General features: G+C 39.3%; 1 protein-coding gene across 3 annotated transcripts; it reads left to right on the top strand.

Annotated features, from left to right (window-relative positions):
- Positions 1-41,124: 41,124 nt before the first annotated feature.
- LOC127126159 (mitochondrial Rho GTPase 2) lies at positions 41,125-53,777 on the top strand. 3 transcript variants are annotated; one of them, XM_051055037.1, is made up of 14 exons: positions 41,126-41,386; positions 41,782-41,914; positions 42,800-42,949; positions 43,561-43,737; positions 43,853-44,104; positions 44,806-44,874; positions 45,017-45,072; positions 51,533-51,614; positions 51,691-51,902; positions 52,047-52,116; positions 52,317-52,429; positions 52,912-53,062; positions 53,171-53,357; positions 53,543-53,777. In XM_051055037.1, the coding sequence occupies exons 1-14, from the start codon at positions 41,187-41,189 to the stop codon at positions 53,614-53,616; spliced, it is 1,926 nt and encodes a 641-aa protein (XP_050910994.1). In that variant the 5' UTR covers positions 41,126-41,186; the 3' UTR covers positions 53,617-53,777. The 3 variants fall into 3 exon arrangements, with proteins under 3 accessions (XP_050910996.1, XP_050910995.1, XP_050910994.1); XM_051055039.1 differs by lacking the exons at positions 53,171-53,357; positions 53,543-53,777 and having other exon boundaries at positions 41,125-41,386; positions 52,917-53,063; XM_051055038.1 differs by lacking the exons at positions 52,912-53,062; positions 53,171-53,357; positions 53,543-53,777 and adding an exon at positions 52,759-52,780 and having other exon boundaries at positions 41,125-41,386.
- The last annotated feature ends 18,312 nt before the right edge of the window (positions 53,778-72,089 follow it).

Below are 72,089 nucleotides of genomic sequence, written 5' to 3'. Positions count from 1 at the left end.
TCCTGCGTTAACCGGTTAACCCAGGGCGTTAACCGGTTAACACTGTTGGAAAAGTGAAAAATTGATATTTTAATGTTGTGAACATAATTGGTGATTTGCCTAGGTTGGTATGTGACATAGTAGGGATTGAGTTATGTTATGAAGTAATATTGTAGTCAATTTTGATGAGTAAAATTTGTTGGGTTTGTGTTATAAAGTGTCGATGCAAGTATGACTGAGTTGTTAAGTTGTTCCGTGTACGGAAAGTTGTTAAAAATACTGAGTTGTAGGCTTGATGAGCCAAAGTTGATTATAAGTTGATTATGTTGAAAACCTTGTTGTGTTGCTATGATTATTATGTTGTCGGAATTGTAAAGTCGTGTATGCCATGTACATTCATATGCATTAAGTCGGAGCTTTGCTCACACCACGTTGGCCTGGATTGGCAAAGTTTAAGTTGAAAGTTGAAGGCTTATGCCTTGATGCCCAATAAAATGGCAATGATTTTAAGTTGGGAGTTTTACTCCGATTGGTACCACATGCATGACGAGTCGAGTCTCATTTGAGTTGCACTTTATGTTGTTATTGAGTTGCATTTTATGTTGTTATTGAGTTGCGTTTTACGTTGTTATTGAGTATGATATTTGAGTTGATGTGCCGTTACTGAATGCATGATATGATTAGGGTGATTAACGTGTAAATTTACTTAGCATTACATGATGATTTATAATGCTTATTATATCGATTGAGGAACTCACCCTTACAACTATTTTTCAGGTAACGAGCAGTGAGTGAGTAGAAGCTAGTGCTTGGAGTCTAGTGTAGTCTACTTAGAGGGTCGTGCTCTGATAGATGTAACATCGGGACGGGATGTTTTAATTGTTTTATTGTTGGTTGTTGAACCTTTTTACCTGTAATATGTTATATGTTTTGAATGGTTAGTTGATTTCTATCCGCTGCGAATTATGCAAGAAAATGTTATTTTGATTAAATAAAGAGCATGACAGTTATTATGGTGTGAAATGTTGTGTGACACCCTTGATTGCATATTTACTCTGATTGATATGTGTTATTTTAATTATATATTTGGGGTATTTTAGAAGGGTGTTACAAATGATGCATGATAACACCTAGGCTCGAGTACAGCTCCCTAGTAGTGTGTCTCCCTTTGTATCTGGTTAGAATTTCTTTCCCGTTCAGGGGAACTACGTCGCCCTGATCCTCATACCAGATGAGGTACGTAGGCAGGAGACCGTGCGAGGTCTCTCCGGGCACTTTTTTTTCTTTTTGTGTGTTTGTTTGTTTCTTCTTGTGTGTCGGGATATGGATATAAAACCAGCGATTGGCTGTTCGTATCCTGAGTGTGTTTGTTTGGTTCGGAAGCCGATGTAAGTCCAGCGATTGGCATTCGGGTTCCAGGTTTGCCTGTGTTTGTGTGTGTCTTGTTTGGCGTGCGTGAGCCGAACTACGGCAGCTCTGATTCTCGTTCCAGACGAGATACGTAAGCATAGGACGCGATGTCCTAGCGAGCCCTCTTCCTCTTCCCCCCACCTGTGTTGTTTTCAGCGTGTGTGTGTGATGTCTGTTTGTTTTAGCAACCTTTTTTTTCTTTAGAGCGTGGATCCCGTCGAGTACGACGGACGTGAGGGGTGCTAATACCTTCCCCTTGCGTAACCGACTCCCGATCCCATCTCTTTGGTCGCGAGACCATGCTTTTCCCAGGTTTACTTCGAGCGTTTCCTTTCCCTCTTTTGGGATAAATAACGCACGGTGGCGGCTCTGTGTTGTTTTTGTTTCAGCCCGCCGGTTGTTTTTCGCGGATGCGACAGCTGGCGACTCTGCTGGGGATACCATCGATGTTGACCTGTGCTGGTCCATCTTCCCTAAGCGAGTCTCTCCTAGCGTTCTAGGATAGTTTAGGTTGCTTGTGCTGCTATTTATTGCATTTATTATTATTCTGACTGTGTATATATTTGCATAAATATTTGCATGCATCATACTATCATGTTGCTGTCCTCTGTACAGGTGGTTCCTCTGTTTGGGGTGGGTGTTCTGAGTGGGGCTAAAACCCATGCCCGAGTATACACCTAGGATTAGTGTGGTCTCATGTTGCCTCCTTCATGTTAGGTCAACATGTTCTTGGCAATGTGATGTACTACAAGCCGGACGAGGTTCTTTTGAGGTAATTCTTCCTCTGTGGAGTATCCACTTTGGTTGAGCGACTTCATCTGAACTATTGACTCTGGTAACCGATCATTTCCCAGATTTTTGGTTTAGATGATCTCAGGAGAGCTACAATGGCACACCCGAAAGGGCAAACCCATTGAGTATCTCTGCCCGATTGTCGAGACTATTATCCGCCTTAGGATGACCTGATTAGAGTTTACCTGTGAGGGGAGGGTGATTCTTACAGATGCATGTTCAGATGGTGATTATCGATTCGACAGTTGATCAGAGTCATATTTATAAGTCGGATTTATGGACCTTTGTTTCTGAGACGCCGAAGTGCTGTCCGTGTTATTTATCAGTGGGGATCCGTTTATTTCGGGATTCCCCGGGCCGATTCAGAGATCATTGAGGTTATCTGTTCAGAGATTCTCTGATGATGATGATGGTGTATCTTTCAGTTCCGTTTATTTCGGAATCCTTTGAGTTGGATTTGTGGTTACATATTCCTTCAGATGGTTGTGATCAGTTCAGAGATCAGGGCTGTGATTCAGTGCAACAGATGATCAGATGACTTGGAGGATGGCACAATGCATTGCATTCATTCATCAGCATCATTACATCTTGCATTTACCTGCATCTAACACATGTTTATCCATATGCAGGGACATTTTCGATCGAGATCCTGGTTGAGAGACTTTCTGCTCAAACATGAGGACCGGTTTGAAGCATGATGTTGCCTACAGTTTCTTCAACCCAGAGATTGGTGTACTAAAGGATATGATAGCATTGATTACGCCCGACCATGTGGGGATGTTCAGAGAGTCATACGGTAGTATTCTGAAGATGGTTTTCAGACTCACTGACAGCGACAGAAGCGCCATTCATACACTTCTCCAGTTCTACGACCCGGGTTTGAGATGTTTTGTGTTCCCGGACTACTTGTTGGGACCTCTGATGGAGGACTATGCTAGCATCCTGGGTATGCAGATCCGTGATCAGATTCCTTTCCATGTTACTAGGGTGGATCCTGACATCCTTGGGATTTCCCGTGCTCTTTATTTGAGCCCGGAAATGATCAAGGAGGGTTTGAAGGAAAAGGGCAAATTACCAGGTTTTCATTTGAGTTTCTTGGAGGCTAAAGCCAAGGAGTATGCTGCTTTGGGTGACTGGAAGACGGTTTGTGCTCTGATTGCTGTAAGCATTTATGGGATTATCATGTTTCCTAATCAGAAGAGCTTCGTGGACCATAATGCTATCAGATTATTCATACAGAGGAACCCTATTCCTACTCTGATCGGAGATGTCTATTACTCGATTCATAACAGGAACGAGAAGCGACGTGGGGGTTTGATCCGGTGTTGTGCTCAGTTGCTATTCAGGTGGTTTATGGGGTATTTGCCTTCCCGAGGTGCTTTTGCTCATCTTGATCCTACTGTTAAGTGGTCCTTCAGATTGATGGGTTTGCGGGTTGATGATATAGCATGGACTCATAATGGTATGGCTGGACGGGATTTTATATGCAGTTGTGGGAGTCTTCCCAATGTGCCTCTTGTGGGAGTTCAGGGTTGCATCAATTACAACCCGGTGCTTCTCAGGAGACAGATGGGGTTTGCTGTGGAGGGTCCTCCTCTTAGTCGAGAGATTCAGGAGTCTTTTTACTTCCCGATTGATGGCAATCAGGCCAAGCTGAGGCAAGTATTGGATGAGTGGCACGACATTCAGCGAAAGGGTAAGGTTCCTTATGGCAAGGTCAATAGCCGGTATTTTCCTCTATTCGATGATTGGCTTCGGAAGAGGATCGAGATCACACATCTACCATTTCCGGGAGGTGATCCGGGGTGTCCTTTGATTGAGGGTCCGTGTTCTTCTGTCAGTATGGAGGAATTCCTCGAGATGAAGAGAGCCAGAGATCAGTTGCTCGCAGAGAAAGCTGAATTGGAGATGAGTGTTGCTCGGATTCAGACGGCCAACCAGGAGATCAGAGTGAGGATGGAAGATCAAGATAAGCGACATGCATTGGAGGCAAAGCGCTTTGAGATGGATACTGCCTACTATGGGAAGATCAGCCAAGCTCTAGCGTCATCTACTAGAGAGCATGACATCACCAAAGAGAGATTGGCTAGAGCTTCAAAGGTTATTAAAGATCAGAGGAGGAGGCAAATCCTCGTGAAAGATTAGAGGGATGACAGAGTCCGAGTTCTCATTGCTGAGTGGGAGGCCAAACTGAAGATCAAGGAATCGGAGAATGTGAAGATCATCGCCGAGAGAGATCATTACATTGCTGAGAGAGATCATTACTTCAGGCAAATGAAGATTCACCAGAAAGAGGTGGGGAGATTACAGCAGGAGAATACCGAGCTCAGGTTCGCCGCAGAGTTCGCGAAGATGGTTGATGAGATAGGGCCATCTGTGGGACCCTCATCAGGCTAGCTTATCATTTGTGTGGATTACCGTCAGGCTTGTTGACGGAATTCATTTGCTTGTATTTCTTTCCCAATTCTGGAGATTTGTATCTGATTTAATGTATGACTATGGCACTTATTGTGCATTTTGCTATGTGATGGTTATTTTCATTCAGTGATTGATCTTCTAGCTTTATTTGCTTTCCCGTATGCACTCACACAAGCACACACATGGTTGGGGGGTATTTTGCTAAATCATATATCTCTGATCTGTATGACGAAATCAAATGCTGAATGTCAGAATATTGCTGCCGGATTATTATTTGTCTCGATGAAGCCAGGATCGAGAGACAAAGTGTTCCTCATATGGATAAACACTGCATTCATGCATGATCATAATAACTTGTGTTTTATTTTGCAGGTATCAGTTCTAACGTGCTTGATTGTTTCAGGAATCATTGCTCGTGCTCGCAGAGCTGTACCTTTGCACTCAACCCGTCCTCACAGATACTTCACGCGACGCAATACTCCCAGACTGATGGATCTCCCAAACACTGATATTCTTGAGTTGAAGGACAAGATGACTGAGTTGATCAACATCATGCAAGGTTTTGCAGTTGGTCAGAAAGCTCTAGCTGACAAAGTCGAGAAGCTCGAGCGGGCTTCAGCGGCAAATAGTGGTGTAATCCTGGATGGTGTCTCCAACCAGGGGCTGGGTGGTTCCAGAGATGGTGGTAAGAGGACAACAGTGGGTATAGTAAACAACGCCGCTGGTTTCGGTGCTGCGGGTGGTCAACCGGATCAGAATCTGAAGGACAGTCTTTTCCCGCCTTTCTTCGGGGTTGATAACGACAGAGAGGAAGACAGAGAGGCTGATCAGTTCTCGATGCACAACGAACCGTTCGGTCAGTACAGTGCCCCGCCGCAGAACAAAGAGATCCAACTGCTGGCTGAGAAGATCAGGGCCTTGGAGAGTTATGCCACCCCTGGGGTGGTTAACATGTCAAATATGGGGCTAGTGGAGGGGATTGTGATCCCGCAGAAATTTAAAGCGCCCACATTTGATAGGTACAATGGGAGTTCCTGCCCCGAGACTCATCTGCAGGCGTTTGTCCGAAAGATCTCTGCATACACCATGGACCAAAAGCTGTGGATGTACTTCTTCCAGGACAGTCTGTCCGGAGGCTCACTGGAGTGGTACACCAAGCTCAAGTTCTTAGATATCAAGAACTGGCAGGATCTGGGGGACGCATTCTTTAAACAGTATCAGTTCAATGCTGATATGGCCCCGAGTCGCACCCAATTGCAGGGTATGTCTCAAAAGAATAATGAAGGGTTTAAAGAATACGCTCAGAGATGGAGGGAGTTGGCTGCCAGAGTGCAACCTCCACTAGTTGACAGAGAGATGTCTGATCTCTTCATGGGTACTTTGCAGGGGGCGTTCGCCGAGAGGATGGTTGGTTGTCCGGTGACAAACTTTTCTGATATAGTTGTGGCTGGTGAAAGGATAGAGAGCTGGCTGAAGCTCAGAAAGATTCAGGGCGGTAATGCTTCGTCGTCTGGGTCGAAGAAGCCCTTTGGTAATGGCCAGAGGAAGAAGGAGGGTGATACCAGTGCGGTCTACGCACAGAGAGGACCCAGTAGGGATTGTTACTTTCAGCACACTGCTGCGGTAACTATTCCTGTTGAGCATCAACCTTCACAGCAACAACAGCAGCAACAACCTCAACAGCAAAGACAACCGTTTCAGCAGAGGCCTCAGAGGGCTGGTTATCAGGTGCGGGGAAAGATGAATGATAGGCAGTTTGACAGGCCGCCTGTGACTTATTCTTTTCTGTTTAAAAAGTTGATAGGCTTGGGGCTGGTACAACTAAGGACTCTGGCACCTTTGAGACCTGATCAGAGGCCAGCCAATTATGATGAAAATGCCAAATGCGAATTCCATTCGGGTGCTCCCGGACATAATATAGAGAACTGTAAAGCTTTTAAGCACACGGTTCAAGACCTGGTGGATTCGAAAGCTATCAACTTCGCACCATCTCCCAACGTTAATGCTAATCCCATGCCCGCGCATGGTCAAAGGGGGGTGAATGCAATCTCTGAGGAGAGTAGAGTTGGGTTGTCAAGTGTTGATCAGTTGAAGACTCCTCTGGCTGAGGTCAAGAGGCAGTTGTTGAAGAATGGGGTTTATTCAGGCTGTGATGAGCAATGTGTTGAGTGCATTGGTGCCCCTGATGGGTGTGAATTGTTGAGAGAGGCTGTCCAGGGTCTGATGGACGATGGGAGTATTCTGATTGAGAAAGTTGATATGGGAAAAGATGAGGTTTCCACCATAACAATTTATTTTGATCCGGTGGATTTGTCAAATCTGGCGGAGGCGACTCCAGTTACCATCACGGTACCTGGACCAATTCCATATGACAAAGATGATGCCGTGCCGTGGCATTATGGTGGAGAGGTTTATTGCAACGGTGAGAAAGTAGAGGATCAGACTGCAGGTGAAACCACCGTGTCAAAGGTGGATAATGCCGGTCCCAGCGGTTTCACTCGCAGTGGCAGACTGTTTGCACCAGATGCCTTGAGAGGAGGAGAAGGAGAGAAAGAGAAAAAAGAAAAGGCCGAGGCTTTAGCCAGGGCGAAAGGGAAAGCAGTGGTGAGTGATGGTACTCCAGTGGTGACACCGGCGCCGGTTGGGTCGGAAGAGAAGCTTGATGATGATGCAGAAGAATTTTTAAGAATCATCAAGAAGTCTGAGTACAAGCTGGTGGACCATCTGCAGCAGACTCCCTCCAAAATATCGATTCTATCGTTGCTGTTAAGCTCTGAGGGGCATAGAGAGGCTTTGATGAAGATCCTTAAGAAAGCCTATGTTCCCCAAGAGATAACAATTAACCAGTTGGAGACGGTCGTGTCTAACGTTCATGCCAGCCATGGGTTGGGTTTTACAGACATGGATCTGACGGTATATGGGAGGAATCATAACTGGGCGTTACACATCGCAATGGAGTGTAAAGGAGCCGTGCTTTCGCATGCGCTGGTTGATACCGGCTCCTCATTGAATGTGTTGCCGAAGAAGGCTCTGGCTAAGCTGAATTGTGACGGGCTGATTCTGACTCCCACTGATCTGATAGTGCAGGCATTTGATGGGTCAAAGCGGGTCGTATTTGGAGAAGTTGAGCTTCCGGTGAAGATAGGCCCAGAGGTGTTTAAGTCGACTTTCTACGTCATGGATATTCAGCCGGCATACAGTTGCTTGTTGGGTAGGCCGTGGATTCATGCTGCTGGGGCAGTGACCTCGACTTTGCACCAAAAGCTGAAATATATCTGGGAAGGCCAGGTTGTCACCGTCTGCGGAGAGGAGGACATCTTTGTCAGCCACCTGTCCTCATTCAAATATGTGGAGATGGACGGCGAAATCTGGGAAACGCCAAGTCAAGCGTTCGAAACCGTTAAGGTGGAGAATGCTCTTTTTGCCAAGGAGGAAGAGAAACCGTCCATATCTTCATACAAACAGGCCGCCGAGGTGGTGAAGAGTGGGGAGGCTCCTGGTTGGGGCAGGATGATGGATATCTCCGCAAAGAAAGACCGCTTCGGAGTGGGGTATCAGCCTGGCCGAGGCTCAGGACAAGGCAGAGGACGCCGTACGTCAGTCACGTTCACTAGTGCCGGAATGCTGGATCCGGATCACATCTGCATGATGAGTGACGAAGCTGATAGCGACTGTGAAATGGACCGGTGGATAAAGCCGTGCGCACCAGGGATGGGAATCCAGAACTGGAAGGCTGAAAAGATCATCACGGTCACTCTGCTGGAAGAGTAATATTTTTCTTGTTTTGATTTTATTTGCATGAAAGCCATACGTGTTGCCCGAAACGTAATGGTCCATTGTAAGGGCCACCTCATGTTTAAATTTGCAAATTCGCATCATCAATAAAAGGATGTTTTTCAGTTAAAAGCGGTGTTCCCTGTTTTTCATTTATTTTCGCAGTTTAAAAATAAAAACAAATAAAAATGGCAATGTTTTCATTTTTCTTTTCAATTTGTCTCGTTCAGGTTCTAAGCAATGCATGAATCAACATTCATGCAGATGCGATATCTCTCCGGATCTCATTGATAACAATCCTGTTACACCCTCGTATGACTTCGACAATCCGATCTATCAAGCCGAAGAAGAAGGCGAAGAAGATTGTGAACTGCCAGGGGAATTAGCCAGGTTGTTGAAACAAGAGGAGAAGGTGATTCAGCCGCACGAAGAGCAGATTGAGGTGGTGAATTTGGGTACCGACGAGGTCAAGAAAGAGGTGAAAATCGGGGTTGCTTTAGAGGAAAATGTCAAGAGCAGAATGGTAGTATTGTTGAAAGAGTATGTCGACATCTTTGCCTGGTCTTATCAAGATATGCCAGGGTTGGATACCGATATCGTTGTGCACAAGCTACCGTTGAGAACAGATTGTCCTCCAGTGAAGCAGAAATTGCGCAGAACACGACCTGACATGGCGATGAAAATCAAAGAAGAAGTGCAGAAGCAGTGGGATGCTGGTTTCCTAGCTGTCATTAATTATCCGCCATGGGTTGCGAACATTGTGCCAGTCCCGAAGAAGGATGGGAAAGTAAGAATGTGTGTGGACTACCGAGACCTGAATAGAGCTAGTCCAAAGGATGATTTTCCACTACCTCACATTGACGTGTTGGTAGATAATACAGCTCAATTCTCGGTGTTTTCCTTCATGGATGGCTTTTCTGGCTATAATCAAATCAAAATGTCGCCAGATGATATGGAGAAAACAACGTTCATTACACCGTGGGGTACCTTTTGTTACAAGGTGATGTCGTTTGGTCTCAAGAATGCCGGTGCTACTTATCAGAGGGTCATGGTGACTTTGTTTCATGATATGATTCATCACGAAATTGAATGCTATGTTGATGACATGATAGCAAAGTCCCAGACAGAAGAGGGGCATTTGGTAGATCTGGCCAAGTTGTTCGACCGGCTGAGACAGTTCAGACTAAGGTTGAATCCGAACAAATGTGTAACACCCTTCTAAAATACCCCAAATATTTAATTAAAAATAGCAATATATCAATCAGAGTAGTTATGCAATTAAGGGTGTCACACAATCGTTTCACACCATTCACCATAATAACTGTCATGCTCTTTTATTAACTCAAAACATAAAGCATTTGCACAATACGCAGCGGATAGAAATCAAATCAATCATGCAAAACATGTAACACATTACATGTAAAATTATTCAACAAGGTAAAACATCCCGTCCCGATGTTACATCTATCAGAGCATGACCCACTAAGGAGATTACACTAGACTCCAAGCATTAGCTTCTACTCAATCACTGCTCGTTACCTGAAAAATAGTTGTAAGGGTGAGTTCCTCAATCGATATAATAAGCATTATAAAATATCATGTAATGCTAAGTAAATAACACATTAATCACCCTAACCATATCACACATTCGGTAACGGCAACCTCCACTCAAACATCATAATCATGCTCAACATAAACATCAAAACACACGTATAATATTGGAACACATCCATTCATATTATACACAAGACATACATTATGCAATGAGACTCCATGCATGCGGTACCGACTATTCGTGAACATATAGTTCACCTCACCGATCAAATCCAGATACGGCTACCAAGCCCACTAGTCCCACTCATTTGAGACCTAGTGACTCACTCACTAATTCCTCACCACGGAAATTAGCTACCACCAACTCACTAATTCCTCACTATGGGAATTAGCTACCACCATACAGACTACAATATGCATACTAAATCACCTAGCAATGCAAAATCATCAACAATAATCCACAATGATTTACTCACTAATTCCTCACCATGGGAATTAGCTACCACCATAAAGGCCACAATATGCATGCTAATTCACCTAGCAATGCAACATCATTAACAACAATCCACAATGGACATATGCTCACACTCTAAGCCATAAAACAGTCCATTCACCAACACATGCATAATATATACATTCACAACATTATGCATATTTTCACACATCATCAGCACATGTATCAAACGTCATATCATGTCAAATAATTAATCACAGTATTAGCACACTCCACTAATACCTATACTGCTCAAAACAGCGGGATGTAATCCCTATTACATCATACGCCAATATAGGCCAAACACCAATTATGCACACATTATTCAAATATTAATTTTTCCAATTTCCAACAGTGTTAACCGGTTAACGCCCTGGGTTAACCGGTTAACGCAACACAGAACACGCTTTCTGGCAAAACTCAACAGTGTTAACCGGTTAACGCCCTGGGTTAACCGGTTAACGCAGACAGAACATCAATATTTTCACAACTCACAACAGTGTTAACCGGTTAACGCCCTGGGTTAACCGGTTAACGCAAGCAAAACAGCAATACTTCACAATTCCTAACAGTGTTAACCGGTTAACACCCTGGGTTAACCGGTTAACGCAAGACAGAAAGCTGTTCCTGCGCTAACACGAAGCAGAATGCAGAATTCTCCGCATTTTCCGCCGTTGGAGGACTTCCGGACCTCCGATTCCGATTCCGTAAAAAGCTATACGTTCGGGAAATCACAACTCACACAAATACAGATTCAATTACAGCTTTAACACAACTTATCCAACCCAATTTCTCAGCATTCAATATCCCAATTAGGGTCAATTCAACGGTTTATCACTACCCATTACATGTTAATCCATAATACCCATTAAACGACGATAAACCCCCCTTACCTAAGTTAATCCGGCAATCCTTTAGCCTCAAGCTCTTCTCTTCTCCAACCTTCTTCCTCTTGCTCTGCCTCTTTGCCCTTTTCCTCTTTTTGAGCCGCTTCTCTGTTTTCACGTGAAAACTCTTTTTACCAAAAAATGGAACTCTTTTTCCTTATTTCCAACTTATATATTTTCCAATAATTATTATTCCAATAATAATAATAATAATAATCCAATAATTCCAATTATTTAATTAAATTAATAAATATAATATTAACTTAAATTAAATAATTATCTTATTTTTATCGGGGTGTTACAACTCTCCCCCACTAAAAGAGTTTTCGTCCTCGAAAACATACCTCAAGCGAATAACTCCGGATAAGACTCCTTCATCTGACTCTCAAGTTCCCAAGTCACATTGCCACCTGCTGGTCCTCCCCAAGCTACCTTTACCAAAGCAATCTCTTTACCCCGCAACTGCTTCAACTCTCGATCCTCGATCCTCATAGGTGATGTTTCAACAGTCAGGTTATCTCTCACCTGTACATCATCTACTTGGACCACATGCGACGGATCAGGAATGTACCTCCTCAACTGAGACACATGAAAAACCTCATGCAAATTCGCAAGTGACGGCGGTAAAGCGATACGATAGGCTACCTCTCCTATCCTCTCCAAAATCTGATAAGGACCAATAAATCGAGGTGTCAACTTCTTCGACTTCAAAGCTCGACCAACCCCAGTTATCGGAGTAACCCGAAGAAACACATGATCTCCCTCTTGGAACTCAAGTGACTTCCTCCTCTTGTCGTGATAACTCTTCTGACGACTCTGAGCAATCCTCATCTTCTCCTGAATCATCTTAATCTTTTCCGTAGTTTGTTGAACAATCTCCGGTCCAACCACAGCACTCTCACCGGACTCATACCAACATAAAGGCGTCCGACATCTCCTACCATACAAAGCTTCAAACGGTGCCATACCAATGCTCGAATGAAAACTATTGTTGTAGGTAAACTCAATCAAAGGTAAGTAACAATCCCAAGCACCTCCCTTTTCCAAAACACAAGCCCTCAAAAGATCTTCCAATGACTGAATCGTCCTCTCAGTCTGACCATCAGTCTGCGGATGATATGCAGAACTCAATCTCAGCTTAGTTCCCAAAGCCTTCTGCAAACCTTCCCAAAACTTTGATGTAAATCTAGGATCTCTGTCCGAAACAATACTCGACGGAATACCATGCAAACTTACAATCTTCTCAATATACAACTCAGCTAATCTCTCTAACGGATAATCCATTCTGATCAGAATGAAATGAGCCGATTTCGTCAATCTATCAACAATCACCCAAATAGCTTCAAAATTCTTACTTGCCCTCGGTAAACCAGAAACAAAATCCATACCGATACTATCCCACTTCCACTCTAGAATAGCCAACGGTTGCATTAGCCCAGACGGCTTCTGATGCTCAACCTTTGACTTCTGACAAGTCAAACAAGAGTAAACAAAACTCGCAATTTCTCTTTTCATTCCCGGCCACCAAAAATAACTTTTTCAAATCATGATACATCTTCGTAGCCCCAGGATGAATACTCAGGCCACTACGATGTCCTTCCTCAAGAATACTCTTCTTAAGCTCGGTAACATCCGGAATACACACCCGATTACCAAATTTCAAAACACCATTCTCATCCACTCTGAATTCACCACCTTGACCTTGATTCACTAGAGTCAACTTATCAACCAAAAGCACATCGGATTTCTGACCCTCTCTAATCTCATCCAGAATACCACTCGTTAACTTTAACATTCCCAATTTAACACTATTGTGAGTACTCTCACACACCAAACTCAAGTCTCTAAACTGTTCAATTAAATCCAATTCTTTAACCATTAACATAGACATATGCAATGATTTCCGACTCAATGCATCAGCCACTACGTTTGCTTTACCCGGATGGTAATTCAAACCAAAGTCATAATCCTTCAGAAACTCTAACCATCTTCTCTGTCTCATATTCAGCTCTTTCTGATCAAACAAATACTTTAAACTTTTATGGTCACTGAAAACCTCAAATCTTGACCCGTACAAGTAATGCCTCCATAACTTCAGAACAAATACCACGGCTGCCAACTCTAAATCGTGTGTCGGATAGTTCCTCTCATGAACCCTCAGTTGTCTCGAAGCATAAGCTATAACCTGCTTATTCTGCATCAACACACCACCCAAACCCAACAATGAAGCATCACAGTAAACCTCAAATGATTCCGACGAACTCGGTAATATCAGAATAGGAGCAGTAGTCAACCTTCTCTTTAACTCTTGGAAACCTTCTTCACATTTTGAGTCCCAAACAAACGCTTGCCCCTTTCTAATCAACATCGTCAACGGTAACGCCAACTTAGAAAATCCCTCGATGAATTTCCTATAATAACCAGCCAAACCAAGAAAACTCCTTATCTCAGAAACTGACTTCGGAGCTTCCCACTTAGATACCGCTTCTATCTTAGAAGGATCAACAGCAACACCACCTCTTGAAATCACATGACCAAGAAAACTAACCTCTTCTAACCAAAATTCACACTTAGACAGCTTAGCAAATAACTTCTTTTCTCGTAGAACTCCTAAAACCACTCTCAAATGCTCAACATGCTCTTCTTCAGATTTCGAATACACCAAAATATCGTCAATAAACACCACAACAAACTGATCTAGGTACGGATGGAAAATCCTATTCATATACTCCATAAACACTCCAGGCGCATTAGTCACACCAAAAGGCATTACAGAATACTCATAATGTCCATACCTCGTTCTGAAAGCAGTCCTCTGAATATCCTCAGTTTTCACACGTATCTGATGATAACCCGATCTCAAATCTATTTTGCTGAACACACTCGCACCAACCAACTGATCCATCAAATCATCAATCCTCGGCAAAGGATACCGATTCTTGATCGTCACTTTATTCAGTTGCCTGTAGTCCACACACAACCTCATAGTACCTTCTTTCTTCTTAACTAACAACACTGGTGCACCCCACGGCGACACACTCGGACGAATAAATTTCTTATCCAACAGATCTTCCAACTGACTCTTCAATTCAGTTAACTCAACAGCAGACATACGGTACGGAGCCATCGATATCGGCCTAGTACCAGGTACCAATTCAATTGAGAACTCAACTTCACGCTCTGGCGGTAACTCATTCACTTCTTCAGGAAACACATCAGGAAAATCACACACCACAGCTAGATCGCAAATCACCAGTTTATCTTTAGCCTCCAAAGTCGCTAACAGCATAAACAACTCTGCCCCATCTGTTACTGCCTCATTCACCTGCCTCGCTGATAGAAACAAACTCTTTCCTTCCTCAATCTCAGGAAAGATCACAGTCTTATCAAAACAATTGATATAAACTCGGTTAAACACCAACCAGTTCATACCCAAGATAACATCAATCTGCACTAGTGGAAGACACACAAGGTCCATCCCAAAGTCTCTACCAAAAATACTCAAAGGACAATTTAAACAAACTGAAGTAGTAGTCACTGAACCCTTCACAGGAGTATCAATCACCATACTACCATGCATCTCAGATATCTCTAACTTAAGTTTCACAGCACAATCCAAAGATATAAAGGAATGAGTAGCACCGGTGTCAATAATAGCTACAAGAGGAAAGCCATTAATATAACACGTACCTCGGATCAAACGATCATCTGCAAAAGTCTCAGAACCCGATAAAGCGAAGACCTTGCCTCCCGACTGGTTCTCTTTCTTCGGCTTAGGACACTGTGGGCTAATATGACCCAACTCTCCACAGTTGAAACAAGTCACAGTCTTCGACCGGCACTCTGCAGCCAAATGACCACCTTTTCCACACTTGAAACACTTCCTCTCAGCACTGGTACATTCATGGACACGATGTCCAGCCTGACCACATCTGTAACACTTAGCAGGGGCACTAGAGTCTCCCCCACTAGGCCTCTTCATTCCACTCTGTCTCTGGAAACCTTTGCCAGCTGCATACGGTTTCCCACGATCATTCTGATTCTTGCCTTTCCTATCAACCCTCTGCTGATAGCTTTCCGCTCTGGCCTTGGTATCCTGTTCAAAAATCCTGCAACAGTCAACCAAATCAGAAAACACTCTAATCCGCTGATATCCAATAGCCTGCTTGATCTCGGGACGCAACCCGTTCTCAAACTTCACACATTTTGAAAATTCTCCAGCAGCCTCATCATAGGGAGTGTAATACTTCGACAGCTCTGTGAACTTAGCAGCATACTCCGTAACAGACCGATTGCCCTGCTTCAATTCTAAGAACTCTATCTCTTTCTTTCCTCTGACATCCTCTGGAAAATACTTCCTCAGGAATCTCTCTCTGAACACCGCCCAAGTGATCTCAGCATTCCCAGCAGATTCCAACTCAGTGCGGGTAGCAACGCACCAATCATCTGCTTCTTCTGACAGCATATGCGTACCGAACCTGACCTTCTGGTTATCGGCACACTCAGTCACTCGGAAGATCCTCTCGATCTCCTTCAACCACTTCTGAGCACCATCTGGATCGTATGCTCCCTTGAACATTGGAGGATTGTTCTTCTGGAACTCACTCAGTTGACGAGCAGCTCCCATTCCCACAACATTCGGATTTCCCCCAAGTACTCCAGCCAGCATACCCAGAGCCTCAGCAATCGCAGCATCGTCTCTACCTCTTCCAGCCATCTCTATTCTAAAAACCCAACAAGCTAAAATAATAAGTACTGATAGGGTTACACAACACCTATCCCGTACAGGGGAAACAGAATAATTACGACTCGACTCGACCGACTATGCTCTGATACCACTAATGTAACACCCTTCTAAAATACCCCAAATATTTAATTAAAAATAGCAATATATCAATCAGAGTAGTTATGCAATTATGGGTGTCACACAATCGTTTCACACCATTCACCATAATAACTGTCATGCTCTTTTATTAACTCAAAACATAAAGCATTTGCACAATACGCAGCGGATAGAAATCAAATCAATCATGCAAAACATGTAACACATTACATGTAAAATTATTCAACAAGGTAAAACATCCCGTCCCGATGTTACATCTATCAGAGCATGACCCACTAAGGAGATTACACTAGACTCCAAGCATTAGCTTCTACTCAATCACTGCTCGTTACCTGAAAAATAGTTGTAAGGGTGAGTTCCTCAATCGATATAATAAGCATTATAAAATATCATGTAATGCTAAGTAAATAACACATTAATCACCCTAACCATATCACACATTCGGTAACGGCAACCTCCACTCAAACATCATAATCATGCTCAACATAAACATCAAAACACACGTATAATATTGGAACACATCCATTCATATTATACACAAGACATACATTATGCAATGAGACTCCATGCATGCGGTACCGACTATTCGTGAACATATAGTTCACCTCACCGATCAAATCCAGATACGGCTACCAAGCCCACTAGTCCCACTCATTTGAGACCTAGTGACTCACTCACTAATTCCTCACCACGGAAATTAGCTACCACCAACTCACTAATTCCTCACTATGGGAATTAGCTACCACCATACAGACTACAATATGCATACTAAATCACCTAGCAATGCAAAATCATCAACAATAATCCACAATGATTTACTCACTAATTCCTCACCATGGGAATTAGCTACCACCATAAAGGCCACAATATGCATGCTAATTCACCTAGCAATGCAACATCATTAACAACAATCCACAATGGACATATGCTCACACTCTAAGCCATAAAACAGTCTATTCACCAACACATGCATAATATATACATTCACAACATTATGCATATTTTCACACATCATTAGCACATGTATCAAACGTCATATCATGTCAAATAATTAATCACAGTATTAGCACACTCCACTAATACCTATACTGCTCAAAACAGCGGGAATTAATCCCTATTACATCATACGCCAATATAGGCCAAACACCAATTATGCACACATTATTCAAATATTAATTTTTCCAATTTCCAACAGTGTTAACCGGTTAACGCCCTGGGTTAACCGGTTAACGCAACACAGAACACGCTTTCTGGCAAAACTCAACAGTGTTAACCGGTTAACGCCCTGGGTTAACCGGTTAACGCAGACAGAACATCAATATTTTCACAACTCACAACAGTGTTAACCGGTTAACGCCCTGGGTTAACCGGTTAACGCAAGCAAAACAGCAATACTTCACAATTCCTAACAGTGTTAACCGGTTAACACCCTGGGTTAACCGGTTAACGCAAGACAGAAAGCTGTTCCTGCGCTAACACGAAGCAGAATGCAGAATTCTCCGCATTTTCCGCCGTTGGAGGACTTCCGGACCTCCGATTCCGATTCCGTAAAAAGCTATACGTTCGGGAAATCACAACTCACACAAATACATATTCAATTACAGCTTTAACACAACTTATCCAACCCAATTTCTCAGCATTCAATATCCCAATTAGGGTCAATTCAACGGTTTATCACTACCCATTACATGTTAATCCATAATACCCATTAAACGACGATAAACCCCCCTTACCTGAGTTAATCCGGCAATCCTTTAGCCTCAAGCTCTTCTCTTCTCCAACCTTCTTCCTCTTGCTCTGCCTCTTTGCCCTTTTCCTCTTTTTGAGCCGCTTCTCTGTTTTCACGTGAAAACTCTTTTTACCAAAAAATGGAACTCTTTTTCCTTATTTCCAACTTATATATTTTCCAATAATTATTATTCCAATAATAATAATAGTAATAATCCAATAATTCCAATTATTTAATTAAATTGATAAATATAATATTAACTTAAATTAAATAATTATCTTATTTTTATCGGGGTGTTACAAAATGCACGTTCGGAGTGCGGTCCGGTAAATTGCTGGGGTTCATTGTAAGCGAGAAAGGAATCGAGGTTGATCCTGCGAAAGTAAAAGCAATAAGAGAAATGCCTGAACCGAGAACAGAGAAGGAGGTTTGTGGTTTCTTAGGTAGATTGAACTACATTTCACGGTTCATATCTCATCTAACCGCCACGTGTGAACCAATATTCAAGTTGCTAAGAAAAGATCAAACGGTCAGGTGGAATAATGATTGCCAAGCGGCATTTGAAAAAATAAAAGAGTATTTGCAGGAGCCTCCGATTCTGATGCCTCCTGTGGAGGGAAGACCGTTAATTCTGTACCTGACAGTCCTCGAGGGGTCTATGGGGTGTGTATTGGGGCAGCATGACGAGTCTGGTCGAAAAGAGCATGCCATATACTACCTTAGCAAAAAGTTTACCGACTGTGAAACAAGATATTCACTGCTCGAGAAAACTTGCTGTGCTTTGGTCTGGGCTGCTCGCCGACTGAGGCAGTATATGCTGGTTCATACCACTTTATTGATTTCCAAGATGGATCCAATCAAGTACATTTTTGAGAAGCCAGCATTGACCGGACGGGTTGCGAGGTGGCAAATGATTTTGACCGAATATGATATCCAGTATACTTCTTAGAAAGCAATCAAGGGGAGTGTATTGTCCGATTACCTCGCCCAGCAACCTATTGATGATTATCAACCGATGAAGTTTGAATTCCCTAATGAGGACATCATGTTTCTCAAATCGAAAGATTGTGAGGAACCGATCCCGGAGGAAGGGCCTGACCCTGAATCCGAATGGATTCTGATGTTTGATGGGGCCGTTAACGTGAATGGAAGCGGTGTTGGTGCTGTTTTGGTTACGCCGAAAGGATCCCACATTCCTTTTGCTGCCCGGCTAACATTTGAGTGCACCAACAACGTGGCTGAATACGAAGCTTGTATATTGGGGATTGAAGAGGCGATTGATTTGAGGATCAAGAACCTTGTCATATATGGAGATTCAGCTCTGGTGATAAATCAGGTTAACGGAAAATGGTATACGCATCAATCTCATTTAGTTCCATACCGGGATTACACGAGGAGGTTGTTGACGTTTTTCACCAAGGTGAAGTTGCATCATGTGCCCAGAGAGGAGAATCCTTTGGCAGATGCTTTGGCTACTCTGGCTGCCTTGATTAAGGTGCAGAGGTGGAATCAGTTCCCCAGTGTTGAGGTAGGTCGTCTGGATAGACCGGCTTATGTGTTTGCTGTTGATACAGCGCCTGATGATGAGAAGCCGTGGTATTATAATATCAAGCGCTATCTAGAGACTCAAGAGTATCCTGAGGGAGCATCTAAGAAGGACCGAAAGACTCTGCGGAGGTTGGCCATGGTGTTCTACTTAAATAAAGATGGAGTTTTGTATAAGAGAAATTTCGATTGGGTCTTGCTCAGATGTGTTGATGACAAAGAAGCAAGCCAATTGATGAAGGAGGTTCACGAAGGATCGTTCGGTACCCATGCCAGTGGGAATGCAATGGTGAAGAAGCTGCTGAGGGCAGGCTATTATTGGATGACAATGGAGGCCCAATGTTTCAATTTCGTGCGGAAGTGTCCTAAATGCCAGATTTATGCTGACAAGGTGCACGTACCTCCGAATCCGTTGAGTTTAATGTCGTCCCCATGGCCGTTTGCTATGTGGGGCATTGATATGATCGGAAAGATCGAGCCGACGGCTTCGAATGGGCATCGGTTCATATTGGTGGCTATTGATTACTTCACCAAGTGGGTTGAGGCAACCTCTTATACGAACGTGACGAGGCAGGTTGTTGCCAGATTTCTCAAGAGAGACATCATTTGCAGATACGGGGTTCCCGAGAGAATCATTACTGATAATGGTTCTAATTTGAACAACAAGATGATGGCAGAGCTGTGCCGGGAATTCAAGATTGAGCATCACAATTCTTCTCCCTATCGTCCGAAGATGAATGGGGCGGTTGAGGCAGCCAATAAAAACATCAAGAAGATTGTGCAAAAGATGGTGGTGACCTATAAAGACTGGCATGAGATGTTGCCGTTTGCATTGCATGGGTATCGAACGTCGGTGCGTACGTCCACTGGGGCAACTCCTTTCTCATTGGTATATGGGATGGAAGCCGTGTTACCGGTTGAGGTTCAGATTCCCTCTTTGAGAGTCCTGATGGACGTGAAATTGCAAGAGGCTGAATGGGTAAGGACCCGGTATGAGGAGTTAAGCCTGATTGAGGAAAGGAGGCTAGCAGCTATCTGTCATGGGCAGTTGTACCAGTAGAGGATGAAGCGTGCTTTTGACAGAAAAGTGCGACCTCGGGTATATCACGTGGGTGATATGGTGCTGAAAAGGATCCTTCCTCCTCAAAACGATCGTAGGGGCAAATGGACACCCAATTATGAAGGTCCATTCGTGGTCAAGAAGGTCTTCTCTGGTGGAGCCTTGTTGTTAACGACCATGGATGGCGAAGATTTTCCATCCCCTGTGAATGCAGACGCAGTTAAAAAATACTTCGTATAAAGAGACCCGCTGGACGAAAAGAATAAAATAGTCCAGGCAAAAATGGGCATCTCGGCGAACCAAAAACAGAAAAGAAAAGGTTCGGGCAAAAATTAGGGATAAAAAGAAAAATTGTACACCCGGCAAGTCGAAAACCTGAAAAGGCGGCTTGGGCAAAAAAGGGCATCCCGGTGGACTGAAAACCCGAAAGGGCGGTCCAGGCAAAAGAGGGATTGAAATGAACAACTGCGTCTGGCATGATCGTTTTTGCTTTGGTTAAGGCATCATGGATAATACCCGGTGGGGATCAATCAGAAACGTCTTATTCAGAAGGCAGAAAGCACGGAGAGTCTGAGGACATATGGGGTGTAACCGAGTTGGAACTCGATGAGATCACGGGTTTCACATTGCCATTAGGATAGATTTTTCCTTTTGTGCGCAATTACCTCTTTTCAGGAATTGCTTCTTTTGTATTGCTCAATTTGAGCCACACCTTTTCAATCAATAAAATGCATATTCAGTCAAATAATTTTGTTTTTATTTTTCATTACCGTTTTGATTGCAAAAACATCTGATTATTTCGATACAGAATCTTTGCATTTTAAGACATACAGGTCCCTTCCAATGCATGTTTATAAGATTGAAAGCTTGAAATCTTATCCGGAAGGTTGAGTGGCCCAAGTGTTGAAATCTTGACACGCCTGGGGCACGGTTTTATCTAACGATCTCTTTTGCAGGAACTGTTAGGTATTTTCACTCACTTGCAGGTTGTGATGTGGAAGCTGTTGACAAAGCAAATCCCCGTGGAGTCCGATCAAGGACGAACGAATGGACAGAAGGACGGTGAAAAGACGACGGTGAGACGTACGACGATCCTTAGAATTAATCAAGAAGACTCTTCAAAGTCGGAAGATTGAAAAGTTTGTATAGTCCCAGGAGTTCGCTCTCCGTCGAGTACGGAGCGGTTGGGAATACAAGATGATGGAGCAGAAAAGGTCCAGACGAGTCGGGATGTATATCCCCAAGCAGAGTCAGAAGGACCAAACCCCCAGCAGATCCCAGGTCGGTGGTTTCCTAGCAGGGTTAGGATGGTTATCCCCAGCAGGTTTCAGATCGATGTTTCCCCAGTCGCCAAGCCTGAAGGTTGTTATTTCCCAGCGGAGGTATCTGTGAGGGTTTCCCGAAGCAGAGTCGGGATGTATATCTCCGGCAAGTCAGAAACTGGTGTATCCCCACAGAGCGTTGGTGGTTCTGTTCCCTAGCAGTTTCCCAGGCGGGTTGGGTGCAAAGGAGGTTTTCCCCAGCAAGGGTTGCCTTTTCCCAGCAGCAGTGCTATGCCCTATCAGGGTGGAGATCGGAGTGTTGACGAGTTCCTCGGCAGAGTGTCTCGAGCTCCCCAGGAGAGTCCCTTGAGGGGGATACTTTTTATGCATTCATCATGTAGAGTAAGCATAGCATGTTGCATAGAAAAAATAAATCGCGTAGCATTTCCATGATTATGGAGCATTACGCAGAAAAAGTCATTCATCATTACCAGCATAAGCTAGTCTCAAACCGTGGTTACCGTTTGAGAGGTGGTTGTGCCCGAAGGTGAAGATGTTACTCCGAGGAGTTTAGCCGCATGATTTAATCAAAGGGATTCCCCAGTAGTGCGATACTGGAAGAATTTGTTTCCGTCGGACGGAGATGGAAATGAAATCAAAGGATGTTACGCGATCAGCGCGATTATCGGGGTTCAACTGGAGAAAAGGAAATGTTGAGGCATTTTCTGGAGATCGGGGTTCAATCGGAGAAAAGGAAATGCTGAGGCATTTTCTGGGGTTCAAATGGAGATGGAGTTGAAGACTATATCCGGGATGAGGTCCTCAGGGTTATCTTCTGTTCATGTGTCACCTTAGACTTTGGCTGAGGCCAGTGGAGGTCGTTGTAGGTGTCTTCTGAAGAAGAGATGCACATGTTACCTTCCTTTTGTGAAGGTGTACCCTCTGATATGTCGCCCTCAGAGTGGTTTGGTGTTATTTCCGATGTTGCCAGCGGAATTATCACGAGAAATGGGAGAACGGGGTTCAAATGGAGAAAGGGAAATGTTGAGGCATTTTCTGGAGATTGGGGTTCAAACGGAGAAAGGGAAATGTCGAGACATTTTCTGGAGAGCGGGGTTCAAATGGAGAAAGGGAAATGTTGAGGCATTTTCTGGAGAATGGAGTTCACAATGGCGATCGCGAGTTATCGTCAGGCGACTGGGGTTCAAATGGAGAATGGGGTTCATTATGTTTGCAAACAAGGTATCGGGGTTCAAATGCAGTGATCCGGGATCATTTGCGCGGAAAAAACTTTTCGGGGTTCAAGAAAATAGAAAAGATTATCAGTTAAAAAAAAATTCGGGGTTCAAGAAAAGCAAAAAAATAATAATCCCCAGCGGATGTGGTGTTCAGGCCATGATTGTCCCCGTGTTACTATTTATTTTGGTATACAGGTCGACGTTCTTGTTTCGGTAATCAGGCCGACTTTCTCCGTACCAGACGGATTCTTCTTTCAAGATTGTTTCTTTGCCGATTCTGACAGGCATTGTTAATTATTTTCCCATCAGAATGCAATTTGTTCGTCTGTTCTTGGTATTCAATCACTCTTCATCCTGATCATCTGAAAGCCGAGGCTGTTCATATCGACAGGTTCACAGTGGATTGAATAGGGGCAGCTGTAACACCTCAAAATTTGCCCTCCTCTCTTGGGACTAGCTTAACATATTGCATATCATTTCTTAGGTCATTAGGCATTGCATAATTGCATATCATGTGGCTACATTGAGCAAGTCATCCTCCTAAGTCTTGATCAAAAGATAAGAGAGGTTGAGATGCAAGCTGAGGGTTTCGTTGGTTGAATTGATCAGTGACCATCTAAGGATGTGTGGTACAAATTAGGGTTTTGATTCTCAAGGAGATTGAGCTTGATCTTGGTTGCTATGATACATCATCATCATTATGGTTTTGTCATCATCCCAGGGATTCAAGAGATTGATCAGATACCTTGAGATTAGGGTTTTGACCTCTGGTCAACCCTAATCAGTTGCATTGGGCCAATCAGGGCTTGGCAAGGAGATGAGATTTTCAATGGATATGGGGATCATCATATGTTTATATTGAGCTTATGGAAGCTAGGGTTTCATGGTTGAGCCATTTCATCAGGAGTTTGAGGCTCAACTTGATCAGTGCATAGCCAAATTCATCTATCAGTCAGAAAAGTCAACTGTGGTCAACTGGGCTTGAATTGATGGATGTGGAGGTGGGAGAGGGTTGGATACACTTCATTCATGTTGAAACAAGTTTCATTTGACATTTCAAACATCAAGAATGAAGAAAATAAAGTCAGGAGAAAAGTTTCCAAAAATGGAAAGTGACTTGTAATTGAAAGTTTCCAAAAATGGAAAGTTTTTCACCTCAAAATTACATGTCCAAAAATGCTTCAAATGAAATTTTGTTCCACATGAAAGTTGTAGATCTTGCTCTCACCTTTCCAAAAAGTCCAAAAACATGAATTTCTCATGTGTGGTTGGCAAGTTGTGATCAAATCATTTTCCAAAAATGCCTAAATTCAAAGTGGCATAACTTTCACATGGAATGGCCAAATTGGATGATCTTTCTTTGAGCAAACCCCATTTCACATGCACTTTCATGATGCATCATCAAATTTCATCAAAAATAATCATGGCAAAAAGTCATTTTTCAAGTGGATTATTTGAAAATTGGTGGGGAAATAGGTGAAATTTCAAAATACATGGTTTTGGCACAAAAAGCTCATTCCAACATATCACATACATCATTTTAGACTTGCTTGAACTGTCATTGCACTGTTACATTGCTTAATTTGGAAAAGGCTATTTTGGTTATTTCAATTAAAATCGCATTAGCACTAATTCATTCAATTTTGCTAATTGAGATTAAAAAGTGGATTAAGCATTGGTATAAGAGGTTAATTATAACAGAAATCATAATCACTTTTCACATTTCTCAAGATTGTAACAGAATTTCCCTCCATTTCTCTCAAAATTCTCCAAACTTTCTTCACACATTTTTCATCAATTCTCATCAAATTCTTCATCAATTTTGTTGGTTCTTGTTGGATCTACACTCCATAAGCATTGGTGCACGACTGTTTCACCTATCCAAGGCCATAGCACTACAGAATTTGGACTGTCATAACCTTGCTCATCCATGGAGTTTTGAGTTTCCTTCGAGTTGGAGCTTTGCTAAGCTGAAGAACCTTTTCCATTCAACTTCCACATCAATAATCTTCATCTGTTTTGGCTTGTTGGACGTTGAAGAGCAAGAATCACGATCTGCCATCTCCAAGAGGTAAAATCTCGATCTCTTTAATTGCTTGAATCATCATGTGGCTTAGATAGATCTCTCAACATAGATTATCATGCTGTTTGTGGTTTTGGATTTGGTTGAGTATCGAGAGAGAAATCTTGATTAGAAGTTTGATGCTCAATTGTATTTTCGCTCGATCCGTGCAGCATAGGTAGAATTAGGTTAAACTAGGTTCATATCCATGATGTACATGCTTAGACGATTCCATTGATATATAGTTTGCTCGTTTTGGTTGAGATTTGCTCATGTCGAATTTTCTGGAATTTTGTTTGCTGAACATGATGAAGAAACGCGTGCTAGATCCTGCTTCTTCACCTTTCCATTCAAAAACGTGTTTCCCGCCCTGGCCAGCGAATCATGTGACGCCACGCAATTAAATGAAACGACGCGTTTTAGTCCCTGGCTTCAGTATTTACAAAAACGCCATTGTCACATTATTTTAAATCATTATTTCATTTTCTTTTCCAATTTCATTTCATTTTGATGCATGAACTTCAAAAATCCATATCTAATTCATTTCTTGTCCAAATTTTGTGAGGTTTTTTGCATTATTCTCCTTGTGATGTGTAGTTTTTAATGGTGATTTTTAATATTTTTGTGCACGTGTGAAAAAATAAAATGCTTAGGGTTTGTTTGGATGTGTGCAATTTGTGTATGCCATGCCATTTCATTCATAAAATGATGATGCTTCCATAGAAATTGATGAAATTTTTTGTGCATGTTCTGGACTCTTTGCTGGTGCTTTTGATATGTGGTTTGCAATTTTTGGATCCCTGGTTGATGAGATATGAATTTTTGATTATAAGTGTGACAATTTGTGTCACACCATGCTTTGTGAATTTCATGATTTTATTTGATGTGCTTGTGAATATTGGATTGAGCCAAATTTTTGCATGATTGAGCATATGGATGTTGAGAATATATGGGAATTTTTCTGGATTTATTGATGGCATTTCCTATTTGATTGGGATTTTATTTGCTGTTTGGTCATTTGTTGATTTTTTGTGATACATGTTGGTATTTGCTTTGTGAAATTCTGGTCATTAATTGGATGAGTGTGAAATTTGGTATGAGCATTTTAGACACATTATAGGTCATTGTGGTTTTGATCCCATTCATTTATCATATTTCATTTCCGTTTTATGATTATTGGAAGTTGATGATTGTTTTGATGCCTTGTGTTGGCTTGCTTGAACTTGTCTGAACTTTATGAATTTAGTTTCCATACTTCCATTGATCCAAATGAGCTGAAAATTGATATGATACTCATTGAATGTGTTCTGTTTAGGTTGGATTTTTTGTGGAATTTATTGAGCTGTTTTGGTATTTGTTTGAGTGTGATCATTCTGTTTGCTCATATGTGGTTCACAATTGCACACTTGGACTTAATTTGTATGTGAAATGGATTTGGTGCATAGTTTTGGTGTGAGACCAATTGGATTCTCTTCTTGTTTGATAATTCTTGGTTTTGATTAATTTTCACTTGCTGTTTTGGATTTTTCATCTCCTTTTGACCCTAGGCTTGTCCTAGTGGTCTCGTTTCTCACTTTTGAATTGTGTTTCAGGTTGAGATGCAAATGCCTTAAAGGAGAATGATGCAAGTTAATTGAGTTTGATTTGGCTAATTGTTGTGAACTAACTTGGTTTATTTTGTAGGATGCTTGGCTCACTTGAGTTGATTGTGCTTTGCATATTGCATTGTCTGATTGTATTGTCTGTTGATTCTTAACTTGTTTGTTTTGACTGTGTGATGGGTATACTGACTGTATTAGATTGATTTCAGGTACCATAGTCGCTTTAGTTCTTTAAGAACTTGCTGTGCTGCTGCTTGGTTGTATAAACCAATTGAGGTAGACTCTCTTGTCTCCATGTAGTCTGGAAGACCTGGCTTGTTATTTAGCCAGGCAACTGTCTGAAGTCCTCCTTAAGAGGCGATGTTTGTGATTGTTTAACTTTGTCCCCAAGCAGGTAAAGACCTCTATGAGGCAATTGGCGGAACCCAAGGGATGTGCAATCCATCCCCCGCTATTCTGTTGAGTCGTCCCTCTGCTCACACCCCTGTGTTGATGCATTGGGACATTAACCCAAGATCTTGTACATTTGTACAGTCGAGTCAGAGTCTTGAGTGTAGAAGGGTTCCCACTTCCTGAACCCACGCTCCTTTGTCTGAAGCTCTCCCTGGCCAGGGATAAGAGCTGTGAAGTCTCATCTTCACTCACCTTTCATCTGCTTCACCCTGACTCTCAATGTCAGGGTTAAGAGCGAACACTACCCTTGTACAGATGACTTGCCTCGGCAATCTAACCCTTTGTTTGAGCCCACTTGGACTGGATATAGTGTGTGCTGAATGTGGATGTTTGCTTTGATTTGTTTATGCTTGCATGCTTGTTTTTCCTGGTTAGGATTAGCTTGCTGTTGTGCAAGTAGGATAGAAACCATAACATAGGGCAATGATGCATGATAACACCTAGGCTCGAGTACAACTCCCTAGTAGTGTGTCTCCCTTTGTATCTGGTTAGAATTTCTTTCCCGTTCAGGGGAACTACGTCGCCCTGATCCTCATACCAGATGAGGTACGTAGGCAGGAGACCGTGCGAGGTCTCTCCGGGCACTTTTTTTTCTTTTTGTGTGTTTGTTTGTTTCTTCTTGTGTGTCGGGATATGGATATAAAACCAGCGATTGGCTGTCCGTATCCTGAGTGTGTTTGTTTGGTTCGGAAGCCAATGTAAGTCCGTATCCTTGACCACATCTGAAACACTTAGCAGGGGCACTGGAGTCTCCCCCACTAGGCCTCTTCATCCCACTCTGTCTCTGGAAACCTTTGCCAGTTGCATACGGTTTCCCACGATCATTCTGATTCTTGCCTTTCCTATCAACCCTCTGCTGATAGCTTTCCGCTCTGGCCTTGGTATCCTGTTCAAAAATCCTACAACAGTCAACCAAATCAGAAAACACTCTAATCCGCTGATATCCAATAGCCTGCTTGATCTCGGGACGTAACCCGTTCTCAAACTTCACACATTTTGAAAATTCTCCAGCAGCCTCATCATAGGGAGTGTAATACTTCGACAGCTCTGTGAACTTAGCAGCATACTCCGTAACAGACCGATTGCCCTGCTTCAATTCTAAGAACTCTATCTCTTTCTTTCCTCTGACGTCCTCTGGAAAATACTTCCTCAGGAATCTCTCTCTGAACACCGCCCAAGTGATCTCAGCATTCCCAGCAGATTCCAACTCAGTGCGGGTAGCAACCCACCAATCATCTGCTTCTTCTGACAACATATGCGTACCGAACCTGACCTTCTGGTTATCGGCACACTCAGTCACTCGGAAGATCCTCTCGATCTCCTTCAACCACTTCTGAGCACCATCTGGATCGTATGCTCCCTTGAACATTGGAGGATTGTTCTTCTGGAACTCACTCAGTTGACGAGCAGCTCCCACTCCTACAACATTCGGATTTCCCCCAAGTACTCCAGCCAGCATACCCAGAGCCTCAGCAATCGCAGCATCGTCTCTACCTCTTCCAGCCATCTCTATTCTGAAAACCCAACAAGCTAAAACAATAAGTACTGATAGGGTTACACAACACCTATCCCGTACAGGGGAAACAAAATAATTACGACTCGACTCGACCGACTATGCTCTGATACCACTAATGTAACACCCTTCTAAAATACCCCAAATATTTAATTAAAATAGCAATATATTAATCAGAGTAATTATGCAATTAAGGGTGTCACACAATCATTTCGCACCATTCACCATAATAACTGTCATGCTCTTTTATTAATTCAAAACATAAAGCATTTGCACAATACGCAGCGGATAGAAATCAAATCAATCATGCAAAACATGTAACACATTACATGTAAAATTATTCGACAAGGTAAAACATCCCGTCCCGATGTTACATCTATCAGAGCATGACCCACTAAGGAGCCTACACTAGACTCCAAGCACTAGCTTCTACTCAATCACTGCTCGTTACCTGAAAAATAGTTGTAAGGGTGAGTTCCTCAATCGATATAAAAAGCATTATAGAATATCATGAAATGCTAAGTAAATAACACGGTAATCACCCTAATCATATCACACATTCAGTAACGGCACATCAACTCAATTATCATACTCAATACCAACACAATTCATACTCATACTCAATGCCAACACAAACACACGTATAATATTGGAATACATCCATTCATATTATACGCCATACATACATTATGCAATGAGACTCCATGCATGCGGTACCGACTATTCGTGAACATACAGTTCAACCTCACCGATCAAGTCCAGATACGGCTACCAAGCCCACTAGTCCCACTCATTTGAGACCTAGTGACTCACTCACTAATTCCTCACCATGGGAATTAGCTACCACCCCAAGGGCCATGCTATGCACGCTAATTCACCTAGCATGCAAACATCAACAACAGTCCATAATGACTAACTCACTAATTCCTCACCATGGAAATTAGCTACCACCATAAAGGCCACAATATGCATGCTAAATCACCTAGCAATGCAAAATCATCAACAATAATCCACAATGGACATATGCTCACACTCTAAGCCATAAACAATCCATTCACAATTGCATACATACATTATACATTCACAGCATTATGCATACCATCATACATTCATCAACACATGTATCAAAACATCATATCATATCAAATAATTAATCACAGTATTAGCACACTCCACTAATACCTATACTGCTCAAAACAGCGGGAATTAATCCCTATTACATCATACGCCCATATAGGCCAAACACCAATTATGCACACATTATTCAAATATTAATTTTTCCAATTTCCAACAGTGTTAACCGGTTAACGCCCTGGGTTAACCGGTTAACGCAACACAGAACACGCTTTCTGGCAAAACTCAACAGTGTTAACCGGTTAACGCCCTGGGTTAACCGGTTAACGCAGACAGAACAACAATATTTTCACAACTCACAACAGTGTTAACCGGTTAACGCCCTGGGTTAACCGGTTAACGCAAGCAAAACAGCAATACCTCACAATTCCTAACAGTGTTAACCGGTTAACACCCTGGGTTAACCGGTTAACGCAAGACAGAAAGCTGTTCCTGCGCTAACACGAAGCAGAATGCAGAATTCTCCGCATTTTCCGCCGTTGGAGGACTTCCGGACCTCCGATTCCGATTCCGTAAAAAGCTATACGTTCGGGAAATCACAACTCACACAAATACAGATTCAATTACAGCTTTAACACAACTTATCCTACACAATTTTTCAGCATTCAACATCCCAATTAGGGTCAATTCAACGGTTTATCACTACCCATTACATGTTAACCCATAATACCCATTAAACGACGATAAACCCCCCTTACCTGAGTTAATCCGGCAATCCTTTAGCCTCAAGCTCTTCTCTTCTCCAACCTTCTTCCTCTTGCTCTGCCTCTTTGCCCTTTTCCTCTTTTTGAGCCGCTTCTCTGTTTTCACGTGAAAACTCTTTTTACCAAAATGGAACTCTTTTTCCTTATTTCCAGCTTATATATTTTCCAATAATTATTATTCCAATAATAATAATAATAATAATCCAATAATTCCAATTATTTAATTAAATTAATAAATATAATATTAACTTAAATTAAATAATTATCTTATTTTTATCGGGGTGTTACAACTCTCCCCCACTAAAAGAGTTTTCGTCCTCGAAAACATACCTCAAGCGAATAGCTCCGGATAAGACTCCTTCATCTGACTCTCAAGTTCCCAAGTCACATTGCCACCTGCTGGTCCTCCCCAAGCTACCTTTACCAAAGCAATCTCTTTACCCCGCAACTGCTTCAACTCTCGATCCTCGATCCTCATAGGTGATGTTTCAACAGTCAGGTTATCTCTCACCTGTACATCGTCCACTTGGACCACATGCGACGGATCAGGAATGTACCTCCTCAACTGAGACACATGGAAAACCTCATGCAAATTCGCAAGTGACGGCGGTAAAGCGATACGATAGGCTACCTCCCCTATCCTCTCCAAAATCTGGTAAGGACCAATAAATCGAGGTGTCAACTTCTTCGACTTCAAAGCTCGACCAACCCCAGTTATCGGAGTAACACGAAGAAACACATGATCTCCCTCTTGGAACTTAAGTGCCTTCCTTCTCTTGTCGTGATAACTCTTCTGACGACTCTGAGCAATCCTCATCTTCTCCTGAATCATCTTAATCTTTTCCGTAGTTTGTTGAACAATCTCCGGTCCAACCACAGCACTCTCACCGGACTCATACCAACATAAAGGCGTCCGACATCTTCTACCATACAAAGCTTCAAACGGTGCCATACCAATGCTCGAATGAAAACTATTGTTGTAGGTAAACTCAATCAAAGGTAAATAACAATCCCAAGCACCTCCCTTTTCCAAAACACAAGCCCTCAAAAGATCCTCTAGTGACTGAATCGTCCTCTCAGTCTGACCATCAGTCTGCGGATGATATGCAGAACTCAATCTCAGCTTAGTTCCCAAAGCCCTCTGCAAACCTTCCCAGAACTTCGATGTAAATCTAGGATCTCTGTCCGAAACAATACTCGACGGAATACCATGCAAACTTACAATTTTCTCAATATACAACTCAGCTAATCTCTCTAACGGATAATCCATTCTGATTGGAATGAAATGAGCCGATTTTGTCAATCTGTCAACAATCACCCAAATAGCTTCAAAATTCTTACTTGTCCTCGGTAAACCAGAAACAAAATCCATACTGATACTATCCCACTTCCACTCTGGAATAGCCAACGGTTGCATTAGCCCATACGGCTTCTGATGCTCAACCTTTGACTTCTGACAAGTCAAACAAGAGTAAACAAAACTCGCAATTTCTCTTTTCATTCCCGGCCACCAAAATAACTTTTTCAAATCATGATACATCTTCGTAGCCCCAGGATGAATACTCAGGCCACTACGATGTCCTTCCTCAAGAATACTCTTCTTAAGTTCGGTAACATCCGGAATACACACCCGATTACCAAATTTCAAAACACCATTCTCATCAACTCTGAATTCACCACCTTGACCTTGATTCACCAGAGTCAACTTATCAACCAAAAGCACATCGGATTTCTGACCCTCTCTAATCTCATCCAGAATACCACTCGTTAACTTTAACATTCCCAATTTAACGCTATTGTGAGTACTCTCACACACCAAACTCAAGTCTCTAAACTGCTCAATTAAATCCAATTCCTTAACCATTAACATAGACATATGCAATGATTTCCGACTCAATGCATCAGCCACTACGTTTGCTTTACCCGGATGGTAATTCAAACCAAAGTCATAATCCTTCAGAAACTCTAACCATCTTCTCTGTCTCATATTCAGCTCTTTCTGATCAAACAAATACTTTAAACTTTTATGGTCACTGAAAACCTCAAATCTTGACCCGTACAAGTAATGCCTCCATAACTTCAGAACAAATACCACAGCTGCCAACTCTAAATCGTGTGTCGGATAGTTCCTCTCATGAACCCTCAGCTGTCTCGAAGCATAAGCTATAACCTGCTTATTCTGCATCACAGTAAACCTCAAATGATTCCGACGAACTCGGTAATATCAGAATAGGAGCAGTAGTCAACCTTCTCTTTAACTCTTGGAAACCTTCTTCACATTTTGAGTCCCAAACAAACGCTTGCCCCTTTCTAGTCAACATTGTCATCGGTAACGCCAACTTAGAAAATCCCTCGATGAACTTCCTATAATAACCAGCCAAACCAAGAAAACTCCTTATCTCAGAAACTGACTTCGGAGCTTCCCACTGAGATACCGCTTCTATCTTAGAAGGATCAACAACAACACCACCTCTTGAAATCACGTGACCAAGAAAACTAACCTCTTCTACCCAAAATTCACACTTGGACAGTTTAGCAAATAACTTCTTTTCTCGTAGAACTTCTAAAACCACTCTCAAATGCTCAGCATGCTCTTCTTCTGATTTCGAATACACCAAAATATCGTCAATAAACACCACAACAAACTTGTCTAGGTACGGATGGAAAATCCTATTCATATACTCCATAAATACTCCAGGCGCATTAGTCACACCAAAAGGCATTACAGAATACTCATAATGTCCATACCTTGTTCTGAAAGCAGTCTTCTGAATATCCTTAGCTTTCACACGTATCTGATGATACCCCGATCTCAAATCTATTTTGCTGAACACGCTCGCACCAACCAACTGATCCATCAAATCATCAATCCTCGGCAAAGGATACCGATTCTTGATCGTCACTTTATTCAGTTGCCTGTAGTCCACACACAACCTCATAGTACCTTCTTTCTTCTTAACTAACAACACTGGTGCACCCCACGGCGACACACTCGGACGAATAAATTTCTTATCCAACAGATCTTCCAACTGACTCTTCAATTCAGTTAACTCAACAGCAGACATACGGTACGGAGCCATCGATATCGGCCTAGTACCAGGTACCAATTCAATTGAGAACTCAACTTCACGCTCTGGCGGTAATTCATTCACTTCTTCAGGAAACACATCAGGAAAATCACACACCACAGCTAGATCGCAAATCACCAGTTTATCTTTAGCCTCCAAAGTCGCTAACAGCATAAACAACTCTGCCCCATCTGCTACTGCCTCATTCACCTGCCTTGCTGATAGAAACAAACTCTTTCCTTCCTCAATCTCAGGAAAGATCACAGTCTTATCAAAACAGTTGATATAAACTCGGTTAGACACCAACCAGTTCATACCCAGAATAACATCAATCTGCACTAGTGGAAGACACACTAGGTCCATCCCAAAGTCTCTACCAAAAATACTCAAAGGACAATTTAAACACACTAAAGTAGTAGTCACTGAACCCTTCGCAGGAGTATCAATCACCATACTTCCATGCATCTCAGATATCTCTATCTTAAGTTTCACAGCACAATCCAAAGATATAAAGGAATGAGTAGCACCGGTGTCAATAATAGCTACAAGAGGAAAGCCATTAATATAACACGTACCTCGGATCAAACGATCATCTGCAGAAGTCTCAGAACCCGATAAAGCAAAGACCTTGCCTCCCGACTGGTTCTCTCTCTTCGGCTTAGGACACTGTGGACTGATATGACCCACTTCTCCACAGTTGAAACAAGTCACAGTCTTCAACCGGCACTCTGCAGCCAAGTGCCCACCTTTTCCACACTTAAAACACTTCTTCTCATTACTGGTACACTCATGGATACGATGTCCAGCTTGACCACATCTGAAACACTTAGCAGGGGCACTGGAGTCTCCCCCACTAGGCCTCTTCATCCCACTCTGTCTCTGGAAACCTTTGCCAGTTGCATACGGTTTCCCACGATCATTCTGATTCTTGCCTTTCCTATCAACCCTCTGCTGATAGCTTTCCGCTCTGGCCTTGGTATCCTGTTCAAAAATCCTGCAACAGTCAACCAAATCAGAAAACACTCTAATCCGCTGATATCCAATAGCCTGCTTGATCTCGGGACGCAACCCATTCTCAAACTTCACACATTTTGAAAATTCTCCAGCAGCCTCATCATAGGGAGTGTAATACTTCGACAGCTCTGTGAACTTAGCAGCATACTCCGTAACAGACCGATTGCCCTGCTTCAATTCTAAGAACTCTATCTCTTTCTTTCCTCTGACGTCCTCTGGAAAATACTTCCTCAGGAATCTCTCTCTGAACACCGCCCAAGTGATCTCAGCATTCCCAGCAGATTCCAACTCAGTGCGGGTAGCAACCCACCAATCATCTGCTTCTTCTGACAACATATGCGTACCGAACCTGACCTTCTGGTTATCGGCACACTCAGTCACTCGGAAGATCCTCTCGATCTCCTTCAACCACTTCTGAGCACCATCTGGATCGTATGCTCCCTTGAACATTGGAGGATTGTTCTTCTGGAACTCACTCAGTTGACAAGCAGCTCCCACTCCTACAACATTCGGATTTCCCCCAAGTACTCCAGCCAGCATACCCAGAGCCTCAGTAATCGCAGCATCGTCTCTACCTCTTCCAGCCATCTCTATTCTGAAAACCCAACAAGCTAAAACAATAAGTACTGATAGGGTTACACAACACCTATCCCGTACAGGGGAAACAAAATAATTACGACTCGACTCGACCGACTATGCTCTGATACCACTAATGTAACACCCTTCTAAAATACCCCAAATATTTAATTAAAATAGCAATATATTAATCAGAGTAATTATGCAATTAAGGGTGTCACACAATCATTTCGCACCATTCACCATAATAACTGTCATGCTCTTTTATTAATTCAAAACATAAAGCATTTGCACAATACGCAGCGGATAGAAATCAAATCAATCATGCAAAACATGTAACACATTACATGTAAAATTATTCGACAAGGTAAAACATCCCGTCCCGATGTTACATCTATCAGAGCATAACCCACTAAGGAGACTACACTAGACTCCAAGCACTAGCTTCTACTCAATCACTGCTCGTTACCTGAAAAATAGTTGTAAGGGTGAGTTCCTCAATCGATATAAAAAGCATTATAGAATATCATGAAATGCTAAGTAAATAACACGGTAATCGCCCTAATCATATCACACATTCAGTAACGGCACATCAACTCAATTATCATACTCAATACCAACACAATTCATACTCATACTCAATGCCAACACAAACACACGTATAATATTGGAATACATCCATTCATATTATACGCCATACATACATTATGCAATGAGACTCCATGCATGCGGTACCGACTATTCGTGAACATACAGTTCAACCTCACCGATCAAGTCCAGATACGGCTACCAAGCCCACTAGTCCCACTCATTTGAGACCTAGTGACTCACTCACTAATTCCTCACCATGGGAATTAGCTACCACCCCAAGGGCCATGCTATGCACGCTAATTCACCTAGCATGCAAACATCAACAACAGTCCATAATGACTAACTCACTAATTCCTCACCATGGAAATTAGCTACCACCATAAAGGCCACAATATGCATGCTAAATCACCTAGCAATGCAAAATCATCAACAATAATCCACAATGGACATATGCTCACACTCTAAGCCATAAACAGTCCATTCACAATTGCATACATACATTATACATTCACAGCATTATGCATACCATCATACATTCATCAACACACGTATCAAAACATCATATCATATCAAATAATTAATCACAGTATTAGCACACTCCACTAATACCTATACTGCTCAAAACAGCGGGAATTAATCCCTATTACATCATACGCCCATATAGGCCAAACACCAATTATGCACACATTATTCAAATATTAATTTTTCCAATTTCCAACAGTGTTAACCGGTTAACGCCCTGGGTTAACCGGTTAACGCAACACATAACACGCTTTCTGGCAAAACTCAACAGTGTTAACCGGTTAACGCCCTGGGTTAACCGGTTAACGCAGACAGAACAGCAATATTTTCACAACTCACAACAGTGTTAACCGGTTAACGCCCTAGGTTAACCGGTTAACGCAAGCAAAACAGCAATACCTCACAATTCCTAACAGTGTTAACCGGTTAACACCCTGGGTTAACCGGTTAACGCAAGACAGAAAGCTGTTCCTGCGCTAACACGAAGCAGAATGCAGAATTCTCCGCATTTTCCGCCGTTGGAGGACTTCCGGACCTCCGATTCCGATTCCGTAAAAAGCTATACGTTCGGGAAATCACAACTCACACAAATACAGATTCAATTACAGCTTTAACACAACTTATCCAACATAATTTTTCAGCATTCAACATCCCAATTAGGGTCAATTCAACGGTTTATCACTACCCATTACATGTTAACCCATAATACCCATTAAACGACGATAAACCCCCCTTACCTGAGTTAATCCGGCAATCCTTTAGCCTCAAGCTCTTCTCTTCTCCAACCTTCTTCCTCTTGCTCTGCCTCTTTGCCCTTTTCCTCTTTTTGAGCCGCTTCTCTGTTTTCACGTGAAAACTCTTTTTACCAAAATGGAACTCTTTTTCCTTATTTCCAACTTATATATTTTCCAATAATTATTATTCCAATAATAATAATAATAATAATCCAATAATTCCAATTATTTAATTAAATTAATAAATATAATATTAACTTAAATTAAATAATTATCTTATTTTTATCGGGGTGTTACAAGCCCTCTTCCTCTTCCCCCCACCTGTGTTGTTTTCAGCGTGTGTGTGTGATGTCTGTTTGTTTTAGCAACCTTTTCTTTCTTTAGAGCGTGGATCCCGTCAAGTACGACGGACGTGAGGGGTGCTAATATCTTCCCCTTGCGTAACCGACTCCCGATCCCATCTCTTTGGTCGCGAGACCATGCTTTTCCCAGGTTTACTTCGAGCGTTTCCTTTCCCTCTTTTGGGATAAATAACGCACGGTGGCGGCTCTGTGTTGTTTTTGTTTCAGCCCGCCGGTTGTTTTTCGCGGATGCGACACATGGAAAGGAATTTGAAAATAGAAGATTTGTTTAATTTTTCCCCTCAGAAGGTATTGATCATGAGTTCTCCTCTTCTATCACCCCTCAGCAAAACGGGGCTGTTGTACGCAAGAACAGAACTCTACAAGAGTCAGCTAGAGTCATGCTTCATGCCAAGCATCTACCCTATCATTTTTGGGCTGAAGCAATGAATATTTCCTGCTATATTCATAATAGAGTCACTCTAAGAATCGGTACCCCGACTACTCTTTATGAATTATGGAAAGGAAGGAAGCCCATTGTCAAATACTTTCACGTGTTTGGAAGCAAATGCTACATCCTAGCTGACCGTGAACAAATAAGAAAGATGGATCCCAAGAGTGATGAAGGTATATTTTTGGGATACTCTACAAACAACAAAGCCTATAGAGTTTTTAATTCCAGAACCAAAGTTATGATGGAATCCATCAATGTGGTAGTGGGTGACAACCTCTCAAAAAAAGGGACTGGTGTTGAGGAAGATGTTAAGACGTCATCTTAACAGATTAACTCACCTGAAAATGAGGAAGTTATTGAATTAGACAGTGAATTAGGAGGCAATGACCAGCCAACCCCCAAGTCAACAAAGGTCCCTCCATCAGAATTCGGAAAGATCATCCAATAGATCTCATTATTAGAAACCTTAATGAAGGGGTCACCACTAGATCTAGATATATGATCTCAAATGCTTGTTTTGTTTCTAAGTTTGAACCAAAATATATGAAGGAAGCCTTGACTGATGAATTTTAGATCAATGCAATGCAAGAGGAATTAGGTCAGTTTATAAGAAATGAAGTATGAGACTTAGTTCCTAGACCTAAAGGAATGAATGTTATTGGCACAAAGTGGATCTACAAGAACAAATTTGATGAAAAAGGGATTGTAACTAGAAACAAAGACAGACTTGTTGCTCAAGGATACATTCGAATTGAAGGGGTCGATTTTGATGAAACATTTGCCCATGTTGCTCGCCTTGAGTCAATAAGACTTCTGTTAGGAGTGGATTGTTTACTTAAATTCAAACTATTTCAAATGGATGTGAAAAGTGCTTATTTAAACGGGTACTTGAATGAATAAGTCTATGTTGAACAACCCAAGGGGTTCATAGATCCCAACTTTCTAGATCATGTTTATAGATTAAGGAAAGCTCTTTATGGATTAAAGCAAGCATGCATGGCTTGGTATGAAAGGCTCACTGAGTACCTTGTTAACAATCGATACAGGAAAGGAGGAACAGACAAAACACTGTTTGTTAAAGAAAAGCATGGTAAACTCATGATAACTTAAATATATGTTGATGGCATTGTGTTTGGAGGGATGTGATGTAGAACCAGATGGTACAACATTTTGTCAGGCAGATGCAATCTGAGTCTAAAACGAGTCTTGTTGGTGAACTGACATACTTTCTTGGGCTCTAAGTCAAACAAATGGATGACATTATCTTCATCTCTCAAAGCAAGTATGCCAAGAATATAGTGAAAAAGTTTGGCATGGAAAATGCTAGCCATAAAAGGACACCTGCACCAACTTATTTGAAATTATCCAAAAATGAAAAAGGTGTAAATGTGGATCAAAGTCTGTACAGGAGTATGGTTGGTAGTATGTTTTACCTCACAGCTAGAGGACTTGACATTACATTTGCTGTAGGAGTTTATGATAAATATCAATTTGAACCCAAAATGAGTCATATTACTCAAGTGAAAAGGAACATGAAGTCTATCAATGGAACTAGTGAATATGGAATGTTGTATTCTCACAATACGAACTCCTTGCTTATAGGATATCGTGATGCAGATTGTACAGGAAGTGATGATGATAGAAAAAGTACTTCTGGAGGATGTTTATTTTTGTGAAATAATCTCATACCTTGGTTCAGTAAGAAGAAAAACAATGTGTCCTTATCTACATTTGAGGATGAATATATTGTTGCAGGAAGTAGTTGCTCTCAATTAATTTGGATGAAACAAATGCTTGAAGAATACAATGTCCAACAAGATGTCAAGACATCGTACTATGATAATCTAACTGCCATTAAAATTTCTAAGAACCATATTCAACACAACAGAACTAAGCACATTGATATCCGTCATCACTTCATTAGGGATCTAGTGGAAGACAAAATTGTCACTCTTGAGCATGTAACTACTGAGAAGCAACTGAAAGATATTTTTACTAAAGCTTTAGATGCAAATCAGTTTAAAAAATTAAGGGGCGAATTAGACATTTGCATGCTTGAAGAATTATTACAATTACTAAAATGGAGATATGGAAATCAAATTTTCTCTTCCCCCACTTAAGTGTGCATAAAACTCAAGGACTATCATTACAACGCTTTCTTATTTTCCCAATACTACACCCTAGCCACTCTCACGCTACCTTCTTCATTCTCTCTCTCAAACTTGTTCTCAGACAATTTCATCTCTCTATCTCCTCTCTACCTAAAATCTCCAAAATGTCACAACCTTCTGTCTCCACTCCAAACAAACACTCTAATGAGCAATCAAACCCTAAAAATATTGGCACTGAGATATACCTCTCTGATTTCATTACTGATGTTGTCCCCCTCTCGATCGTCCCTGTTCATGCAACTCCTATGAGAAAGGCTAGAACTTTATCTTCAAGGAAAGACAAGCCTAATAAAGTAAGTACCTCTTCCACTCCCTCCATAACTACTAGAAATATGAATGATCCTGAACCCCCTACTGTAGTGAAGAAACCTCAGTCCATGACTAGTCTGTATCTTGATCCCATCAACATTGAACCTAATGTTGATGTGTCTAAAGATTGTCCCGCTGTGACAAATGTTATGGAAAATATTGAAGCTTCTGAAACCAGCAATAGACCTAGATCTATAAGTACCTTGAGTAAATTTAGCATGATCGTTGCTGACAAAGACGATGTTGATAAGAATATTCGTGTGTTGATCTCTCAAGTGTTGGGGATTGACCCCAAGATAAATGTTGTACCAGATGTATCCACATCATTGGTCCAACCTGATAACCATCCTGAGAATCCTAGAGATAAACCTGAAGTGCATGCACCTACTCTGTCTCCTTAGAAATCACAAGAAAGGTTTGGAGATATGACTAATGGGTTGGGTAACAAAGATAAAAACCCTGTTGATCAACTCACTAACATTGTTAATGTTGAGGAACTAGACTCTGATGATGTTCCCATTGGGCAAAAGATGATCCATCAAGTAAATTAGATCAGTTGCTAGCTCGGTTCCCGGTTCAACCGATCCGACCGACCGATCCGATCCGGTTTTTACAAAATTTTCTTGTTAATATTTATGGTGTAATATACTATGGAAAAAGAGTGTTAATATAACATAACTCTTATTTTAAACCGGTGTAATTAAAATTTGTAATTTGTTTTTGAATTTTAACAAATAAAAGAGCATATACTGTAATTGTTTTGTAATGACTTATTTAACAAATTGAAAAAAGTTTGACAAAGATACGGAGGGAGAGATTAATATGCAGTTAATGCTTAATTATATTAAATTCTATATATAAACACCATTTTAAATTATATTAAATTCTATATATAAACACCATTTTAAATTATTGACGTTTTTTTCTTCGTCTTGTATCTCGCATCGCAGTATCAATGACAAAGACCAGAACCGATCGAAGTGGAGTCCGAGTCGTCGTCGCCGGTGACCGAGGCACCGGTAAATCAAGCCTGATAGCTGCTATAGCGTCGGACTCATTCCCCGAGACCGTTCTTCCCGTGCTTCCGCCCACTCTCTTGCCCGCCGATTTTTTCCCCGACTACGTCCCCCTCACCGTAATCGATACATCCTATAGGTAATAAATTTGCATAATTAATTGCATTTATTAAATTTATTGAAATTTTTTGGAAGTAATCACTTTCCACTTTTATCATTTAGCTTATTAATTACAGTTAACACCTGTATTTAATTGATTAATTACAGTTTGATTCACTCAATTTTTTATACTACCTAAAATGTGTATTGTATTGGATTTTCATCACTAGAATTCGTTCAGGTTTATGCTGTTTTTTATTTTGTTTTTGTATTATGATTGTTGATGGTTCGATTTGAAATGTTTGATTAGAGTTTAATCATTGTTTAATATTGCGGCTTGGTGTGTTGAGAATTAAGTTTTGTTTCTAATAAGTCACGGCATTGAATCCGCATTATACTTAGAATAAACTCGCGTTGTCGCTGTTCTGTCAATAGATTGGAGAAACAAAACAAGCTTAATGAAGAATTGAAAGGTGCTGATGTCGTGGTTTTAACATATGCTTGCAATGATTCTCAGTCCTTTTCGCGATTGATTTCTTACTGGTTTCGGGAACTGCAGAAGTTAGAGGTTGGTGTGTTCTTATGTATTTTGATGACTCGATAGAAAAATGCTAGTATGCTCTTTCTATTATTAGGTGAATGTTATGTCGTCCCACTAAATTATATGGTAGAATACCAGAAATTTACGGAACAATATAGATAGTTATATCACTGAACATATAAATTACAACAATACTTCAATACACTTTGTGTAGAGTATTTTTTGTGGGAAGTACATAGTACTAATCTTACATAAAGTTGGAATTCAAGTTCGAGTAGTTAGTTTCACATTGGTTAGGAATGAGTTAGCTGAAGAATAGTATGTCTTCATATAACTAATGTCTTCATATAACTAATGTCTTCATATAACTAATGTCTTCATATAACTAATGTCTTCATATAACTAATGTCTTAGGGTTTTGGGTGGAGAGGCCGTGTCTTGCTCTTTTGGCTGTTCTGTTTATTAGTGTGTTGTTGCTTGTGGTTCTCGTCAAACTCCCCAACTTATAAATTACCAACCCTACTGTCACATATACTAATAAAGAACTGTCTGACATCTATCTATTCTAAAAGGTCTTCCCTAATGACGGAATTTCACACCTCTGTCTTCTACCATTTCTTTTCCGAAATTTATGCCGAGTACAAGATCTTTACTAGCTATTTTCTAATCTTAACGGCCATCAAACATTTTCTCCCACTGTTATGCCGCTTAGTGTACACCTTTCCAAATTGGTGGCCTGGCTGGCTTGCAGACCAATAGATCAATATCTCGGATCCTATTACATACTCTCTCTTCAGTATAAACTGCATGAGATTTAACTAATTACTAATGATAAATAAACCAAAAATTGTATATTGCTATGTCTTTCGTTTTGATGAGGCAAGAAAATATATTATCTATTTTGTGATACAGGTGACAGTACCTATAATTGTGGTTGGTTGTAAGCTTGACTTGCGAGACGAAAGTCAACAAGTAAGCTTAGAACGTCTTTTGGAACAGCTTCTACAAGAGTTCAAGAATGTTGCCACCTGCATTGAATGCTCAGCAGCAACACTATACCAGGTATATTGCATTCCCATATTATCTTTTCACGAAGTGATATATATATATATATATATATATATATATATATATATATATATATATATATATATATATATATATATATATATATATATATATATATATATATATATATATATATATATATATATATATATATATATATATATATATATATATATATTTTTTTTTTTTTTTTTCTTTTTCTTCATACAAGATGGAAATCTATAAGTCTATCTTTTTGTTTTCTTGATTAAATACCAATGAATCCTATAAAGATTTCAACGACATTCATTAAAGCAATATCTTACAAGTTAATGAAGTTTCCTATGTGATTCCCTATTCTAAAATACAATCCCGTGCTTTATTGAAGGCCAAATGACCTTTAATCATCAAATACAAGAACTTCAAAAGATCCCAAAACAGCTAAATAGGTCCCCTTTCTTCTTTACAAGTAAGTCAAGTGTGAAGTAAGAAGTGCGCATCTCTTCAGTATTGCAACTGTTGAGTTGTATATAAGGAAGGACATCATCTTCATAATACTATTTCCATATTTGACTTCAAATTTGCAGTTAAGTGTCTGAAATGTAGTGTTCATTTTACATTTTTAGGTCCCTGAAGTTTTTTATTTTGCTCAAAAAGCTGTACTACACCCCGTTGATCCATTGTTTGATCATGAAAATCAAGCTTTAACAGATCAATGTGTTAGGGCGTTGAGAAGAATATTTGTTCTTTGTGATCGTGACATGGATGATGCCCTTAATGATGCAGAACTAAATGATTTTCAGGTTTTTGATAGATTTAGAATTTTACTTTTTTGTTTTTCGTTTTATTTCACATACTCCGAGAATACAGTGTTTTCACTTGTGGTCCCTTTATTTAAAACTTTCATTACATCTATAGGTTAGATGTTTCAATGCACCATTGCAGTCGTCGGAAATAGAAGATGTCAAAACAGTTGTACAGCAGAAGGTACCGGAAGGAATCAACTCAAACGGTCTTACTTTTCCAGGATTTATGTTTATACACAGTATGTTCTTAAGAAAAGGGCATCCGGAGACATTATGGGCCGTGTTAAGAGACTTTGGATATGATAATGATTTAAAACTCAAGGATGAATTCCTTCCTGTTCCAGCTAAGATTGCTCCTGATCAGGTTATACTCAGTTATATTATTGTGGAAATTTCATCATTCTCTTCCTGTCCGGGTTAATGGAAAAGGTTGTTGAAGTAGTAATACTTTCATTTAAATAAATAATTTTCACTATTGGTGTCAACAAGAACCGAAAATGTGTGACATTGAATTAGAAAGACTAAAATGTTATGCTGGTTATGCATGTTAATTGTACTAATACCTATTTACTAATAGGTGTTTTCAAGGTTGATGATTGCCTAAAACCAAGTGTACTTGGGGTTTTGCAAATATTTGCCGTGTACTTAAATTCTTTGGTCTATGATTGGTGATTTGAAAAAATCAAGTATATAGTGTATATTCATTTTAGAAATGACTCTTTACATGTTTTGTGGTTAGTGACTAGGTATTTCCTTATCTGTTGTCATTTTTTGTACAAATATGGCAATTTGGATTGCAATCAGTGTATTATTGATGTTGACATATTATACGTATATTCTTGTTGCTAATTATTACTGAGATAGGGAGAAAAGTGCAGAAATTTGGTGTTACTGCTTTTATGATGCCATCTTGTTAAGTCAAATGATGATTTTAATTTTTAAAAGCAGCACACCAGAGACTGCATTTTTTACCAAAAAGTATTTTCCAAAATTTTGGTCTACAAGTCATTATAAATGTAGTTATTTTACACTTCCTATTCAACTTTCATTGACATAATTTTACAGAGTGTGGAGCTGACGGGTGAAGCTGTAGAGTTTCTAAATGGCATATTTCGACTATTGGATACCGATAAAGTATGTGCTAATGATTTTTACTATCACTTCCTTAACCATACTATGCACTTCAATACCATCTTCCACGTTCTTTTTTTAGATGATATTCCTCATCTAAAATGCATTTATCTGATGTGTTTCTTTGAACGTTGATATTCTATAGGATCGAGCCCTGAGACCTGCTGAAGTGGACAAGCTATTTTGTACTGCTCCAAAAAGGTCTGAACTTGCAACCCCTCCAAAAAAACACTTTTATGCATATAAAAAAAAGGAAAATTTGCCTTTTGATTGTTTTGGAAACACCCTCTCCACTTATGACAATAAGGCTGGATATATCCACCCTCTCTAGACCCCACTTGGTGAGAGCCTCATGCACTGGGTTGCCCTTGAAATAAATGATTAGGGATGATAGTTTCTTAAAAACAAACTGTAGCTATTATTGGACTGTTATACTACCAGACTTATATCTATTAAGAAGCTTGGAAATCTTATTATGACTGTTTGGTTCAAAAAGTGATTTATTGGAGTCATCACTAGGAGTTTGGAATATGTGTGTATATTAGGATGCATCTTCTAGGTTGAATAAGGAATTCGTTACTCAATTAGCCCATTGGTTTAACAAATTTAGTTATTGACGTAGTTGAATTTGTTGTAAAAGATGAAGATAACCTAAAAGGGAAAAACGCTCGTGGAATTCTCCTCAATTGCTAGAGAGGACTTGGTGGCAAGAATTGATGCAGGGGACAATGGTGGCACCCACTTCTTTACCTAGGTGTTAGGCATGAGGGGCAGCGAGAAAAGTGGATAGGGAAGTAGACCGTATGTTGTTTCAACAACCTTGAATGCTATGAGTAACATGTTGGATCAAGGCTTATTCAAGGCTTGGGGCACTGGGAAGTTGCCTTGTCATGAATTTCTTCAGAGGAAGAAGGAAGGGAGATGTTTCAAGTGTGGGTGACTGTTTAGTTCTGAGCCTAGATGTCCAAAAACAGAGGGGCAGGTCAGGATCCTTGCTCAGGATGAACAATCCAGAGAGGCTGTTGATCTGCTACATTTGGAAGGGAAACATGCATGCTAGGGATATGATCATGAGGAAGCCTTGCAAAATGGGAGTCCTCAGTTCTCACATTGAGGGCGAGGTGGAATTTAAAGGGGAGTGTATTATTAGGATGTATCTTCTAGGTTGAAATAAAGACATCTATTAATCTATTAGTCCATTAGTTAATTTAGTTGGTTTGGTAGTTGCATTTGTTGTAAAATACAGAGGCATTCTTCATAAAAGGCGCTTGTAGAACTCTTGGTGGAAACTGATCTCTTAGTTGTAAGGGTTACCACCTAATAAAGTTGTCGAGAACCTTGTGAGTCAGAACAATAACTTCACATATTCTTTCTTCTTCTTGCTTTTTTATTTTCTTGCTATTTCCGTTCTCTGTATTTCTTTCTTTCCTCTACAATCCCCTAGGCTCCCATCTCAGGAGCCTAACCGTTTGAAGGAATGTTCTTAATTCTTTTCTCGACAAGTCTCTGTTTCTGTAGAACTAAAACAGAATATCATTCTACATATCAGCCTGACAAGCATCAGATTATCCTACTGCATTATGAGAGCCCACAAAACAATATTTTTTCAAAAGCATGATACAAAATGTTACTGATAAAACTAAAATACTGATAGATACTGACACTGAGGAAGAAATTTGGTAATAGGAATACTTAACTGATAATAATTCTGGAATACCTAACTGATAATAATTCTGGTAAATGATTCAAAACCAAAATATGACACTTACACAACTTACAATAGTTATAGGAAAATAGTGCAGAATATCAAGAAACACGCAAATAATAATAATAATAATGATAATAATAATAATAATAATAATAATAATAATAATAATAATAATAATAATAATAATAATAATAATAATTGTTACTCTAATGATACTAACTGCTGCTCCTAGACTCTGTAACTGCTACAACTGCTACAGATAACATTTATAATGGCGGCTCCTATACATCATTTAACATGCTTTATTTGTACGCTTCCTCTTATAAATATTCTTTTTAAGAGATCTAACAAAACTCCCCCTTAAAAGAGACACCTTGTCCTCTAGGTGAAATAAAGGAAATTGCTCCTTGATGACTTCCATAGATTCCCATGTAGCTTCAAGTTCTGGTAGGTCCTACCATTGAATAAGCACTTCAGCTGATCCATTAGCATTATTCCGGACAGCCCTTTCTGCAGCAGTGATACTTGGAGTTCCAGATCCTCAAAAGCATTGGAGGAAGAGGTTGTAGATTGCTTGTTGGAGCTAGGGCTTTTTTAAGTAAGGAAACATGGAAAACTAGATGGATTTTGCTCTCCGGTGGTAAATCCAATTCGGTTGTAGATTGCTTGTTGGAGCTAGGGCTTTTTTAAGTAAGGAAACATGGAAAACTGGATGAATTTTGCTCTCTGGTGGTAAATCCAATTCAATTGTCACAGGTCCTATTTGTTTGATTAGTTGATCAGGCTCATAGAACCTAGGACTCAGTTTCTCATTCCTCTTTTTAGCAAGAGACTTTAGTATGTAAGGTTGCAGCTTAAGATAAACCCAATCACCGGTAGAGAGTAACAGGTCTTCTAGATTAATCTGCATAAGCTTTCATGTGAACTTGGACTTTCACTAGATTAGACTTGAGCTCATGTAACATTTGATTCCTCTCGAGTTAACACATTAACTTCTTCTACCACTGAAGGAATGGTAGAGCCTTTGAGTAAATGGTTAGAGTCTCAGCCAGAGAGCTTTGAAAGGAGTCAATTTGAAGGAACTATAATAGTTGGTGTTGAACCAAAATTCAGCCCACCATAACCACTTTGTCCACTGCTTCGACTGAGTCCCGGTGATACACTTCAGATGGGTTTTCAAACACCTGTTTACTACTTCGGTTTGGTATTAGTATGGAGATGATATGCAAAACTGAATTTCAACTTGGTACCAGCCATTTTAAACAACTCAAACCGTAAATGGTTGAGAAATATTTTATCCCTATTTGACACAATGGTTGATGGAAAACCATGTAAGTTAACCACGTCTTTGATGAAATTTTCAGCAACATCCTTGTAAGACGGTCTACTACCACCAAAATCACATTTTTGCCATGTGCAAGTCTTTAATGATTTCTTGTAATTTTTTTATTACTTTGAATTTGGTCTCCCACTCCTCTAATTCGCAATCTGGACTAGACCATGGATAGAGCTGCATAACTCATTCTCCTAGAGAGTGCATTAGCCACTCTGATTTGTTGCTCGGGCTTGTATTGAATTTCAAAACCAATCCCATCAACTTAGAAGTCCACTTGAATCGTTCCTCCCCTAGAACTTTTTGGTCACTGAAATTTGAGGCTCTTTTGGTTAGTAAGGATGATGAAATGCCTACCTATTAGGTAATGTCTCCATTTTTGAACAACTATCACAATGGCCTTTAATTCTCTCGTACATTGACTTGGATTGTGCTCTATCTGATAAAGTTTGACTATGAAAAACCACTGGTCGACCTTCTTGCAATAAACAACCCCTAATCCTTTGTTGGAAGCATCAGTTTCTATGGTGAAGAATTTGGAGAAATCTGGAACTGTTTGTATGGGTAATTCAATCATCATTTTCTTCAATTGCTCAAAAGTGGTCTGGGCTATTAGAGTAGCTAAGCAATTAGGCTAAGTGAATATATGAACTATGCTCATTCCCATTGTAACTAACTGTGCTGAGTCAGTGTTTCTCACGGTGCTTCCTCACGTTGTTCGTTGTGTTCACTCTCATCAGATCTGGGATGAGATTCACAATTATGTCTTCGTTCACACCAACTCGAAATCCCGCCAATTGCGATCTGAGCTGAAATCCATCGCCAAAAGAGAGAGATCTATTTCTAAATATTTTGCCAGGGTTCAACAAATTGTAGATATTCTGGAATCGGTTGATGATCCGATTTCGCATCGTGATCAACTTGAAGCATCCTTGATGGGTTACCTGATGAGTATAATGCCGTTGCCTCAATCATTCAGTATCGTACAACTCTGTTTCCTATAATTGAGGCTGAATCAATGCTTCTTGCTCATGAAGCTAAATTGGACAAATCTAGGAAGAATGTCCTCACTGAACATCTCTCTATCAATGTAGCACAAGCGGCACCTGCCACTCCCCCAGTCTGCAAATCAGGTTCATCCTGATTCTTCTAACATGTTGCAGCTTAATTCTATGCCTAATTTTAGTGATAGTCGTGGTGGTCGCTCCTTTAATCGTGGCAGAGGTGGTAGATTTGGAGGCAAATTCAAAGTGCAATCCCAAATTTGCTTCAAATTGGCCATGATGCTACTAGCATATGCTATCATAAACTCTCATCTATGATGCCTCCCATGATGCCTTCCTTATGGAACTAATCTTCTCAGAGGCCAATACCTGCATGGAATCAGTGGACTAATTCAAGCAACACTTAGTACATGCCTTCTGCCAGTCACAACCAGTGCTTGCTCCTCAACCATTGTCAACCACTGGTCAGAATCAGTGGCTACCTCCTGCTCTCAGAGGTCCTCCTCCTGGTTTTACTCCAAGGCTTGCCTATCAACTTCAAGCTCACCTCACTGGAACAGGTTTTGAGATTCCTATTGAAGTCTCTCAACATACACAATCCTGGTACCCTGACACAGGTGCCACTCTTCATGTCACTAATAATGTTGATTATCTGTCTGAAAGTACTGCTCTCCCTGGCACTGATCAAGTTCTCCTTGGCAATGGTCAAGGTCTGCCCATCACATCTATTGGCACTGCCTATCTTTCTTCTCCTCACACATCACACACTTCTTCACACGCAAGAATCTATTACTTGTTCCTGCCATTACCAAGAATCTAACTTCTGTCAGTCAGTTTGCAAGGGATAACAAGGTCTTTTTTGAATTCCATGTTGACAAGTGCTTTGTTAAAACACATGCCAACTCTGAAGTAGTGCTCCAAGGTATCCTTAATAAAGGTGGTTTATATACCTTTGATTCTTTCCAACTCATTCCAAGATCATCCATCTCCATCAAGAAAGTAGTATTAAAGGAAATAATAAAACCGGAAATAAAATATTTTCCAACACATTTCATAATAAAATCTAGTCATAAGAAATAAGCTTAGATGTTACATCTTCAAACACTATCGGATCAGTCCTTACCGCAGTTGAAGTCCTAACTAAAGGTGTAGAGCCTCCGAAACCAAACTGAAACAATAGTAGGCCAGTGGTAACCACAGTCGGAGCCTCAATTAGCAGTAGGTTTTACATCTTCAAACAAAACGAATGAGAAAGACTTGAGCACCATAAAGCAGAAGCTACCAAAGTTAAACCATCAAGAGTTGATGGTAAAAGATGAGCTTTAACCACTCGAGAGAGAAGCAAGAGTATCAAAGCTTAACCATTAAGTTAAAACCATAGCTAAAGGATTAACTAACCACTTCACAAAATCAAACATGCTTAACGACCACCTAAGACAAGCTAAACCAAGCCAAGTGAGCCTGAACTACGTGCAATCATGAAACACTAAACAACAACAAAGGGACATTCTTGGAGAGTCATAAACAGACCAGGAGTTAGACCACCATGTTGAAAATCAAAAACACAAATAGAACTAATGGACACCGAAAAGAGGCAACTAACGCAACAGTTAGAGGCCAAACACCATCAATTGTTGAACAACAACAAATCAAGGTGTCAAAAACAGAGAGCAGCGATATCCAAAACACTGATGCGCGTAAACGCCAAAGGTAAGAAGGAACCCACTATGCCAAAAGAAAAATAAGGATGCAGAAACTCAAGACCCAATGCCCGATCAAAGCCAGAGCAGAAAGAGGAGATGCGGGCGAACACAATGAGTGAGGTGGCTTCGCTAACGTCGGCAGGTGTGACTGTACGTAAGAACGCGTGACAGAGTGGATGGTGGCGTTGCTTTGGCTTTTGGCAGATCAACAAATTTCACTTGTTTTGAGGGTGGTTTAGTCAGAAAATGTACCTGGAAATTTTTCCGATGGTGGGGAAAATGACTGCGAATGGTGTTGGAGGCCAAAAGTGGAGGAAATCACGCTGGAACAGAGGAAAATGTTTGAAACAAAGACAAAAACTAAAGGAGTTTAATAAATATTAGTAATCACAAACTTTAGGAAACTCGACAGCGGAATAGCAACGGGAAAGATCAGGAAGGGTCAACCTGAATATTTTTGATTATAACTTGAATAAATGGCTCCTAATCATAAATAAATAGAGAAATGTAGAAACAAATTATAATAACATCCTATGTAGCATCGACAGCTCTGAAAAATGGTGTGTCCGTGTCGGACACCGACACCTACACTAACACTTGTAATTACCTTTAATTTATTTATTTTTTAAATTATTATCGAAGTCGTCGTGTCGGTGTCGGTGTCGTATTTGGGGTGTCCGTGCTTCATAGATAACATCAAGTAATATAAAAACCAATCCTAGACAATTTTCAAGTGAAGCCAATCTAACTGCAGTTTGATTTTAATTTTATGGCATTCAAATATGATATTTCAATTGCAAATTATTCAGGCTGTTTCCTTCTTTTTCATTTGTGATAACACTGAAATGATTTACAGTTGTATGTTAGTTCCTCTACTTGATTCATATGTTGGGTACTTGGTTTTGAATTGCAGTCCATGGAATGATGCTCCATATAGCGATGCTGCGGAGAGAACTGATATGGGTTACATATCTCTTAACGGATTTCTATCTCAGGTGGGATAACGTGTACTGTCTTTTAGGCTTCACAGTGAGTTAGTTTTTGATATATTTCTTAAATTTTATGATGCAGTGGGCCTTTATGACATTACTCGATCCACAATGTAGCCTGGCAAATTTGATTTACATTGGATATAGTGGTAATCCTGCTGCAGCACTTCGTGTTACTCGTAGGAGATCAGTTGATCGCAAGAAACAAGCAACAGGAAGGAATGTGTTCCAATGCTACGTTTTTGGTTCTAAAAATGCTGGGAAATCTGCTCTGTTGGATGCATTATTGAGAAGGTGTTCTTCTAAACCAATCACCATAATCATTAGTCAGTGCACCTTTTGCATATATGTTGATCTAATAGCAAATCCAATTTCATCCACTCTTAATGTTTATGTTCATTTTTCTTCAAACCAACACTTACACCACCGATCTTGTAGGCCTTTCTCAAATAGTTATACTCCAACTACAGTTGAGAAGTTTGCTGCAAATGGCATTGACTTAATAGGGGTGAGTATCATGGTGGGAGGACATTATTATTACTCATATGATTTTTTAAATTAAGATTTCTTTCTTTCATGCTCTACATCGATGCCACCTACTCTATTACTAGTAAGTTTAAAAGTCACATTGATGTTGTGGAAGAAGTTAAGTCAATATAATGTGCAGTTTTTATATACTTATAATCCTTCTGTTCACTACTGTTGTAGGGAACTAGGAAAACTCTTGTATTACGGGAGATACCTGAGAGTGAAGTATTGAAAGTTCTTTCAAATCAGGATTATTTGGCAGCATGCGATGTAGCTGTTTTTGTGTATGACAGGTATGGTGCAAATGAGTTTGCGAGTTCTTGCTTTGTTATATTTAAGCTGTAGCAGTGGTTGTTTTTCATTCTTTTTGTTGCTTAAACCAGCATTTTATTTATGGATATGTTAGTTAGTAGGCCTTCTATTGGGCACACTTATGTAAGGCGCATGCCCAATAAAATCGCCCAGCCCTAGCCTAATTTAATCTTATGCTAGTTTAAAGAACGAAGGCAAGACTCAAGGCATCATCATATGACTTGTTTTTAGGCAAGACTATCCTCTCAAAGTTAATTCACGATTATAGAAATATGATTCTTAAGTACTTGTATTGGTATTACTTTACCAGATTCTGAGGGCTCAATTTCATGCCTATTCTATTGAGGTATCATGTGTAATAACTAATAAGTTTCTTTCAGTTGAACTAATCTAGTTCAATTCTTAGTTGAATATTTGCTTACTTTTGGCAAATTGTTCCCTTACTTTTCTGCTTGTTTTCCAGCTCAGATGAATATTCATGGAAGAAATCCAGAGAGCTGCTTGAGAAGGTTGCTGGGCAAGGTGATCTAACTGGTTACAGATTTCCTTGCCTCCTCATTGCTGCTAAGGATGATCTAACTCCATATCCAAGGGCAGTCCAAGATTCAGTCAAGGTATTGCATTTCCTGCCAAGTGCTATCATATTATTGAATAAATTATGCATAATTTCATAGGTGAATTTGTCAGTTGAGAATGTTATCATCTCTTTACTTTTGATATAGGCTACTCAGGAGTTGGGAATAGAGGCACCCATTCATGTAAGTATGAAATTAGGCGATTCAAGTAACGTGTATAATAAAATTGTAAGTGCTGCAGAGCACCCTCATTTGAGCATTCCTGAAACTGAGATTGGGAAGAAAAGAAAGCAATACCACCGAATTGTTCAGAACTCTCTTATTTTTGCTTCAGGTGTTTGTTTCTCTTGACTTTTACCATAGTCAATGCACTATGCATCCGCTACAAATTTGCAAAATATTGATTTTTATGTTGTTCAAGTGTTATTTGTTTTGTTTTTGAAAAATTCAAGTGTTAGATTGTTCATTAGCAAAATGATGTTTTGATTGTTAAAATAGCTTTCTATGTTGAATTTACAGTTGGGACCGCTATTGCAGTTGTTGGTTTGGCAGCATGCCGTGCATATGCAGTGAAGAGGAATTCATCTACTTAGTCATCAAACAACTTAGTTTATGGCAACAGTTATGACATAATTATTGGATTTGTGCTCTGTATTGTATATACATAACCTTGTTGGGAATATGCATAGGAATTACCAATTTCATTTATTCTTTTAGTTGAGTGCAAATAAAATTCAAAATTTGTTGGATATAATTTCAGTATTAGTTGTCATTTTGTATTTTATATTAATGGAGTGATTTGATCTATTTTAAGTGAAAGCACACTAAAATTATAATTGATTAAAATAATAATCAGACATTATGCAATTTGGTGGATCTGATTTACATTTTGATTACTCTTTTGTTATTAATATAACATGTTTAAATTAATTTAGATACATTACATTATGCAATCTTATAGTGCACTTGTAATCTTGACCGAATTATTATATATATTACTTGTAGTATTGAAATCATGGTTCGTTAAATAATAGAGAAATGATACATTTACACTCTACTATACACTTATACCGTAGTAACGGATACATTTACATTCCACCGTAGACTTACACCGTTAAATAATTGGTCATTTTGATTTGGGTGTTAGGTCAACTCAAACAATATACCCTCTCTCTCAGTCAGAATTCAAACAACATCTATACTCTTTCAAAACTCACAACGGCGTCCTGTTCAACGGCGTTCTCTCTGCTCTCTCATCGATTGACAGCGCCCTCTCTTCTCTATCATCGATCAATGCCACTCTCTCTGCTCTCATCAGAGTTTGACATCGAAACTCTCTCTTCTCACTGAATGAAAGAACAACTTCTCTCTTAAGATTAGATGTTCTTCTCATCAACGACGCGTTTCCTTTTTATTTATTTATTTATTTAATCTGTTGTTCAAAGAGGAAAACTGAAAGAGGATTAATATTTAAGATTTATTCTTTTTAGATTAATGTAATAAATTTCTCAATTCGAGGTTGTTTTACTGATTATGTTTTTATTTGGTTTGGTTTTGTTATTAGGTTAAGTGCTTTATTGCTGAAACTATGACATCATAAAGAAATTTAAACGAAACTGAAGTAAATAAAAGACATAAGCTTAAATTTTTATTTGTTTTGTTATTCTAGTTGGATTGTTGCATCTTATTTATTATTGAAATTAATCAAGTTTTTTCATAAATTTAAGGTACGAATAAGGCATAACTGTATCTCGGTGAATTTGAGCAGCATCAATGAAAAATTAACACCAACTCAACGTGTCCACATCGAATGCGTCATATTCAAATGAGCGTTGGATATTTCTAACAACTTTCAATCCCATGTGGTTTAGTATGGGAGTTAGTAAGCAGATGGGACGTACGTAGTACGGGATTTAGGGTTAGGGATAAGATGATTCCCTTTCTCTGACAGACTTATAATCCCCTCCTAACTACACACGAATAACACATGGCAACACAATTCCTCTAAACTCAAATAATGAATATTCACATTAGAAATCATGATCTTCCTTATTAAGCCATAATTATTAGTCAAGTATGTTGTGTCAAAAGTTACAACATCTCCAAAATATTTGTAAGCGGCTCTACTTCTAGCATAAGCCCAAAATACATTCCTCACATGAAAATCATCATCTACATCTATATTATAGAAGAAATTTGTATTTTGTTTCCTCATTTTACTAAAATAATTTATCAAAGTCCTACCATCACATTCTTTTCCAATTGCACGACGCTCTTTGTTAATATAATTCCTCATGTCTTTTTCATAAAAGAGAATATTTTCACATCCTCCTGCATCTTTAACAAGCGATTGAAAAGTCTTGTTGACCCTTACTCTCGCATCATCATTGATTTGGATTGTTCTCCTCACATGTAAGTTCATTTTCTTGTTAGCCTTGAACAATCTTGCTTTTATAGGACTAGTCTCATGAGATTGGTTAGATTCAAATTGTGTATTGTACCACAAACCATCTTCCTTTAATTTAATACAAATCTTGGCAAGAATTTTTTTTGCTCTAGATGGTAGTGTCTTTAATTTGCATGAATTTTTTAAAATATTAGACCCCTCTCTTGATCATGAAAGTATTAGGTAGTTGAGCTCCTCATCATGTTCTTTTTCCGATAATCTAATCCTTCATCCAAACCCCTTTTTCAAAGCATACAATTGATAATATATTTTAACTTCCTCTAGACAAGAAAAATACATCCCAATTGTAGGAACCCAACGTGAATAATCATCATTACAATCACCATCACCGTGATCAACTTCTACATCTTTTACTTAACCACTGCCACATTCTATCAAAATGTTTGAACTGTACATTATGATACAAAAACTGCACAAAATATACCAATGTTATGTATAATATAAACTTATAATAATGTTGGTTAATACCGTTAAAAAATATGGTTAATGTTGTCTATAACTTGGTTAATAAATGCCCAAACATGTGTACAAGTTTATAACATTATTTATTACAAAGTTGGTTAATGGTGTGACACAAGTTGGTTAATACAATTTCGAAAATGGTTAATGAACCAACATGAGTAAATATATGAAATCGTTTAACAGTAAATAAACGCGGTTAACATTGTCAACAAAGTTGGTCAATACAGTTTATAACATGGGTAATAAACAATTGTGAATAAAGATATGAAATCAATAAATAGTAAAGAAAGTTGGTTAATAGTGTGTAATAAATTGGTTAATTATCCATATAAATTGGATAATAAACGTCTATATGAGTACATGTTAATAATATTCTTTATTCATCTTTGATTATAAACAATACAAAATATGATCCAAAAGAAGAAGATTGATATTATTGAATGAATCTATAATAATATCTAGAACCTTACTGAGTTAAATCTACATCTTCATTGCATAATGATGCCAAATAGATTTCTTTTTTTTTTCTTGATAAACTATGGATTTGATTGAGTATGGTTAGAGAGGTAAAGAAAAGAATAATTGGAGAAGAGATGAGAAATGACGTGGAAGGAGGAAGAAGAAGAATGCGTGGATATAATTGAAGTGGATATGTGGTTGCTTTTAAGAGAGAGAATATGGAAAATAATAGGGCCCACACATGGCACCACATATATTAAAAAAGAGAAGCAAAAACAATATGAATATTTTACTTGTAGAATTGAAATCATAGTTCATTCAAATAATACTACACATTTGACCGAAATAAATATTATGTCACAATTACTCTTTTACTATTGAAATTCTAATATAATTTATTTTTAAATCAAGACTTAAATAATTAATTGGTCCCTGAAAGTTGACGTGTTTTTGGTTTTAGTCCATGTATCTTTTTTTTGTGTGTAGATAAACTCTGTATATATTGATTTTCATTTGACTTTAGTCCCTGATGTCAACCTCCCGTTATAAAAAAGGGGAGGTGGCTAACATTGATGACATGCCTTTATTTTTGTAAATTTAAGTTGATGAATCATATGGTGACATGGATTATTTAGTTTGGCGGTATTAAAAGGAAGGACCAAATCCAAAAGAAAGTGTAATTTTAAAATATTTTTCTTCTTCCTCATTCTTCCATTTCTGCATTATCTTCTTCTTTCCTCCATTTCTCTGCACATTGAAGCATGTCCGATTCATCTGCTGGGAATTCAACCTCGTTTCAAATCCTAGAATATGGTTGCAATAGATCAATGAGGATGTTTATGTTCAATTTCAATGAAAACTCTAAAAGGAGATATTGAAAATATACAAATTCTGGGGTATTTTTGAATTCAACTTGTTCATTATACATTGTTCATCTAATTATGTTAATTTTCATTGTTCAAATTTGTAGGTAGTGATTAGTTGTAAGCTCTTCATATGAGATGATGAACTTCAGGACAATCCTCCATATGTTCGTAACAAACCAAGTAAGCCCAAAATCTAATCGCTTGCAATTGCTCAGAGGTTGTGAAAAACTTAACTAGCATTATGACAAACTTTGAGTGCAGGGAAAATGAGGAGACGGAGATGAAGTTGGACATTGAAAGGAACAAGGTCAAGTTTTTTAAGATTCTATTGATTGTCTCTTGGATATTGTTCTTTGGATACTTAAAGATCTGTACTTGATGTTTGTATAATGGTTTTGAATGTAATAATTGGCGCCTGCATCTTTTTGTACTGTGTCCCTGTAAGTTTGGGAATTTATTACTTTCGTCCTTGTAATGGTTCTTAATGAATGAAGTTGGAGATTTTGCAAGAATTACGGAAGTGTTACATATGTAATGCGCAAATTGCATTCAAAGGTGTCTAGTTGATGAATGTTAAGTGTTTGAATGTAATAATTTAAAGTTAATATGTAACTGGTTTTTTGTCCCTGTAAGTTTGGGTTTGTTTTTATTTTCGACCCAGTACCTTAATGAACTGAGATAACAAGAATTGCAAAACCTGTATATGTAGAAAGTCACAAATTGAACTTGTCTAACATAACAAAATGTCACGGTGCAAAAAATACAGATTCGTCACCGAACTTTATTCATTCAAATGGAAAGGGAAAATATCGATAACCCCCCCTCCCCCCCCAAAACAAAAAATGGATGTGGTAACCAAGAGCGGATTCAGGAGTCAATTATGGAAGGGGAAGTTATTAGCACCCCTCACATCTGTTGTACTTAATGAGAACCGTTTTGTTTGTCTTATATGCATATGAGTGTTATTATCTGAAGGCTACTTGCTATTGGTTTAAGAGAAAAATAAGTTTATTAATTAGTGTATTCGCCAAGGATTTAGACCCTCGCACCTATGTATTCTCATAGTGCAATGAGAAAATCAGAGCTCCGTAGTTCGTGATAGAAAATACGGATGCGTTGATTATTTTTAGTGAGCGATGTTAACATTCTCTTTTTAGAAATTAAATATTATTTGTATGCTCGTGCGTGGGAGACTTAAGCATTTGTTTGTTTACGATAGGATGGATACACTTGGATCGTATTCTAGCAGTTAAACATTACTTGTATGATCACACATGGGAGGCTTAAGCGTCATTCGTATTGCAGTAGATCGGAAATAGCATGTCCTTCGTGAAAACGTTTTGGATGCCCTAAGACGGAAAATTAGATTTGATGGGTTGTGATTGATTTTAGAGTAGGAGACAAGTATCAAACCACAAGCTAAATACGACCGACAATTCGAGTACTCGGGAGATGAAAGGATACTTGTATTTTGACCTCTCTTTTTCATCCAAAGAATGTTTGTTTATGAAATTTATGAGGCGAGTTTAATCGTTGGTACTTAGAAGGAAGCAATCATCTAACCACATGCTAAGTACAACCTGCAATCAGAATACTCGGGAGCGAAAATGAAAATTGTATCCCAACCTCTCTTTTTCGCCCTAAGAGGACCGAATTAAACTCGTTTTATTTAATGTATTTTGAATGGAATATAAGTATCGGGCCACAAGCTAGGTACAACCGACAACCCAAGTACTTAAGAAATTATGTGTACAAGTACGTACACCCCATCCTTTTTCATCCGGTTTATTGTAAAAAAGTTTTAAAAATGACTTGACGTTGGATCAAGTGTTGGAAGTTTTTTTAAATTGTGTGAAAATATATGAAAGATCTACTTGATTTGAACGAAGCACTCACGTGGTGTTCAATTGAGTTTTGATTTGGAAAAAACACTTGACGTTGGATAAAGTTTATTTTTGTGTTTTTGTAAAAAAAGTTATTTTTATTATTTTGGTTTTACCTTATTTATTAACATGCAAATAAAAGCGGTAAAGAAAGGTAAATCCTATGCTATTACATGTCCACAGGATGCGGGGAGAATTTTGCCCACAATAAGGGGATGAAACCATAAGCCATACAAGTGAAAAATTCTTACAAGCACATATGAATCATCTAAGTGCACCAAGATAACCATTCATGCATGCAATCAAGAGTAAATGATTTAATTTCTAATGAGTTCTAATTGAAAATTAAAGAGGCAAACTCTAAAATAAATTCAATTAAAATCTAAAGTAGAAATCTATCCTAATTAAACTAGCCATTTCTAATGTGTATTGTCATGAATTAACATGGCAATGAAAAGGAGTTAATGGAGAACTAAAGTAACTCCTACAATTAATTCAATTAAATTCCAAAAGAGAAAATGATCTAATTAATCATGATACACGAATTTTCTATGAATTAACATGAATTAAATATGCTTGTTCATGAATTAAAAGCATGACAAAAATTGACAAAAGAATGATAAAAGTCAAGAAATAAAATAAAAGCAATTAAATCTGCAGGAGTGCATAAACCAAGGGGTGTGCAACCTAGAAACAAGAGCTTTGAGTCTAACAGAAAAGGCCCAAACACAAGGTGTTGTTGTTGGGTACAACACATGGTGCACCAAGCAAAACATAGACGTGGAAAGCAAAACATGGGTGTGGAAAGCAAAACAATAGGCTTAATGGCCTAAGTCCAACATAATTTGCAAGGGAGAGAAGATAAAATTAAGCAAAGTGAATCCTCATATCTACACATCATGTTCCAATTTTATGTCAAAAACAACCACCACTGAAGCTCCGGTTCCACCACGGCGGAGGCGGTTGAGTTGGCCAGAATCAAGAAATAACACCACTATTCCACTCCTCTCAACCTCCTATATCCTAATCTCTTATCAATTATTTTCAAAGGTTAATCAATTTTGAAAATTGAGGCACTAAATCTATGAACCCTATGAAGGAGAATTGTGATCCAAAACGCAGCTGAAATTAAATTTTTCTCCTTTAGAGATCCTTACGAATGGTCATGATCAGTGATAGAATATTTACCTCTTGTGACGATTGAAACCTTTGGTGCAGATCTCTTGTGACGATCAAAACCTTTGATGCAGATCCACGGAGCGATCACGAACGTTGAACGATGACAACGTCTCTACTCAGTCCACACAAAGGGATTCCTTCAATCTCAGTGCTAGCTGGTACGAATGAAGGCTTTGAGTGAGAGAGAGAGAGAGAGAGAGAGAGAGAGAGAGAGAGAGAGAGAGAGAGAGAGAGAGAGAGAGAGAGAGAGAGAAAACGAAAATAATGCAACCGCAATGAATGCTTCTGCACAAGGGTTTTATTTATAGAACCACTTGTGTGGGCTTCAAGCTAAAAAGCCCACTTAAGTGTATTTTGGCCCATATTTTATAATATGCCCAAAATCACTTAAGCCCATGGTACCTTACCATATTTCGTATTCTACTTAAGTACACCGTACCTTACGATGTTCTACAATTCACTTAAGGGCACCGTACCTTACGGTATTCCTTAGTTACTCTATCTCTCATCAATCCGTCCTTTGTGTGTGACCCTGTAGGTTTTCGCGGCGTTGGCAATTATATTAAATCACGCATTTAACATAATAAATAGTGAGCGGTATCTAGCAACACATCACTGCTACCCAAGACACAAAAATGTCATGTGATCTGACAAACCTTCTGTGATAATACTTATGCGTATAATTACCCTTTTGCCCTTATGTCTATATTGAACACAAGGCATAGACCGTGTCATCCTTGTCCAGTTCAATATTGGGCCCATAGACATTTATCCTGTTATACAGGATGGGAAAATTCCATCTAGGTCACTCATGTCCCTCAGCATGCTTCGTGGAGTACCCATCAACTATCTTTATGGTTATCCAGTTACGGACAACGTTTGATCAGCAATAAAGCACTCGACTCTACATCTAGGGTCCATAGTGGTTTCAGGTCGAAGAGTGGTATACACCATTATTACCATGAGAATAACTTATGACACTTTGCATAACTTTCTATATAGTATTCTCATAGCGGGTCAATCCGGTATAAATATTACTCTTAATATTCATACCTATGTTTAAGACTTGATAACTCCTTATCCATGACCCATGAGATGTGATCATCAGTCTATATACATAATAGTCTTAATGCTTTAGTGTTATCCCACTTCACAATAAAGCTCGACTACGGATGCTTTAAGAATAGTGTCCTTATGTTTAATGTGATCTCATGATCAAGTCACACTTGATACATTAAACGGACTAGCTATTCTAGGGACTTTATTAAACAAACGTAATAAAGAAAAAGCCTTTTATTATTCGATACAAGTACCAAAAGTATTAGCCTCTAGGGCTTACACCAACACCCTAAGCATAGAAATTAAAATTAAATAGAGATGGAGGAGAATCAAGCCACTAAACCTCAGGGCTTTGATTCTCCAATACACACGCTATATTGTGGTACCAAAACCTTAGTAAACAAGAAGGGATAAAAATTTGCCAACCTGCAAGACGGAGGATTGTCTTGAAACTTGCTGAAATTTGAAGGTGATGAAAATGAAGAAAACAGAGGTATGCTTCTTTGATCTTCTACTTCTGCTCTTCAAGATTTAACTCTGAAAAATTATTAACTGAATTATTATTGTTGATATTGATTATGTGAATGTGAGGATAATGTAGAATGTAGGAGATTTAACTCAATTGGTGACTGTCACACCCCAAACTTTACCCATATATTTCATAATCATTTGAATCCTAGACATCATTCATGCATAGCTAACCTCAAGATCAAGATATGCATGGTTTTGTTTCATCTGTGAATTAGGGTTTCCCTCAAAGAGCTCAAAGGACTGGTCAATCAAATTTTTGGATTCATCATCAATAAATCAAGTTCCAATACACTCAAGAGGTCTCTCTACATCAACAAATAAGTGTATTATGGCCTAATCACAAGTGCATCAAGCTTCACTTTCATCTGGCTCACCAATTCGGGTTTCTCAGCAACATCCAATTTCATCTGAGAATTTTGATCAAGACATGATCTCAAGCCTTGAGACATGACTCAACACACTCAAGTACATCCTTAGATCCCATCCATGATGTTCAATTGTCTCAAGAGTTTGAATTCATTGAACATCAAGAATTTCAAATTCATCTAATACACAACCAATGCACTGCAAAGTCAAACCTTTGACTTTTGAGATTTATGATCAAATATGAACTTCTCAAGTCAAATTTCATGAAGATATGTTTAATTTATGAATTTTATCAAGAAAAATCAAGAGAATCGAGGTTACTTGCAAAAAGGTCAATCTTGAAGACATTGAAATTTTTTCCAAGTCCACAAATTCCATGTTCAAGTGCACTACTTTCTTAAGACATAACTTCCAATCCAAGCAGCCATTTTATTTGCTCCAAAGCACAAATGAAAGCTCTTGTTCCATATTCAACTTTGTCATAGAGGGTTGCTTGCCTAAATGCAAGAATTTTGAGTTATAAGGTCATGAAGTTGGTGTCTCAAGTTGAAACACTTAGAAAATTTTCAAGTCAACTTTGATCTCTAAAAAGCAATAAACTTTGGAGCCAATTTTCATTATGATCCACTTTGATTCAGCAAAAATTCAAAACATGAAGGTTGTAGAGCATATCTTGGGCTTTCCAAAAAGTACAAGTACATTTTCCCCATGCATGAGCTATGAGTTTTGAAAATGGGAAGTTAGGGTTCCAAACTTGAATTTCAAGTCATGTTCATGATGAATTCTTGGAGGAAAACCATTTCAAATATGAAAATCCCTTGATTGCAGGTTTTTTTGTGTAGAAACATCTCCATAATCAGATGTTTACACAAGTCCTAAGTGCAGTACACAAAGAGTTGAGCCTTTAATGCCATTTTTGGATCATTTTGCATAAAACTTGATATCCATTTACATAAAGCAAGCTTTTGCCAACCACTATTGTATTGAGCCTCTAAATTGTTTCCTCTGATCAAACTTAATCTCTAAAGCCAGGAGCAACCTCCTAGACTTCAGAAAAACATGGCCAAGATCCTTGATTCACTCCACCTTTTCATCATAAAGCCAACTTGCATTTTTATGCAAAATGAAACCAAACATCCAAACCATCTTTCAAATTGAACTAAGATAAATTTCTGCAAGTTACTTGAGCCCTTTAGAGCCTCTATAAATAGAGGGCCAAGCTTCAGAACTCAAAACACCAAGAATTGCATCTAAACCTCAAACTTCCAAATTCAAGCAACTTTCATGTTTACTTCATTGCATTTGGTTGAGAAATGAGCAAATTGAGTTTTGACCAATGCTGAGCTTAAGGTTGAAGATGAAGATGGTGGTGATGCGTGTTTTTGAATTTATGAAGTTTATTTTATTACTTATTTAATTGTTTGCATTTTAATTAATGGATGTATCACCACCCCAGTGGTTAGAGCGTGCGTGTTAAGGCTTTGTGTGTGGAAGAGGTCAGGGGTTCTCCCCAGACCCATTTTTTTCATTGTTTTTTTGCATATTTTATTTATTTATTTTTTATAACTTCAAAGGCTCATAACTTGATGACCCCTAAGCCCTTTTGAGCCACTCTTTTTGCTATATGTTCATAATTTTGTCTATTTAATGATGGTGAAAAGAAATTCCAGAATTGATTTATTTTTCACATACTTATACTTATCTAAAGTTGGTATCTTTTTAGGATTGTTTTAGGGTTTCAATTGACTTTCTTTGGTAGATACCTTAATTTTTCTTGATTACCATGACTTGAATGAATGTTGTGCATTATACATGAACTTTGTTTGATGTTGTTAATATGTGCCTCTTGGTTTTGACCTAATTTTGACTTACTTTAATGTATGTTTACATGTTTATGTGGTTTGAAATTTGTTAATATACCATGAACTTTTGTGTGTTTACTTTGCCATTGATCCATGTTTCACATGTCATTCTTTCATGCCCAGGAGCTCGAATCTGGCCTCAATTTCTCCTAACTCCAAGTATATTGAAAGATACAGGGAGTTGAAATTTGAGGATCATGATCCGAGTTGCTTAGATTTGACCTCAAAGCAACTTAATCTTGTTGCATACATTGGTATGACTCAAGACAACCAAAAATCAAGAAGAATTATGGAGAATTGAGTGAGAATCAAAAAGATGAAAAATTATGAAAATCACCTTCAATGCAGGTCTGTATGAACACGATCTTGCTTCCAATTTCACTTGGCCTTGCTCTGGACACTTGTTGGAATGAGATTGAATCAACAAAAGCAACAGGACTCTTGGAGATTTGAATCTCAAAATAGTGGAGATTCAAACTAGATTTCCAATGGAAATCCTCAAGGTTATCCTTTGACTGAGAGGGTTTGGAGCTAGGGATTCAAAGCTGGCGCTTAGGGTGCTCAATTCAGAGTGCAAGGGTCTCTATTTATATGCCAAATGATTGTTATTTGCACACTTCAATCAAAGTTCCAAAAATAGCAATGTTCATTTCATGGATGCATGAGCGTGTGATAGGCCCATGTAATCATCCTTTCAGGTCCAAAAATGAGTACAAACATTGCTGAAGTCACATTGGTAAGCCATGCAATTGTGTATGAGGAATGCAAGTTCAATTATGCCAAATGGTGATCCAAGTTCAAGCCATGTGCAAGTCACTCATACTTTGTCCAAATGGGATGAAATTGGACTTTTTGGAAAGGTTAGATAAACATAAACAACTTTCATGTTAAACAATTATTCATTTGAAGCTTGTATTATGATGATTTTCGAGGTGGAAGTTGGGAAAATCAAACATATCAAAATTGTTTCTAAGTGTCAAGCCATATGTTCACTTATTCCACCTTGGCTAACTTTTTATATGAGCTTCAAATGAGAAAAGTTCCTTCATAAAAGTTGTATCTCTCTCAAAGTCCTTAAAAATGGTCATAAATTTGACCTAATTTGGATTTAGCATGAAAGAGTTATGCATTTTTGAAGTTGAGGAAAATCACTTGTTCAATTGCATTGGTCCAAAATGACCTATAATGTCTCCTCATATCACCTGCATATAAAACCTGAATTTGCTCTTACTACAAACATCAAAGTTTACGTCGAAATATTTAATTTGGTCATGAAACTTGAATGACTTTCATCTCATAAAAATTGAGCAAGTTATGGTCTTGGGAAGTTGACCTTCAAATTAGGGTTTAGACAAAATGACCTATAATCGTTCACCATAAAAATGACTTTCCAAGCAAAACTAGCTCTAGACCTCAACAGAAAGTTGTTTGTAGTGACATTTAGATTAACTTTTCTCTTGGAATCATTTTCACCATGAACCAACTTGATAGCTTGACACTCTCTTGACTTTTGGGACTAATGGAGGATGATATATGTATAAGATGATGAAATTTGAAGTATCCCTTGAAATATTTGATCAATTGGTGAAGAAACTTGTTGAAGAAGTCACACTGGATACTCAGATGAATTAGGGCTTCCAAGGAAAACAAGCTTCAAACTCTTGATGATTTCTTGATCAAAATAATATGTGAATATCATATGGATTCATATCTGATGCTTAGAGCCATAGTAAACCAATTCTTGATTGAACTACTTGCACTAAGGGTCTTAGACCCTAGATGTGAGCTTGATAGATCAAAGGTAAGCATGTACCCTACCTACAAAAGAGTTAAACTATACAATGACATATTTTTGGTATTTTGGTTAGTAAATGATAAAATACAAAGTATGATACAATCCAATGGTTCTTGGTGATCTCTCCCAATGCAAACCTAATGAAAGAGGGGTGAGGATGATGCCAAGGTGTGATCCCAATCCCAATGCATATGATAAGATAACATGAGGGATCTTAGGGTCAAAATATGGGTCTTATAGCTGCCCCTATTTAAGGACGTTCTAGCCGAGGAGATGAAGGTTAAAATCTTTGCATCGACCCAGTAGAATGAACTTAAATAACAACATATAGAAACAAATTTTGGTCCCTAAGATACCTCATGATGTATATGATGTGAATGCAAAAATAATATTTGTAGGGGAAATATTGTCACAAAGGAAAAGAATCCTGAGAGACTGATAGTTCGCAGGAGCATAATGCATTCCATAAGGAAAACTCACTGGGGAGACAAAGACTCTGGGGAAAAAAGGGTTGTGCGTAGGCCAGGATATGACTTAAAACTGATAGGGGACTCGAGGGATTCCATGAAAATAAATCAATGGAAGGACTCAGTCGGAGAAAGAAAAACATCTGCCGAGGAAATGGGTAGATCAGAACAAAGTTGAAATACTCGACCTAAGCAGGAAAAGGCGATTCCCTGGGGGGAAAACGCTTAAACTCAAGTGGGGAAGAAATGATCTTCAACATAGGAGGAACTGAAGTATATTATCGGTTATCGGTTACTGGGTAAAGAGATAACAAAATCTGACAGGAGGACATCCATTACCGATTAGGGTAAACATATCAAGGATGACTCGCTGAGGGCAAACAAGAGGTGTACTCATTACGAGTTACTGGGTAAGAATAACCTGCTGGGAAAAGCCACAAAAGGATTTACAACTACCGGTTACTAGGCAGAAGACCAAAGAGATAATATCCATCACTGGTTAAAGTGAACATATCAAGGATAAACTCAAAGGAAAGAAAATCCGTCATCGGTTAAGATGCACATATCAATGATAGACTTGCCTGGGGAATTAGGAAGGATATCCGTCACCGGTTAGGATGAACATATCAAGGATAAACTGCCTGAAAAAGTAGGAATTACATCTATCGAATACTGGATAGAATACCGAAAAGAGAATATCCGTCATCAGTACGGATGAACATATCAAGGATAGACTCAGAGGGGAGAAATAGGAATTACATCTATCAGTTACTGGATAGAATACCAACAAGAGAATATCCGTCACCGGTTAGGATGAACATATAAAGGATAAACTCTGTAAAAAGGGAACAAGCAGGATTTACAACTACCGGTTACTAGGAAGAAGACCACGAAGAGAAGGAAATCCGTCACCGGTCAGGATGAACATATCAAGGATTAACTCTCTGGGAAAGAAAATAGGGATTACAACTACCTGTTACTGGGTAGAATACCACAAAGAGAATATTTATCACCTGTTAATATAAACATATTAAGGATAAACTCAAGCAAGGGAAGAAAATATCCGTCATCGGTTAGGATGAACATATCAAGGATATACTTCCTGGGGAAATGTGAAAAAGAATCCGATGGGGAGAAAAAGTTGCTCTTGCCGGGTATTGGGAAAAAGTGAAAACATGAGAAGAATATTACCAGTTACTGGGTAATAGGCTCTCAGGGGACCGAAAGCATCTATCTAGGTAAGATCCAGAAAGAAAAGGTCAATCAAAGACTTAACCCAATCAGGATATAACTCAAGGGGAGTGGTTCCATCCAGATAATCCACTGAGGAGGAAGCTGAAATAATGGCCATCCACGAGGAAATAACTCAGTGGGGAAAGATAAAGGTTAAAGTATTTCTGCTTAATGGGCTGACAAAAAGATAAAGGTTAAAGTATTTCTGCTTAATGGACTTAACCCAATCAGGATATAACTCAAGGGGAGTGGTTCCATCCAGATAATCCACTAAGGAGGAAGCTAAAATAATGGCATCCATGAGGAAATAACTCAGTGGGGAAAGATAAAGGTTAAAGTATTTCTGCTTAATGGGCTGACACTCTATAATTGAAAGAGGACAGACACATCAAATCTGCATGGGAGAAAAGTATACCACCATAGTAGATGATCAAAATAAACAATGAATCACAAAGTGTAATAATGCAATAATGAAATTATATAAGTGAATATGTGTATGTATATGTATATGTATATGTATATATGATGATTATGCTGACAAAACAATCGCAAAGGATACAAATGTCACTGGTCTGAATCATCGATACAACCCCTAGGCAATCCTCACAGAAGGGAAATAACTTTCGGAGAGAATCAGACATCTCGAAGACTCAATCCTGACTGGAGAAATCACAAGGAGAGGATCTGCTGAGGAAACAACTACAAATTCTGCAGGGAATTTTAGGTCAACATCATAGCAAATGGGAGACAACCCTGCTGGGGACAAAGACAATAGCTGCTCAAAATCAGGAGTAACTCTGACGACTTGCGGAGAAGCAAAATTCTGTCAAAACCGTGAAAATTACCGAAATAACATGCCTACAACTCAAGGGAGGCCAACAAACTCGGCTGGGGAAACCAACAAAAATTGGTTAGTGAAATGTTGTCGGGGATGAAAATAGGGATTACGCCCACTGCCTGAGGAGAATCAATAATGTTCCGCATTTAGGGCTTACCGTTTTTCGAACCGTTGTTGATATTCCTTTAAATGATATCGATTGCTTAAAGTAACTGCTTTTATATATTTAAGAAAACATGATTTTAATTTTTAAAAATTGAATCTAAAAAATGATCATAATAAAATTTAAATCTATTTGGCTGAAATAAATAAGAGTAGAAACAATTGGATAAAAAGCTCAACTTTATTTAATGGAATAATAGCCTGTAAATGACAAGACTCCATAGATTTTTACAAAAGTTGAAAAATGGTAATTTACATGGAAAAGAACTACATTGAATACAATGATCACTAATCCTTCTACCAACTTTCGATATCCACTGTGCTCTTGGTGTCGGCTGGAGATGATAAATCAGAATTGACCAATTTGCTCAAGAATATCTTCAAAATTGAAGATCAGCAGGATGCAGTTACTTGCCATAATCCCTAATTTTTGCATAAATTTCCCCAAGGTGGGGTACTTAATTTATCAGGATAATTTTTCTGTTTTATGTCTCTAACTTTTGCCTGGATCGCCCTTTCGGGTTTCAATCCACTGAGACGCTCATTTTTTCCTAAGTCGCCCTTTCAGGTTTTCAACTTAGCGAGCTATTCTTTTCTTTTTAGGAAAAGTATTTCTTGATTGCATCTGCGTTCACAGGGTGAGTGAACTCTTCACCATCCATAGTTGTAAGAATCAAAGCACCGCCTGAAAAGGCTCTCTTAACAACATATGGGCCTTCATAATTAGGAGTCCATTTGCCCCTAGAATTTGGTTTAAAAGATAGGATTTTCTTAAGCACAAGGTCACCTTCTCTGAACACACGAGGTCTGACCTTCTTATCAAAAGCTTTCTTCATTCTCTACTGATACAACTGACCATGACACATGGCAGTTAGCCTCTTCTCTTCAATCAAATTCAGGTGGTCGAATCTGGTTTGACACCATTCAGCTTCAGTTAACTTGGCTTCCATGAGCATACACAGTGATGGGATCTCAACCTCTCCAGGGAGCACATCCTCTATGCCCTAAACAAGTGAGAAATGGGTTACCCCTGTTGAAGTGAGAATGGATGTATGATACCCGTGCAAAGCAAATGGGAGCATCTCATGCCAATCCTTGTATGTCACAACCATCTTTTGAATGATCTTCTTGATCTTCTTGTTTGCAGCTTCAACAACCCCATTCATCTTAGGTCTGTAGGGAGAAGAATTATGGTGTACCATCTTGAAGTCTTTACAAAGAGCTTCCACCATATTATTATTCAAGTTCAATCCATTATTAGTAATGATCTTACTTGGCACACCATAATGCCATATAATCTTATTCTTGATAAACCTCACAACAACTTGCTTGGTTACATTTGCATACGATGCCGCTTCAACCCACTTTATGAAGTAGTCAATTGCCACCAAGATGAAATGATGTCCATTCGAAGCTTTAGGCTCAATCATACAAATCATATCAATTCCCCACATGAAGAAGGGCCATGGGGAGGAAATGATGTTCAATATTGTCGGAGGAACATGAATCTTATCTGCATATATTTTACACTTGTGGCATTTCTTCAAAAACTTGCAACAATCAGATTCCATTGTCAGCCAATAGTAACCTACTCACAACATCTTCTTTGCCATAACATGTCCATTGGAATGAGTACCAAAGGAATCTTCATGTACTTCAGTCATCAATATGTCTGCTTCGTGTCTATCCACGCATCTGAGCAGAACCATATCGAAGTTTCTCTTGTACAGTACATGACCATTCAGGTAGAAATTGTCGGCTAATCTTCTCAAAGTCTTCGTATCTTTCAAAGATGCCCAAGTGGGTAAATCTGACTTTGGAGGAAACATTTGATATCAAAATACCATGACTTCTCATCTTTGGCTTCTTCAATAACAAACACATGAGCTGGCCTATGAAGATGCATCACAGTCAGATTGGGAACTTTATTCCAATACTTCACCATGATCATTGAAGCCAACGTTGCAAGAGCATCTGCCATCCGGTTTTCATCTCGAGGGATATGATGAAATTCAACCTTTGTTAAGAAAGTTGAAATCCTCCTCGCATAATCTCTATATGGTATCAAACCTGGTTGATTCGTCTCCCATTCACTTTTGATTTGATTTACCACCAAAGCTAAACCTCCGTAGACGTCCAAATACTTGATTCTGAGATCAATGGCCTCTTCAATCCCCATAATGCAAGCTTCATACTCAACCATATTGTTTGTACATTTGAAAGTTAATCTAGTTGTAAACGAAAAATGAGTGCCTTGAGGAGTAATAATCACTGCCCCGGTATCATTACCATATTGATTAACAGCTTCATCAAATACCATACCCCAACAGGAACCAGGTTATGGCCCTTCTTCAAGCAATGATTCATCACAATCTTTCATTTTCAAGTACAAAATCTTTTCGTCAGGAAAATCATACTGCACTGACTGGTATTCAATATCATACTCTAATAACAACATCTGCCAACAGGCAATCCTTCCAGTTAAAGCAGGCTTCTCAAAAATATACTTGATTGGATCCATTTTGGATATAAATCAAGTGGTATGATTCAACATATACTGACACAGACGCTTAGCAGCCCAAGCCAATGCGCAACAAGTCTTCTCTAGCATAGAATACAGAGTTTCACAGTCGGTGAACTTCTTACTGAGGTAGTAAATAGCGTATTATTTCTTTCTAGTTTCATATTGTTGACCTAGAACACAACCCATACTCTATTCAAGCACAGTCAAATACATGATCAATGGTCTTCCTTCAACAGGCAGAGACAGAATCAGAGGCTCAAGTAGATACTCTTTGATACTATCAAAAGCCTTATGGCAATCCTCGTTCCAATCACAAGACTGATCTTTCCGAAGAAGCTTGAATATAGGCGCACATGTGGCAATCATATGCGAAATGAATCTTGAGATATAATTCAAGCGGCCGAAAAAACCTCCGACTTGCTTCTCAGTTTTGGGCGCAGGCATTTCTCATATTGCTTTGACGTTGGCCGGATCAACTTCAATACCCTTCTCGCTGACAATAAAGCCCAACACAACTTACCAGAACGAACACCAAATGTACACTTATTGGGATTCAAGTGGAGTTTATACTTCCTCAAACGCTGGAATAACTTCAACAAATGCTCAATATGTTCCTCTTCATCAATGGATTTAGCAATCATATCATCAACATAGACTTCGATCTCTTTATGCATCATATCATGAAAAAGAGTAGTCATTTCTCTTTGGTAAGTTGCACCAACATTCTTTAGACCAAAAGGCATCACTCTATAACATAATATTCCCCAGGGTGTAATGAATGTGGTCTTCTCCATATCTTCGGGTGCCATCTTGATCTGATTCTATCCAGAAAATCTGTCCATAAATGAAAAGACTTTGAAATTAGCTGTATTGTCTACCAACATATCAATGTATGGCAGAGGGAAATCATCTT

Source organism: Lathyrus oleraceus, chromosome 3, assembly GCF_024323335.1.
Source record: "Lathyrus oleraceus cultivar Zhongwan6 chromosome 3, CAAS_Psat_ZW6_1.0, whole genome shotgun sequence".
Lineage (NCBI taxonomy): Eukaryota > Viridiplantae > Streptophyta > Magnoliopsida > Fabales > Fabaceae > Lathyrus > Lathyrus oleraceus.
Note: the sequence above shows the minus strand (reverse complement) of the source record. Positions and strands in the feature narration are given on the sequence as shown.

What these genes read in the sequence shown, in the direction of transcription:
- LOC127126159 (XM_051055037.1), top strand. Translation starts at nt 41,187, where the DNA reads ATGACAAAGACCAGAACCGATCGAAGTGGAGTCCGAGTCGTCGTCGCC. An exon ending in GTAATCGATACATCCTATAG is followed by an intron (nt 41,387 to 41,781) that starts GTAATAAATTTG and finishes TTCTGTCAATAG; the next exon opens with ATTGGAGAAACAAAACAAGC. An exon ending in CAGTCCAAGATTCAGTCAAG is followed by an intron (nt 53,063 to 53,170) that starts GTATTGCATTTC and finishes CTTTTGATATAG; the next exon opens with GCTACTCAGGAGTTGGGAAT.